The sequence below is a fragment of the Plectropomus leopardus genome, chromosome 2, assembly GCF_008729295.1.
Source record: "Plectropomus leopardus isolate mb chromosome 2, YSFRI_Pleo_2.0, whole genome shotgun sequence".
Taxonomy (NCBI): Eukaryota; Metazoa; Chordata; class Actinopteri; order Perciformes; family Serranidae; genus Plectropomus; species Plectropomus leopardus.
In genome coordinates, this window is record NC_056464.1 from 2,026,697 (window position 1) to 2,098,785 (window position 72,089).

At 40.1% G+C, this 72,089-nt stretch overlaps 2 protein-coding genes and 1 long non-coding RNA gene across 3 annotated transcripts; 2 read left to right on the plus strand and 1 right to left on the minus strand.

Moving 5' to 3' along the window:
* The first annotated feature begins 960 nt into the window (after positions 1-960).
* elk4 (ETS transcription factor ELK4) lies at positions 961-28,717 on the plus strand. The gene is made up of 6 exons (XM_042498290.1): positions 961-1,145; positions 9,817-10,031; positions 11,939-12,691; positions 15,518-15,757; positions 21,489-21,608; positions 24,097-28,717. Exons 2-6 carry the CDS (start codon positions 9,825-9,827, stop codon positions 24,193-24,195), a joined length of 1,419 nt encoding a protein of 472 aa, XP_042354224.1. The 5' UTR covers positions 961-1,145; positions 9,817-9,824; the 3' UTR covers positions 24,196-28,717.
* A 3,443-nt stretch (positions 28,718-32,160) lies between these two features.
* Positions 32,161-43,302, minus strand: LOC121952771 (zinc finger protein 3 homolog). The gene is made up of 2 exons (XM_042499600.1): positions 43,080-43,302; positions 32,161-33,916 (listed from the first exon to the last, which is right to left on the minus strand). Exons 1-2 carry the CDS (start codon positions 43,270-43,272, stop codon positions 33,003-33,005), a joined length of 1,107 nt encoding a protein of 368 aa, XP_042355534.1. The 5' UTR covers positions 43,273-43,302; the 3' UTR covers positions 32,161-33,002.
* Positions 43,303-44,665: 1,363 nt separating this feature from the next.
* On the plus strand, positions 44,666-46,362 carry LOC121949372. The gene is made up of 3 exons (XR_006106234.1): positions 44,666-44,753; positions 45,058-45,142; positions 46,299-46,362. It is a non-coding gene; the product is annotated as an uncharacterized LOC121949372 (long non-coding RNA).
* The last annotated feature ends 25,727 nt before the right edge of the window (positions 46,363-72,089 follow it).

Here is a 72,089-nt window from a genome sequence, read left to right on the forward strand (position 1 = left end):
TTGAATGTTTGGAACATAATTGGGTTCTGACTGGGTTATAAAGGGGTAGGATTCAAATAAATGTAGGCTTTACTTCTTCCTACTCCCTTTCACCAAGTAAATTGATGCAATCTATGGATCAAATTTATCATGTCCTTTTTGTCTTTCTCTTTTGTTGATATGTATTTAACTGCTGTTTTTGTTGTATTTTAGGATACATGTTCGAAATAAAGACGCCAATCAATCAATCAAAGGTTTGCTAAAGTGTACAATGCGCGCTAAATCGTTGTTTTGAATTCTTAAAAAAGAAAAGAAAAAGAAATAAAGTTGTTGGTGACAAAGATTGTAGTAACACGTTGTAAACCACAATCCTGAAATGTGCAGACAAAAAGTGTTTGGTGGTGTGAGTTAGAGACATCGTACGGTGACAGTTTTACTGGTAAATGTGTAACTGCGCTGTAAAGTAACAACAAAATCATAAACATCACAAGCAGAGACACAAGAGGAAGTGATCTCAGCGGGAGTTTAATGACACATTCAGGGCCCTCGAAAGCGTCGGAATTTTTGACAGACGTACGCAAACGAGCAAACAGGTGGTCATTTCCTCCTACAGGGGGATATGAGGGAACATGTGAGCCACACAAACTTGTGAAGCTGTGAGTTTTAGGTATATTGTATAACATTTATTCTACAGTGAGAATACTTATCTAAATGTTCTATTTCCTCTGAGTTGACACTGATTTTTACATATCGTGATATTCTTACAAATAGCGCTAAAATGCACAAGTAAAGCGCACTCTCGCATTGCGACTTAAATAATATTAAATATTAAATAATATTTACAAAATAATTTCGACGCAAAGAAACAACAGCTTCAAACACACAAATTTATTTTCAACCCGTGAGCAAACACTCTTAGAAGGCGGCGCAGACCTCGGTTTTGAGGTGTACCAGGAGTCCTGAACGCCACATTATTTCCTGTTCAAAGGCTCTCGTCAGTACAAGCCAAAGGCACTTTAATGTATTTTATGTTCCGGTATTTCCTCCACACTCTGTTTGAAACTTGTTTCTGGACCTATGGCACATTAGACAGCTTTCCAGCGATGTTTTGGGAATATTTCGACGCGGCTCGACGACTCGGAGATTCATCGGGCTGGACGAGCGAGGTAAAATGTTAGCACACAAGCTAATGCGGAGCTAGCTAACAGCTAACTTTCAGTTAAGTTCCAGCAAAGTAACGTCGGTGCTGTGATTTGTTCGCCTCGTCGACTGTTTACACGCATGTTAAATATGACAGATGGGTTTGAGCTTCACGTTGTGACTTCACACTGCGTGGGATGACTCAGAGTGTGTGTTGACGGTAACGAAACTACTGTAGTTCATCAACAAGTGGTCTTTTATTTTGCGGTGTGTGGGTGCCGGGGCTATCTCCCAATACGAACCAATCCCTCCAGTCCGAACATCCAATAGGCTAACCCGCGTTATGTGACTGATTAGACCTCGTTGCCGTTATCTCCACGCTCCGTGGGTAACGTTTGCTGTCAGTGTCAGGCGTTTACGTTACATAACGTTCATTGGTAATCTTTCTCGCTAGCCGCCGTTTGACGCTGTCCTATTTTTGCTCCGATATCAGCGGCTCTAACATGATAGTTTGGAACAGATTGTGTGGGGGGGTGTGTCTCCAAGCCAGCAGGTCTGGATGAGTCAGGGCAGATTTACTCGTCCTCATAAGAAGCTTACACACACACACACACACACACACACACACACACATTGAGTTGTTGACACATACTGACAGGAAGAGCACAAGTCACATTGAGTCTGCAACATGGACAAAATAGCAACAATACCGCATGAAAAACCAGCAACACATACCAGTTATTATTGGGATTAATGTCACAAAGCCGCATGTGTCAATTTAGTGATAATAACCTCTTGTGTGGCTTTTCAAGGCAATATGAGAAACCGCCAGAAGCTGAGCTGTCTATTGCGAGACGATTGTACACAAAACCTGCAAGGCAAGATTAAAGATTAAAGATGAAGACTTAGCATCAGAAAAATAGAAATCTTTCCAATGAAGAAGTGGGCCCAGAAGTGACATTTGTGCAAGTTAGGGCTGGACGAAATGGACAAAAAAAAAAAAAAAAAAAAATCTCTGTATTTTCTTTGAAATGGGCTACAATGCATGTTCATTTGCAAGTCAAAGCCACATTTGAGATGTCACAGGCACTTTTACAGAAACAAACTGTGATTAAAATAAAATGCAAAGACAGGGGGTTTTTCCTGTTTGGAAATATACAGCTGCACAATATGAAAATGTAAAGTTATATCAAATAAAAAGCAGGGCTGTACATTAACTTTTTGCACATAGCACTGGAGCTACTGGCTTGGCTTTTCAGAAAAATGCTGTTATATAACGCAACTTAACACAACATGGATATGAGCAGTATTGAATCTATATCTTGCTTGATAATACATTGATGTATCCCATAAACTTTGAAAATAAGCATGATCATGTAGGACAGAAGGGCTGATTTTTGCATAGCCAAGTATAGTGGAGTTGCTACACTCTCTAGTGTGTTCAGTAACTGGACCAAAACACAAGACACCTCATCAGAACATTTGCCATGTGGGAGGCAGCCCTTACCATTACTGACGTTGGATCGTGCTGGCCATAACAAGTCACATCAAGCTGCACTATAATAGTGAGCACCACAGTGCAATTCTAGGGTAAAAGCACTAGTGCACCTTTATACTAACATGTTATTTCCATGGCTTAGACAAGTTCAGTCAAAGTTCTCTCAAAGCCAGAAACCAGTGAAGGAAGTCTCAAGCTTGTGATGTCATGAAGTATAAAGTCTCCAGTGAATGGGAGACTGATTTTATAAAGTTTCTTTTTTTCACTGGACTACATTAAGATTAGTTCAGTTGCCTTGATTACTCATCGTAACAACACTTCATTCAAATTTGATAGAAACAAAATAAAACTCGCCAAACCCATCTTCAGTCTTCCGTCTTTCTACTGTTCCAACAATCACCAGCTCTAATTTGGTCAAAATTAACCCTCAGTTCACTGAGTTAGATGTGAAGTAGGGCTGGGCAATATGGCCTAAAAATAAGATCTCAGATTTTTTCTCACCAAACCTAATTTATGATTTTAATTATTATTTTTTCCCTTTTTGAACAAATTGCAAATGACAGGTTATGCCTCTATTTTAGCAATACATGAAAGGCAAACTATATTTCCCCTCTGCAAATAAAGTAAACTGCATTTACCTTTTGGGGTTTAAATGCAAGCTGCAAACTTGTCTTTAAAAGTGCACTATGTAGTTTCAGGGGAATTGGAGGCCTGGATCCGCTTATTGTGACGTTTTGTCGATGTAGTTAAGTGAAATGCAATCAGACATAAACACGGAGTGTTTTTTTCTGAAAATTAACCGGATGTTTTAATGTTGTGTTGCTGTCTCTATCTGCTGGTGCTCCACTCCCTAAGCTGTGACTCACTCATTCTTCAGACAGACTGTTGGATTGGCAAAATAAAAAGACAAAAATTGACTCCCAACAAAACAACTGCAGATGTACTCAGCAAATCGCTGATAGCCAGTATTTTTGTTTAATCGCTCAAAACTAATAGATGACAGTAGGGGTGGGGCATATATTGAATACACTCAAAAGTATTGCGGCTTGTTCCACTTGCAGTTTTTAAAATTGGTAAATCGCAGACATTAAGTATGAATTGTCACATCGTTTTTACAAGCCCCTGGCGTTTTGGTTTCTCCCTCTCTCCTGCAGCCCTCTTCCTCACACACACACGCGTAAAGCAGGACTTTTGCAGAGCTCCAGACCGTCAGTATTTAGTCACATTTTATGACCACGTTGCACCAGAGCGACTTGCAAATATTAATAATATATGAACTGGAGAGCTGTTAGTTTGTTGCCCGCTCTCTGAATCCTCACAGTTAGAGGCGCTGCAGTATCTGTTTAACTGTCTGCAAATGCTAAGATCCAACTGTCAACCAGAAGCTCCAAGTCCACAGCAAAAAAATCGACACTTGCGGCCTAGACGAGCCTGGTCCCTCAAAATAAAAGCACCATGGGTCTGGCTTTGATTTATTTAATTATAACTATACTAAATTATATGACAGTAGCGTTATCTTTATTGTAACGGCAGTTCATATAATACATTTTCATTTTAGTAGTTAACATTAGTTTAAAAGACATTTAAAAATTTCGAGAAATATATCTTGTATCGCGATATAGCCTTTATAAAATGGCAATATTATTTTAAAGCCATATCGCCCAGCCCGAGACAACAGTAATCTTAAATAAAACTTAAGGTTTGTTTTTCAACTTTCAAATGCATTCAGATACATTTAGCATACACCTGAAGCACATAGCTCACAAGCCTGTTACAGAGTCTGTTGCCAATAGTAGGCAGGAAAAAACCTATTAGGAGGCAACAATTTCCAGGTGTATTGAAGACAAAGATTGACACTTTTCTCTAGGAGACACTTAATAGTTGTGTAGTATTTGATGTTTGTAGAATATCCACCCTCGCTGTACACAGTTAAACCCACTGAGAGCTCATGTTCATTGTCACTCTCAGCATGAACCCTCCAATCTTTCATCTGTTGTTTATCAGCAGGAGGCCTTTCCTCTGGTGAAAAGAAACTGTCACTTCTCTCTGGACAGCATGTAATTATGTGAGCCTCCAGAGGTGCACCTAGCTGAGGCGACAGGCTTGAAGCATAATGCTGAGGTTTAGGTTGCCTTGTATGAAACACTCAAGCAGGATGCACCAGTTTCCCATGCTGGTGCTGGCCTGTTCCAGGTGCAGATTGGGTTGGGGTGCAAAAGACTGCAAGTCTGTTGAGGAAACAAAGTGCCAAATACCTGAAAGAATCAAACAGTGTAACACATAAGAGAGAGACCTGTCAGTCAAACCTGTTCTAAACCACACCCACACAGCCAAACTGAAAACACCTGAGTTAAGGTGAGCTGATTGTCATTCTACAACACAGGCTTGCATAACAAATGCAAGTAGTAGTTCCATTATTCAAATTTCTTTATACTACACAAGGAAAAAAACATTTTACCTTATGGCGGGTATGGAGGATGAGCTAAGGATGAGCTAAGGAGTCTATAACCTGAGGAAAGATCCTGCTCTGTGCCGATATTTGTATATGGCTTGCCAGTTGGCAGCATGGTGAGCAAGCTGTTGCTGGAGTAGGTGTTGTCTTTTAGTGTCCTTTGGGCTCTGTGCAGGCACCTGGATGGTTTTGATCACCCATTGCAGAGCCCTGCTCTCCCGGGCCACACATCATGCCAGTTTGTAATGTTTCCAGTCTGGAAACATTTTCTGAGTGCACTGGTGTCTATAACCTTTAACCTTACTCTTGCTGAAAAACGGGTGAAGATAGCAGCAAAGGCACTCAAAAATAACAAAGAAAATGCCAGATGGGCATTGTCTGAGCCTCATACAAGAAGTGATATACAAACATATTTTCACTTAATTATGTTTGTATCCACAATTGTTTTTGCAATGTTTTCTTATTTTTGCTCTTCTCTTAGGTAAGAGACAATTATATCAGTGGTCAACTGACAACATTTTTACAAAAAACTTTTGACAAAATCATTAAAAAAAACTTTAAATAAAATAAAAATATTTCACAGTGCACAACACAGAGCTGATTAGATCCCCTTCAGTATTTGTAATTTATTCAAACAAGTAACCACTGTCATGTTCACTTTCAGTGTTTGTAGTGAAATCTACATCCCGCTAAACACATGGATTTGTTTGCTCGTGGAGCTTGACCTCTCCAATATGGTGCCCGTGCAGACGCATCATGACGGCTGATGAGGTATCTACGTTTCTAATATCTATGAGCCGTACACTACTTGCAACAACTTGCGTATCACAACAAAAGTAAAATTGAGACAGATTTCCACACATGTATTTCAATTCCTGATTTCCGTTTATTAGCACATCAAAAAAAAATCAGACAAGTATTTTTCATTCCAATTTTTATTATTGAAACAAAAAACGAAGAATGGATACTTTTCCATTTTTTGTCTTCCTGTTTCTAAAAAGTAGTATTGTTTGGTTTTCTCATATCAAAATTAAAATCAGTTGGCTGTAGGGCTGGGGCGATGCGTCAACGTAATCAGTTACGTAAATGCGCCGATTTCCGTAACGTGCATCCACGCAAGGAGGAAGTAAGGCCGGTTTCACACAGCGCGCGTCAGGAGAGCAAGAGCAGGGCCGAGTGTGTCGTTTTTTATTTTGGCACTTATGTTATCAAATTTGACCATGCACACTGCTCGCCTGAGCAGTGCCTGTCAGGCGTGTCTCCACTGCGTGTCAGCTGCAGCACATCTAGAGAAACGAGGCTCACCGTTCTTTTATGCATGACATGCACCTTTGTCAGCAGAAATAGACTATTATTATATTGACTCTATACCACTTTTTACAGCCTTTTAAAAGTCTCTCCGTCACGAAGATGAAGAAATACAAAGATTTATTTATTTATTTTTGAATAAACTTTATTGAACAATGACATCAAACAGACAAAAAGACACATCATGAACATGATCATAGATATTCACATAGGCTTAACTCAGCATCAGAAGCAAGCAGACAAATAAAATGTCTACAACCTTAAATTATAGGAAATACAAGGATGTGTTTGACTCCAACTTCCTTGCTCCCCTTTCAAAACAAAAGCCCTGTTACAGTGTTTCTGTGGACAGAATCCCATCAGTTGCTGATCCAATGCATTTTATTTTGAAACATTTACATGACAGGGTAGTCAGCTGTGCAGGAGCTTATACAACTTAATAAATGAGTGGAATTTGTGCTTATAAATATGAAAATACAGCACTCATATCAGCAGGCAGCGACGCAGCAGTGACATTGCAAAAATGCACTTATTTTACTGTAAGATGTTTTGTTGGACTGCTAGATTTGAGGTGTATTACTGCAACAAAGACTAACTCTTTTGTTACTCCTAACAGTGACTTGAATTTTAAATTGTTTTATTTATTTTGCTGTTGTATTGCTAAATGTAGATTGCAATTCATTTCTTTTACTTGATTGGAACAAGCTCTTGCATTAATTTTATTTTGGAGACACTTAATATCAGACTGTAAACAGCTTACCAGTTAAGACTGGGCTATTTTTTTGTTGGGGAATAATGCCCTGCAGTGTATGTTCTGTCATGATTGAAGATGATTGAATAAAATATTGAAATATAAATGACAAGTTTTAAAACGTTATTTATGGTCAAATTTGTTGTTATATTAATCGAGTAATAAAAAACTAATAGTTAGATCAATAAAAACAAAAAAAAAAGATAGATTAATCATAATAATAATTCATAGATACATGAATGTTCTTTACCTTTCAAACAAAGGGCCATTTCATTTTCATGGCCATGGTGTTTTGTTGCTCTTTTAAAGCCAGATGTGAACAAGATGTTTGGCCTTGGCTTGGCCTAGTCAGTAGCTACGTCACTGTGATAAGTGCAAAACAATTATTCATGACAAGGTGTCATTTTCTAATTTCCCAATAACTGGCTTTACATAGATGATGTGACCTCATGCCTTAATGTGACAGCATTTCAGTATCATTGACCAAACGCGAACAGGTCCCCTCTTTACCATCCAAACAGCCTAAGTCATTGGAAAACTGAAAACCCTGAACCGTATATGGTGTTTGACTTTTTCCAGCTGCTCACTCTTGAATTAGTTCAGCAGAACATATGGCGGCATTATCATCCTGAAAAGTGGGAACCACATTAGGGAACAGCATTTGTACCAAACAGTGCACCTGGTCCTATAAAAGCCTCATATTCCTTGGCTGTTGAGTAGTCATTTATAGCAATTGCACCAGATGTTGGTACATACTTTTAAGGAATGCCACAGACTCTGTGGTTTCTTCAGCACTGTAACACGGTTCCCACATTATTCCTTAAAAAGTTATGAAATTTAAAGAAAAACTCTTCAAGCCCTGGAGTCAGTTAATAATCAACAGAATGTTTCAAAAAAAGTTTTAAATATACAATGTTTTGAATATTATTGAAAATGTGCTCATAAAAATCCCTTATTATGTATAACATTATGCAAAATATGCTCTTTGTACTACTTAACTATACTTTTTATATAAAATGTAGTGCTGCGTTGCGTGGCTACTTAATGTCACTGGTATCATGTGATCCACATAGATCAGACCAGCATCATGGCATTGCCAAGGCCATGACCCTTTTTGTGGTAAAGAAACATGCTGTCATTTTAAGAGAGAAACAGGAAGATGTTAAAAAAGTTGCTCTGTATTGGTACAACAAAGACTTTCACTGTAAGACTGGGCCATATGGCGTAAAAATAATATGACAAGGAGGTAATACCTGAAATATTGCAATACACAATATATATCATGATATTTTGAAATTTCCTCTAAATTACTGTGGACTACTAAAATACAAAAAATATTAAATGAATCACAGTTACAATACAGTTGAATAAAGTAGATGCTGTTATATATCAAAGTTAAATCAAGTTCCATTATAATAAAGTTCCATTATAATAAAGTTAAATAAAATAGCTGCTGTCATATATTAAAGTTAAATCAAGTACCCTTCAAATAAAGTTAAATCAAAGCTGTGCTTTTATTTTGAGGGAGCCAGCTCGTCTCATGCCCGGCGTGTCGTTGTTTTTGCTGTGAACTTGAAGCTTCCGGTTGAAAGTTAGACGTTAGGTGTTAGCACAAAGTTAGCCTGTAACCACTGGGCCTTTCAACATGATGATTTATTCACTACGAGCTGGAAACAAAGTAAGGGCTCTTCAGTTCTTATATTAATATTTGCAAGTCACACTGGTGTTCCGTGGTTGCAACTAAAAAGTTGTGGTTTGTAGCCCTGCCGATACAAAAACACACGCCTCACCTGCTCACACATCATCATCCAGGAGAAAGTGGTCTGGATGGGTGGAAGAGGTCAACGTCAAGAAATCTTTATTGTCCCCCAAGGGGCAAATTCTTGCATAGTCAGCAGCAGTACATTAAGTGCATACAATAAATAAAATAAAACAATACATTTAGAATCACATTGAAGAAGAGTATGTGTGATGTATCATTGTGTGTGTGTATGTGTGTATGTATGTGTGTGTGTGTGTGTGTGTGTGTGTGTGAGTGTCTGTCTGTGAGAAGGAGGAGCCATAGGAAAGTGTGAGAGACCAAACGCTGAAGCTAGTCTTCTGCCAGTGACTCAAAAAAAAATGACACGACAATATTTTCTGGCTTTGATATATCGCCTACTGCTATTCCACGCTGAGATCTGAGGCACAAAAGAAAAGGGAATATTCACTGTCAGTTTGGTGAATCACTAAGTGATGCTGGTGACAGTTACCTCTGATGGATACCTCTGAGTATGAGGCTGCTCTCACATTCATACAGTGCAGCAGCGTCAGACTGTTGTCTCAGTTAGTTAAAACTAGGTAGGCACAACATATTGAATTTTTGCCAATATGTTCTGACTCATTTTGGCCGATTGCCGGTGCTGATACTGATATATGCACATATGTTTTTCCGCCTAATTGCAGAGAACATAAAGCCTCTGCTGTTGTGGGACAAACATATTACTCTTACCCCACTGGTGGCAAATGCAAACATAAAATGCAACTTTTTGGAGGAGTTTTTTCTAATTGACGTGTTTCCATTAGGTGTATTTCATATTTCCATTTCAGTTTGCGTAATTTTAGGGTTAATGAAAGCCTGCCTATTGTTACGCTGTGAGCATCACTTCATGAAGCTGATGGTTTTTCTACTCTGTATTTTTTTTTCAGTGAGAGACATGGACAACTCTGTCACCCTGTGGCAGTTCCTTCTCCAGCTCCTGTTGGATTCCAGTAATGAGCAGCTGATCTGCTGGACCAATGAGGAAGGGGAGTTCAAACTGCTGCAGGCAGAGGAGGTGGCCCGTCTGTGGGGAGCCCGCAAGAACAAGCCCAACATGAACTATGACAAACTCAGCAGGGCTCTCAGATACTACTACGACAAGGTAAACAAATCAGAACTTCCTTCCTGCAGAAGACACAGTAGACTGAACATCACCGCTCTGTATTTTATCCCTAAACTCAGTGTTTTGGTGTTTAGTTTACAGAACACAGTAACTATGCTATCACCACAAGACCAGCATTGGGTAAACCAACAGCCAGCCGCTGCCTGCGCCCCACACATTGTGGTTCTCACAGTTCTAAGCCGTGTTATTCCCACAAGAAACCTGATTGGATGCACTCCCTAACTAACTCCCTCAAACATCTGACCAATTATAGACTTTTTAGTTTTTTTTGAACATCTGACAATGGCCTCTGTGTGCAGAACAATGTCAGAATGTCGGCACCCATGTTAACAAGTAAGAGCAGCCAAACAGCCTGCGTGAGCAGCGCTGGTCAGGCACGTCTCGGCTGCTTGTCAGCTGCAGCACATCTAGAAAAAAATTGTGTATGTATATATATATATATATATATGATCAATTTCAAAATACTCCTAAGTAATTGAAATACACATTTCAAATACAAGTAACAGAAATACGGTCAATCCCTGATCAGCCTTTGACTTGGCCCCATACAGGAAGTCAAGGTGGTCACTGTGTACCTGAGACTCCCAGATTGACTTTTAGGAAAAATAATTGCTTAAAAAAAACAAAAATCACCCACACTTATTTTTTATGTTGTTTTTACTTTTAGTTTGATCAAATGGTGTGGTATGAGATCAGATTTTAATTGTCAGTCATCATTATACCAATTCCATGATGTGGAAGTTGTTTTGAAGCAGCAGCCGGAGACTCGGAGGGGACTGTTTCCTCCAGAATACACCAGCAAACAGCAAAACACGAGTTAATTACATCTCTGAATGCTTCAAGTCCGCTGCTCAGTGACATGTCGAACAGAGGGAGAGAGCTGTCTGTCTCCCACTCTGCTTGTGGTTTGGCAGCAGCGCAGTCTGCCCCTGTGGGCGTTCTGGGCAGGGCTGCTCTGGTATGTTTGGCTGCAGCATTAGTGGCTGCTGGGTTGGTACAGACAGGAAGGACAGAGCTGTCCCATGTACAGGGCTTTTTTTTTGGTCTCACTCTTCTATTTTTTACCCCTAGTGCCTCTTTAGTAAATGCATACTGCGTCTTGTTCATACCCTCGCTGTATGTTTTCTGCCTAGATGATAATGATGTACCTTTTAACTTTGTTATTTATATTGACCCTTTGAAACCTAATTGGTGTGATTTCTTCCAAAAAGGTGGAAAAAGGCAATGATCACCTTGGTAAGAAATGTTCCACAAATTGCAAGAAATTGGTGTTTGTTTTTTTTTAAAAGTCAAGGAAAATGTCAAGGGAAAAAAAAGGAAAAAACGTTGAGGAAAAAGTCATGAATATTATAATTAATTATTTAAACTTATGTTACAGATGGATTGTAATTTTTTTTTAGCACTTTTCCTAAATCTTGTCTGCCTTTGATGTTTATTTGTTTGGTTGGTGTTTCACTTTTTGGTGGGCGGGGTTGTTTTACTAATTTTTCTGTAATTTTCTTGTTCTTTTTTTCTTTATTGGCATGTTTTGCATCATTTCTTCATTCATTGAGCATTACCTTCTTCCCATGTTTTTGAAAGAAAACAAGCCAAATTACTTAGGTTTCAAAGGGTTAACTAAAATGTCTTGCTCTGAAATTGCTTCAGTGTGACTTTTTAAAAATCTGTTTATTTATTTATTTATTTATTTATTGTTTTAGAAATTTTCAGGTAATTTTCTTGAATTTTTTAGTTATTTCTTGCTATTTTTTGCATAATTTCTTCTTTCGTTGAGCATTGCTTTTTCCATGTTTTTGAAAGAAAACAAGCCAAATTGCTCAGGTTTCAAAGGGTTAACTATCATGACCTGTTCTGCAATTGTTCCATTGTTCCTATGTGTCTTACAGAACATCATAAAGAAGGTGAACGGTCAGAAGTTTGTCTATCGCTTTGTGTCCTATCCTGACATCCTGAAAGGAGATGTTGCTACCCGAACGCAGGGCGGGGATGTGGCTGCTGGGGGCGTCCCTCAACTGTCAAAGAGGGGAGATGGCACTGGACAGGAGGGTGAGTCAGGTGACCGCAGTGGCACGGCAGCTGTGGGCTCCAGCACCAAGCCGTCGAACCGCAACGACTACATCCACTCTGGCCTGTACACCTCCTTTACCCTCAACTCACTGCAAAATGGACGCCAGCTCTTCAAGTCCATCAAAATAGAGAACCCAGCAGAGAAGATGGCTGACAAGAGAGCTGTCACTGCCACACCGCAGAGCCAGGAGCCGCTACCACAGCCGCTGCAGCAAACTGCTTTGCCGTCCGTCATCAAGTTTGGAAACACCCCTCCAAAGCCAGCTCCGTCGGCGTCTGTTGAAGTTGTCATAGAGCCGGACCTGATGCCCAACCACTTGAATCCTCTGCAAGCTCCAACCCTGAGGGCAGAGGACATTCACTCCTCCCTGCCATCCCAGTCTGTATACCCATTTGAAAACATCCGCCCATCTGAGCCGACGTTCAGCCTACCCGACCTGATCTCGGCCAGCCCGTCCCCAAGCCTAGTGCCTGACTCCTCCCAGGAGCTGGTGATTGACAGCGACATCGAGTCTGGATCCTCTCAGCCCACAGACGCTCAGGCACCAGAACCCACAGACGCACAGGAGAAGGTTAGTATACACACACGGATCTCACACCATGGGAGTTAAATAACTGATGAAATACCACACTTGAAAGCTTCTTCCTGTAATCTCTGGGTCCTTATAAACGTAAAGTTTTGGTTATGTATTTGACATATTCTGTTTTTTGTCCTTGCTCCATGTGTTGGGCAATGTCTCGTATTTCTGTGCATTAAGCAATATTACACGCGAGGGTGTGCTTTACTTCAGTTATGCTTATGGACCTCAGTGCAAGCGCCTCTGTCCTTGCTGCATCACTGTGGTGGGATTGTTCCCAACAAAATAAAAGATAGATTCAGAATGTATTCATACAGAGTAACTTAGTAATGATTCCTAACACTTGGAAAGCATTTCAGCACCTCTAGTTCCCTCATGTCAAAGGGAGTGTGTTTTTTGATTGTGCTTTTGGTTAGAGCCCTGAAAAAAGGTGTGGAGAGACCTTCACGTTTTGTTCTACGACATAAAATACATCAGAAAATACCCCACTGTGAACTTTAAAACTTTTGTGTCTTTAAAGGGCGGTTTCTAACAAGTGGCTAAATGAGACGACAAAACGTCATCACACCGAACTGCTCTGAGCACAGTTTCATAGTCTCGTAGTGTTGGCAATGCTGCTGTAGTGTAGTTTTGTTTACAGCCTAACTTAAGCTTTTTACTGCTGGTGATTGCACTGAGGCTTCAAAAATCCTGAAAGTGGTGTTCATTAGTGAAAATTATCTTGCTGAACAAAACTTGTAGGTATCGTAAACATTTGTTCCCACAGAGCTTATTTTCTGCAATGATTGAAAGTGAAAAGAATTCCATCAGTTTTTTGATGAGGGAACCAGGGCTATGCTAACTTCCAGTTTGGTATTCAGAAAAATGTAATCCCCTTTGGAAATTCATGTTTAAAAAAGCACTTTTTCCTGGTGGGGGGATCTGACTAATAACTGGAAAATAATCAGTCACACTCCTGTGTAGTGAAACCTAGTTTGAGCTAACGTTAATGCTTTGTAGATTATTGTGGGATTTCCCAAAATGAAATGAATATCACACACAGAAAAACAAGACCAAGTCTTGCAGTAACTAAGAAATCTGCCTGAATTTTTTTTTCCATGGACAGATTAAGCTACTACGTTTGCAAACTTCACATATAGGTTATTATTAAGATATCAACATGTCATTGACTCACTGCCACAGCTGGTGTGTACAAATATTTCCAATTAAAGTTCACTCCAGAGTTTTGTGAAGTCCAAAAGTCAAAATTCATTGGAGAAGATAGATGGAACCATTTCTAAAATCCCCAACATGTTTTATTTAATGAAATTTTCGGCTTCAGTTTATGTTTGTTTACATTAAGTTTTTCAAAAGCTATTCTCACTGCGGTCACAAACCTTTTTCTCTCCGGCTTGCTGCACAAAAGGGAGGCACACACATGTTAACAGAGGCAGTCTAGCAGCAATATAACAGAACCATAAATTATATTCATTAAAGACAGTTTCTTTTGTTATAATTACAAAAATAAAACTTTTTAAAACCCTTTTGTATCAGTATTGTAGCCTCTTGTTTTTTGATTTAGCTCTGAAAGTTACAGTATTGCCAAGGAAATAGTGTAGTAATATTTCAGTGATGAGGAAGGTGTCCTGTCATGCTAAATTTGGTCACGTTCTAAATGCCTAGTTGACCAATCAGATTGCCTGGTCGGGTCTTCTTGAATCAGAATCTGATGACAGTGGTGGGCTGGTTTGCTTATGCTGTCAATCACATCTGATCAAAATACACCAACACAGTCCGAACGAAGCAGAATGGCTCCGTTTTTCAGTGTTAAACTCGAAATTTATCAATAAATATCCTCTAAGTTCGTATGCATGAATGTGGATTTGATTTTTTTTCTTTTTTTTCAAAACTTTAAACCTGCAACAACAGAATTTAAGCCACTAAGAAGCAGCACAAACAAGCTTTAAAGAAATATCAGCTGTCAGCTGTTATGGTGAACATGTTAGCAAACGCCTGTAACACATCCATAGACACGGAGCAACATTAGCAGTCATTTAACCTTAACCTTTAGTTAACCTTTTATCTCTGTTTTGGTCTCCTTAGAGGAATATCTGTCTCTGTAGCTGCTAAATGCTCCACTATATTCATCTGCTGGGTTTTAACTGTGTCTGTCTGCTGTTTGGTGTTGGGCAGGTAGTAAACAGTGGGTTTCTAGGTCATGTTCACTATAAACATTTGCCTGCTGTGACCAGAAACAATGCTATGAGAGCTGTGACAGTCATGGACTGGAAAACATAAACAATAACCTGAAAGATGCTGAAGCATTTTAGAGCAGAGGGAACAGAGTCATGTGATGAATCTCTGTGGATGTGTCACTATGACTGGACCCTGTGATTTATTTTATTATAAATATCAGTTGTTTTATAAATGATAGCTCAGTATACAGTGTGTGATTCATTTGTAACCATACAGCACCACATCCTAAACTGCTAACACAGCAGGAAATAATTGAGTTGAATTCAACAGGCTTTTAATTTCACTTTGATTGACAAACAAAACCGGTTAGTGGCTTCACTTCAGTTCTGCTATAACAACAGTGTTGGTGTATTTTCTTCATCACATTAGACCATGACACTGCCAGTGGGCAATTATTGCAGTTTAAATCAGAATGCATTTCTGTTTTTTACTGATTCTGCGAACATATTAAATGCGCAACGTTTACCTAAAGCACACACACACACCTCTTGTACTGGCCCAGACATTTTAAGTGAGAAAACAACTGTTGAAACTGAAAAAAATGATATTAATGAAAGAAATTGTCCTCTGTGTGTTGTCCACCAGATGGACAGTGGCATGGGTTTGTCAGGAGACGAGACCAGTTTGGTGGACGCTGAGACCAGTTCATCGTCACTGAGCAGCTGCACCACGGTCAGCACTCTGAGCTCAGGAAAGACACGCAAGCCACCGAAAATCCTGCAGATCAGCCCGCCAGCTCTGCTGGTCACCACCTCTGACTTCTCCCCCATGAACCTGTGCAGCCCCTCTCTACCCACTGCCTCTCTCACACCAGCCATGCTGCAGGTAAGAGTGTGTGGAGTCATCCCCATTAATACTGAAATACATTTCACTGAGTTCAAATCAACTCAGCAAAACATTTCTATAACATCACAGACAATATGAATCAGAAGGTACAAACAGACTTTAAATACTCAGTGATGGAAATGATAAATCATAGCTTTAGATAGGTATCAGTAGTTTATCAATCAATCAATCAGAATGTATTTGCATAGCACTTTTCATCCAAGCAAAACTGTACCACAAAGTGCTTCGTACAATAAAGCCAGAAGTTACACAAATGCACACTCACATACACACAAAGACACAAGCACACGGATAAAAAGCAAGACCGTTACTTAAAGTGCTTAAGTAACACATTAAAACCAAGAACTGAAGAAACGCTGCCATAAGTGAGGAAACACCAAAGGCAGGCCAAAACCTATAAGTAAAAATATTTTTAAAAAATAAAAAATAAAATTATTATTATTATTATTATTATTATTATTATTATTATTATTGTTATTATTATTATTATAGTAATAATAATAATAGTAATAAAAAAAAAATAATCAATAAATAAGATAAAATAAAATACTGAAGATGTTGGATAAAAGGTCAATGAAAGGATAAGAGCGCAAAGTATAGAAATAGATAACACCATCTATTAAAACATAATAAAATGTATTAATAAATAGTCAATAAATAAATAAATAGATAAAGTTCAATTAAATGCCAGACTTATAACATGACGTGTGCAAAAACTACAGATATACAAAGGGATAGAGAATAGAAACATACAGCTGTGAAACTATAGTGAAACAAGAAAATTAGTAACATAAGTAACAAGACTCTTTCAAGTGTGAGATTAATATTAGCCAAAAAAATTTTAAGCTAGCACTATAATGGATGCATAATATGCAATAACACTGGTGATTGTGTGGGGTGGCAGCACTCTGCCGATGTCAAATCTTTGCAAACACCATGAAGTGATGATGATGAAATGAAACATGATGTTTGACAGATGTTGCCAGTTTTATGTGAAAACTGATCAGCCCACTGCAGTTTTGGGTTTATTATTTTTTACTGGGCACTCATTAACTCTCAGTTATAGTTTTATTTTTAAACTGAGGAGCAGAAATGTCACATGTTCTTATTTGCTATCCATACTGTGAAAATGCTGACTGTATTTAATAACGCCTACAAAGTTGTTTCCATACTTTTTTTTAGCTCTTTTTAAAAAATCTGGTCATTATTTCTACCCCTTCAATTAATCTTTGTTCTGTGTGATTATATTCTCTTTTATCTGAATATAAATATAACTTCTTGCTGCTTTAATAACAAGGGATGTTCTGATTCAATCTCAAAGACTGACATTGGGACTGTTGCAAGGCATTTTTAACTGATCTGGATCGGCTATGTTGAGCTTTGTCCGATCCGTTCTGTAGGTCAGATGTCACACAGGTGTGTTTACTTGCTTCATACACAACAACACAAAGACTGCAGCCGTAATCACTCTCCAACTCTCCAACTCTCTGTCTTTGCTCCTCTCTGCCTGTCAAGAGATGCCATACACCATAATCAACAGCAAAGCATAGACTTTTCAGACTTTTTATTTATGTTATTTACAGAAGTTATAAGCACTCAATTCTTTTTAGCTCAGTGGAAGCCGTGCATCAAGTTGTTTTCAACTAGGTATGTTGTTTTGATATTATTCAAAAAGTCACTAACTAGACATTTACTATATTGGTTGTTTGGAGTTTCCATCATAAACGTAGACACAGTTTAGTTCTGAGTCTGACTGTTGAAGTGAAAATGTAATTTAGATCGGCTTTCTACCATTTATAGACATAAATGTTAAAAACAAAAAACAAGGCTAGAGAAAAAGGCAATGTATTTTTAATAGTTATGATGAGTTTGCCTTGCTATTCTTTGTCAAACTGGACAGAATAGGAATTGACATTTTACAGAGAACCTTCAGATTTAACTGACAGTGAGCAGCAGGTGGCAGCAGTGCAGCAGTAATCTGTGAGGCCTCTTTGAGCTTGTTTTTGTGGTGTTTGATTGTTCCCATAGATGATGTTTGCAGACAACATGTCAGATGTCTTACAGATCTGCTTCAGACAATGTAGTTTTTATTCTGTCCCTCCCCAGTGGGTCAGGTCAGGTCTGATCATGAGATCCAGACTGCCAGTCTGCCCACATCTGCATGAGTTTGTCTCTACTGTCAGTCATCATCAGTAAAGGTATACTCCGAGGGATTGTTTATAACTTTGTTAACACACTCGCCAAAAAAAGTGAAAGTAAAAACCCCAGATTCATGCTTGTTTGATATATTTGTGGGTATTTGTTTCCATTGGGTTGTCTCTTGGATGCCAGCTGCATATGATCTGGCATCTGGTCGATACCTTTTAATAAAGCCCCATCCTCACCTTAGCACTGTGGTGGTACACGCCCCTAAAAACATCCCAACACAGACAATAATAAGAAAAAAAAAGAAATTCAGGCAGAGGGCAGATCTCTGCCAATCACGAATTGCCTGAGGCATATGGATTAAAACAGCTGATAGCTTGTAAACAGCCCTTTAATTTGAAATTTGACCCCACAGTTCATTCTCAAAATTAAAAGACTAACTATCCAGTGTCTCTTCTGTTGTCAGAGGTCCGTTTAATTGTAGACCCAGTTAAAAGTGATAGTAAAAAATAACAAACCCAGGGATGATGAGCAACAGGTCCCATACATTAGAGCCCAAACATTCAGACCAACCCCAGCCTAACGTACAGCAGCAGTTATGGGCCGAGCCCAATTTAAAAACCCAAAAACCTCCTTGCATCCCTTTCAAAAAAAAAGCTATCTGTCTGTGGACAGAATACCATCAGTTGCTGATACAATGCATTATTTTGAAACATTTACAGGATGGGGTTGTCAGTTGTGCAGGAGCTTGCATAACTTCATAAATGAGTGGAATATGGGCATACAAATATGAAAAATACTGCACTTATATCAGCAGGCAGCAGTATGCCTTAAGGCCCAGTTAAGGCTGGACTATTCTGATGCAGAAATAATGTACTAGTTAGAATTCATCTCCATTAGAGAAATGTTAGTGTTATTGAAATTGCACTAATTTTACTGTAAGATGTTTTGTTGGACTGGTAGATTTGAGGTTTGTTACTGTAACAAAGAGTAACTGTTTTGTTACTCCTCCTGAAAGTGACTTGTATTTTACATTGTTTTATTTATTTTGCTGTTGTATTGCTAAATGTAGATTGCACTACATTCCTTTTACTTGAGTGGAACAAGCTCTAGCATCAATTAATTGCATTAATTTTATTCTGGAGACTTTATATCAGACTGTAAAACACAGATTACCAGTTAAGACTGGGCTATTTTTTGTTGGGGAAAAATGCTCTGCAGTGTTTTAAAATGTCATTTTCGGTAAATTTGTTGTTACATTAATCGATTATTAAAAAAATAATAGTTAGATCAATAAAAAAATAATCAATAGATTAATCGATTAATCGAAAAAATAAGCGATAGATTAATCGATAAAAAAATAATCATTAGGTGCAGCCCTAATTTTTTATATTAAAACATGTATTATAAGCTAAGGGCTGGCGTGTTTCCTTGCACCACTTCTTCTCTTCCTTCAGTTAGTCTGTCATCTCTTGCATGATAGTTCAGCAGAACAGGCAGGCCCCAGGCGCGCGGATGTGTGCACATGCACAGTTTAGCTGAAAATAGATGGGAATAGACCAGCACTTATATAGGGCCTTTCCAGTCATCTGACCACTAAAAAGCATTTTAATACTATGAGTCACATGCAGAGAGCCACCTGCAACTCAGGTTTTAGACATTCACACAGTGGCTTGGGGTTGAGTATCTTGCCCAGGGATACTATGACATGCAGAATGGAGGAGGCGGGGAGCTTAGTTATGTTAGGCCAGGCATGTCCATAGTCTGGGGGCCAATTGTGGCCCTCAAACAAACTTTAAATTGCCCATGGCTTGACATTCAAAATATGCTATATATGGCCAGCAACATTATTGTTTAACCAAGCAGTATTATTTAGCTTTTTTTGCTTCTCCTCACAATGGCAGGACTTTCATACAGTTTGTAGACATGCATGAAGAAGGAGGTATGCTGGCAGAACTGATGTGGTTTTATAAATAGACAGTAAACAAACTGAAAGTGGACCTAACAGACATTTCCTGCTAGGTAGCAGACATGGCCACAGCAAAGAAGCATTAAGTCAACCCTGAGGACTTCTGCTTACAGGAGTGGGGGAAAGTTAAATACTTTTTCACGTAACAATGAAGCAGTTGTGTTTGTCTCATTTGCATGCGATTTTTCTTTTCAATAACCCATTTGATGCAAGAGGCAGCTGACAATTAGGTATGTTTCACAATATCCAATCTGGCTCCCATTTGAAAATGTTTGCACACCCCTGTAGAGGACAATACCATAGATGTAGTAAATATCACAGTGTGGCATTAAGCAATATAGGTGAATAAGCACAAGTAGTTAGCATTTTACATATTTTCATACGAAGTGAAGCCCATAAGGAAACATCCATTCAGAAGAAAAGTTACAGTGTCGGCATTTAACTGGATAGACTCTGGAAACGAAGCCAAACAAGCCTTTATCTCCTGCAGGTGGTGAAGATACAACACAAGCTGGCCAACTTTACCAGGCTGGCTTTGTAATGTATCTTTGTAAATGCAACACAGATAAAGAAAAAGAAGAGATGACTGGCTCATACAAAGTCATTTAACTCACTGTGCCGCTCAAAGGTTACAGCAAGCAGCTGCTGACAACGTTGAAGGTGGAATGTTTCCTTACATGTTACTCATTGCATAAGTTGATGTCATGAATCAATCAACACATCTTAAATATCAATATAACAACTTTGAACATTATTATCTCCTTTGCATGAAATATCCTTAAGTCATGATTGAATCTTCAGTTGCTTAAAAAGGACTGGATTAAATATGCCATTTCCTCACTTGGAGAAAGGAAGCGGTGGAGCGTTGTTGCGGTGCGCTCTGGCAGCACTACACCTCTGGCCATTTATCATAGATTTGGGAAGGTGACACCCCCATTCCTTAAACTCTGTTTGTTATTTTGTTCTCCTATGGTTAAACTATGGTTAAACACCAACAGACCTATGTAAATTGCTGAATAAATTGCAGATATGAGCAGCAATTTGAGGTTCTGGAATCAGGCTAGGTTTTTCTTTTTCTTTGTGTTTTTCCTACATCGGCTAAATCGCATCGGCATTGGACATGATAAATTACATTTCTGGTGGGACAAGCTATAGTGCCTCTCACTGACATTGTTTTTGCTGCTACTAGGTGAGTAAATGTAGAATACTTGTATGTAGATTGCGTGCATTAATTACACCAAAAAGTAAAGTAGTTTTTAAGCAGGTAGGAGATCAGATTTTATCAGCCTTTGCCTTCAGCTGGAGGGGTGTTTGTACTCTTCTTTGGGTTGACCTTTAAATTCAGTTTCAAGTGTAGGATCAAAGCTCAAAATGTGCCAGTTTTTTGTGTTATCTTTTTAAAGTCTTAACCCAGAGAAAAATATCTTACATACCACCTAGGAACATTATTTGGTGAAGGTACACTTCCTGTGTTACCAGTTACTGTGTAAATACAGTATATCTGTGAAAATCTAAAATGAGCCATTGTCTACTATGCTGTTGGTCTCCGATACAGTAACACTGTCTTGTGTCTGTCTTGTTTGTCTCCATCCTCAGACTCCCACTCTGTTGCTGACTCCCAGTCCTCTGCTGTCTAACATCCACTTCTGGAGCACGCTCAGTCCAGTCGCCCCCCTCAGTCCAGCCACACGACGCCAGGGAGCCCACCTGTTCCAGGTTAGTACTGTACATTACAGCAGTGGTTGTCAGCTGGTCTCAGCTCAGTACCCACATGTCCCCATCAATAGATTATTTCACATGCAAAATAACCATTTCAGGTTTTTCCACACATTCATTTGGTGGCGGGCCACCACAACTAACTCATCTGCAGTCACAAATACATTTTCTAGCACTATTTCAATAATTATAACGTGCCATTATTCATTGCACAGCAGAGCGCACTGTTGTCACAGATGGAGCAGCAGAACACCAGGCGCACTTAGCGCACTTAACTTAAAATAAGCGGTTGATTTAGCTAGGTCTAAGGGATTGCATTCACTCACTCTGCACTCTGCTTCTCCTCTCATCCATCAGTCTGATTGGCTGTGAACAGACCAAATGAATGATTATCCACATAGCGACTCAAACTGCTGCTGAGGGATAAAAATAATGAGTGTCATATGTGCTGCAGACCTGCAAAAATGTCTGAATATAGGAAGGCAGCACAGAATGATTAAAAAAGAATCATATGCACACAAGATAAAATTTAAAAAAAAATAATTGGGAATCCAAATAAGGTGGACGTTCTTGAAGTAAAGTAAATGGAAACTAAGTTCATAATCTCTCACACAACTTGTGTAGTATAGGCCAAGTCTCATGTATCCAGTTGTATGCTGAGTACTGGACAAGTACATGACTTTTCATCAAAACATTATGCTATAACACCTGCGCGAGCATGCATATGTGTGTGAGCTCAAAGTTAATAACCCAGTTCAAACGCACATGAGTGCTCGGGCAGCTGCTCATCCTTGCAAGAACCTGTTGGTACTTACATGTTTTAAATTGTAAATGTTTAAGGTAAAGTGCTAAAACATTTACAATTGACCATGCACCTGGATAAATGAAACTTGGATTATATTGCAGGAGTTGTGTGAGAGTTTGTAAAAGAATATTATACAGTTTTGCATTTGTCAATTATGGTCCCTGTTTACTTCTATTCATGAAGAATGTTCATCTTTTTTGGATTCTCTGCTCGCTGTGGAGGAATGTGAGAAAACCATTAGAGCTGAGAAATTGTTATACAAATGATAATTTTGCAGATGAAGGATTCCTTGAAGTCACAACCCACTTTTCTAAAATTCAAACCAAGCAAATTTATTTTTCAGAAACACTATGTACAGTCATCACAACCTTCTTTAAACATCAAATATACACATAAGGTATGTTGAGATCAGAGCAACACTCATGAGCACCAACACACACTGACAGATTGGCAGTACATAAACACAAAATGTGTACACACATGAGCAAACACAAGCGCACAGACACCTCCCCCACACCTTGTCCTTTTGCCTATGAACAACAACGTAAACTTAACCTATAACCTCATACAATGTTGGTACTAGCCTGCTCCATATTTTTACTCATGTCAACTGTGTCAGCCACAGCTGTGGCCGGAGGCATTATGTTTCCGGGTTGTCTGAACATACATCTTCCCAGCCAGTTATTGTGAATGCGATATCTCAACATCGGCTTCTGGGAATTTCTCAAAATTTCACACAAACATCCACTTGGACTTGAGGATAAGCTGATTAGAGCTGGTGGTCATAGGTCAAAGGTCAAGGTCACTGTGACCTTGTTTGTGTCATTTTTGTAAACACATTATTATTATCATGAACACAATGAGGGCATTTCTTCATATTTGGCACAAATGCTCACTTTGACTCAAGGATGAGTTAATGGGATTTTGGTGGTCAAAGGTCAAGGTCACAGTAACCTTGCATTCCTCTCTCTCTTTGCAAGTGATGTCAAAAACACCTTGAGGGAATTCCTTCAAATTTAGCACAAATGATTAGGTCAACTCAAGGATGAACTTATTAGATGCTGTCAAGGTCACATTGACCTTGCATTCGTCTTTTTCTGATGTCTAGAGATGGCTTGGAGAGTGTCCTCAAATTTGGCACAAATGTCCACAAAGGACTTAAGAATTAACTGATTTGAAGGTGGTCAAAGGTCAAGGTCATGGTGACTTCATAGAACATATTGTTGGCCATAACTCAAGACTCCATACACTCAACTTTCAAACAAATGACTATTAAAATATGATTTAATGATGATGTTCTGACATTTTGTATCCAAGAGGTCAAAGGTTAACTATAACATCATGTTCTGCAAAAACACTTTTCCGGCCATTACTCAACATCATAGATGAGGAACAGAAGGGGAGACATTTGGTCAGATACTGAAGTGGTGACACTAATCTTGGGTGTAATGGATGTAATCGATAGGTGCATTTTGGATGGCATACAACCATGCAGTGGTATTTAAAAAAAAAATTACCTTACACTCTGCGACCCATTCAGAATGAGTCTGTGACCCACCAGCTGAGAAAGCCTTCATTAGTATACCGTCTTTCTGCTTTCATCTAGTATCAGTTCTTTTCTCTCTGACTGTCTCCATGTCTTTATTTGTCCAAAGCGTCCTAACACATTCTCCTCTGTTTCAGTTCCCGTCGGTCCTTACCCCTCAGTTCCAGATCCCCGTACACAGTATGGATGGGACCAACACACCAGGCCCCATCTCCCCAGACCCTCAGAAGACATAGGATTAACCCCCCCCTTATAAAGCACATTAGGACACCTCCCCCCTCCTGTTGCATCTCCTGCTCCCACACCCAGGACAATGCTGTGGGAGCTTAGTTGTTGCCATTCCTCATCACTCTGGTGCTTTACGGTTCACTGCCACACAATCACAATACAGTCAGCTGTGTGGAGGGAGGGTGCGGACAGATGCTGGCAGTCCAGGTTTGATGGATGACTTGTTTCAGAACATTTACACTCTGAGGATGCTATCCAGCATTCATACACACTGATGCCATCCTTCCTTATGCACTTATGGATTCATTTGGTCTGGCTTCTTGGGATTCTCAGTCACAACAGTTCAAAGGAGGGAGGAATCTCCATGGCAACAGTTGATGCATGTGGACCCTCAGCAGCGACAATCCTCTTCATTCTTGGAGACTCAGACAGGTGGAATTGCAAATATCTGAATCTTTCCTTTTAAAGAACTTCCCTCTGATCATGTGTGCGTGTGTGTTTCTCCAAAACACACACGCACACATGATCTGTTCTGGGTTACTAACCTGTTTCCTCCCGCTGGCAGTGCTTCTGTTTTTGTTGTGCTCTGTCCTTAACTTTAGCTCTTGCTGAAGGGTAGTGCTTTAACCTGATAATGTGCATGTTTACCTGCAGCTCTTTATCTTGTACCCAGCTCTCAGCCTTGCCTCACCTGCCTGAGTATGGACCTGCTGCTCTCTACAGCCATATCCCACAGGATGTTTACCTTCACTTTCTATCATGACATGTGGCCATAATCTGAGCTGAACCTTTTATCATGCCTCTGTGTAAATGCTCTGATATGTGTGTGTGTGTGTGTGTGTGTGTGTGTGTGTGTGTGTGTGTGTACACAGTAGAATAAGCCTGAGAGCCAGTGTGACCTGGTCTGCTGCCAGCAGTAAGCTTTCAGGTGGGAATGAACGAAAGAGAAGCCATAATCTTTTCTGTGCATCGACTCTGCAAGCAGCAGCACAGAAATCCAGCATTTCTTACTGCTCTGGTGTTGCCTTTTTGAATGAACTCTGCACTGTTAAAGGCAGCCATCATGTTAGAAAATACCATTTAATTTTTTTTCAAACAAAAGGTGAAGAATGATACAATTTCAAGGAATACTTTAACGTTTTTGGGAAATACACCTGTTCATTTTCGTGCTGAGAGTAAGATGAGAAGATCGCTGCCACTCTCATGTCTTCTCAGTGGATATGTAGCTGGATGCTAACCAGCAGCTGATTAGCTTAGCTTAGATTAAACGGAAACAGCTAGCCTGGCTCTGTCCTAAGTTTCTTCTTCCACATTCCCACCAAAATAAGCATGTGCAAGATTTTTAAACATGGGTAAACCTACAAAATATGAGTGAGTGGCTGCATTCCCACTGCCACTGAATTCACCTCTGGAGAGCGAGTCGGCCTTTCTGTCAGCTGGCGTGTGTGTGTGTGTGTGTTGTTTTATGTATAGTGCGTCAGTGTAACATCAGGGACAGGCATGAACAGAGGTCTGCAAAAACTTTTTAGTGCTATCTCTAACTTGTTCAGTCTCTCTTTCAAACTCGGTGCAGACTAATTTGGAATAATGTTTCAGAACTGCTTCGGAGGACACAGATAGTAATTAGTCATGGCGCGTTATTGCATCCCGACAGATAAGGAGCTGAAATTAGCGCGTTCACCCAGGCGTTGCGCTCCCATCAAAGCCGATGGGAGCTGGAGGTGATAAAAACCCTGCAGTGTCTGCAGTCGTTTGACCCAGGTGTGAATGCCCATTGTACGCATTCCCATTACTTTAAAAAAACAGATGTTAGCTGGGTTTTTGTGCAGTGGGATTGAGGCTTAAGAAATGCTTGCCAGCCTCTTTAGTTCATCAATTAACCCTCCGATACCTGAACAAATTGGCTGGATTTTTTTCAAAAACATGGGAAGAGGGCGATGAGCAACTAATTAGTAAAAAGTTACAAGAAAATCACTTGAAAATTGCTGCTCTCTCTGTTTCCTCAGTGCTGGCTACGTATTTACCAAACAGACATGAGAGTGATAGCAGTTTCGTCATATAACTTTAGGCAAGTATTTCCCAACCGTGCAACTACTCCTTAAAGTACACTGAGGACTACAGCCAAGCAGAATAGTTCCTGATTAAGCAGAATCACAGCAGATGTTGAAGCCTTGTTGATTGTCTACAGATCAGCTCTGATGTGTTTGTTGTAAATGATTGGCCTCTGATGAATGTTGCTTGCAGCGTCAGCACAGGTATTTGACCTCAGACTGAACCTCTAAATCTTAGAGGCTTGACTCTGAACAGTCAAGCCTGAACACTTTGCCAAGCCTTAGCCATGTCAAACACATCACCCTGCGGGTCCTGAGGACTGTAGAAACCCTCCCCTGACTCCCCCTCCTCTTCTCCTCCAGACCATCAGCCATGAAAGGTTTACACTTGTTTTGTAAATGACTTTGAAGCCATAAGTCTGAGAGACAGACTCCAGAGGTAGAGCGGCATTTCTGTGCCAGTAAATGTGGAAAATCGCACTTGTTTACATGAAACTTGGTTAGAACACACTCTTTCTAACCCAGGGATGGACGACCAGCAAATCATGTAGGTCTCATTTTGACTCAACTAACAGATATTTGCCCCCCTCAGCCTGCAGTCATACGGTGCCTTACCACAGCCAAGCCCAAGTTTAGCTCCCACATGTGGACGGAGTTGTAAAGTTAGCAAAGAACTTACAGAACATGACAGCGTTCCTGTTTGAATGAATGCCATATCTTTGCATAGACCAAACCAGAGCTGCAGAAGTTCAGAGTGGAACTTCACAGAGGTGTGTGTTCGTTTGTGTGTATGTGTGTGTGTGTGTGTGTGTGTGTGTGTGTGTGTGTGTGTGTGTGCGCATGCGCACATGCGTGTGTGCATGGGCACAGCAGCTCATGTGCTGTGCCACAGCTTGTAGGACCTTACATGTGCATAAATGTACATACAGTAAGCACCATGGGTTAACCCTTTGAAACCCAAGCAGACTTGTTTGATTTCCTTCAAAAACATGGGAAGAAGGCAATGAGCAACAAAAGAACGAATTACTCAAAAATGACTCATATTGAAGTCTGTCAATTAGCAAGAAAACAATTATCTAAAAGTTTGTAACAATAATAATAATAAATTAAAAGGGAAATTATTCGGAAAAAGTCCTCAAAATTATAATAATTATTTAACATAATTAATTATAAGCTAAAAATATACCTTTTCTTGCTTTTTTTCTTTTCCCCTAACTTTTTTTCAACAAAAACAAATCTAATTCTTTGCAATTTGTGGAACATTTCTTACCAAGTTGCTCACTGCCTCTTTTATGTTTTTTAAAGAAACTACACAAATTTGCTTGGGATTCAAAAGTGTAAATACTTCTGAAAAATGTCTGAACGCAACACATGAAAAGCGATGTTGCCTCAGGTTTTAATGAATTAATATGCAGAGCATGTAAATCTAATCAGGCCATGTTTTAGAGCTGGCAGCCATGTCTCTTTTCCAACCTGCTTCTAAATGTTTGTGATAACAAATTTACTCAGAAAGTATATAAATATATATATAAAACCTGTTCCTTATTTTTGTGTAATCATTAATTTTCCTGTAACACCAATAGAATTTTAAGATTAATTTCTATTTTTGTAAGGATAGATAGTTAGATGTGAGCTATCTTGGGTTCTCTGATTTTGTGTTCTCTCTGTGCATGTGTTTTTTTTTCTGTTGTTTTTCCTCTCGTGGATTTGGGAGGTGGCTGCCCCATGGTGCCATTGGCTATTTTTGAGAATCAAAGCCTTATGGGGAGAAATCTGAATCTATGTTTTATATGTAAAGTGTTTTTGATAGTGTTGATATTGTACATGCAGATGTTGTGATGAAACGTTTGCACTTCACACTTCGGGGTTCCTGCAGTATTGGATTCTGTCGCTTTTCTATGACTCAGATTTTCCTTTTTTGATGAAATGTTGTTGACGTTTGCTTACAGAGAAATGTATATTTTCCCAAAGGGAGGATAAATTATGCACTTGTTATTTTATACAGTGAATCTGATCTTTTACAATATATATCACAGGATTTACAGTGATTTGTTATTAGGCACTACCATACAACATTAATTTATTTGGATTGAAAGTTAAGTCCAGTACAATTGGTAAATTATACTGCATTTTTGCAGTAAATTTGAGGAAAAACTATTAAATAGATGGATAATATTCCCAAAGCCCATTTAAAACTTTCCTCCATTAAGTCTTAGAGGACTCTTTGTTTGCATGTTTCTTCATTTGTATCTTCTGATGATGTTCTCCCTGAAACGTACCTTTAAATGTAAATTCTCCTTTGAAAAAGAAATAACACACACAGTTCTTGCTTTGTTCTGTCCTGTTTTCTATTGTTTGATGCTTTTTCAAATGTTTACAAGCTGCTTGTCTTAAGTGGCGTATTGATATTTCAGAGGTGTAGAGGAAGTGTTTATAATGGAAGAGAAGGTGAGACCAATAATAAAAGATCTCTAACGAATCATGTCTCTGGATGCTGCCATGACAAAATATGTTATTGTCTGATGTCTGATGGTACAAGTCATATTTTAATAGTATGTGCTGCAGATGTTTTTCCATTCCATTCCAAATTTATGTATAGAGCACATTTAAAAACAACAACCAAAGAGTTTACCAGTTTAAGTGCTGTCTGATCAAAATAACAAAAAAAAAAAAAAATCCCAAAACACAATAAACGCTGAAAGACCAGGTTAAAATACAAAGATTATAAAATATTAAAAGCAATAACCCAGCTCTGTAGGTCTGTACGTGTAACATCTATTGCACATCTGTTTGTCCGTCCTGGAAGAGGGATCATCAAAAACGTTAAGTATTGTATGTCGTCCAAAAATCATAAATAACACCATCGTAAAGTATATCTTTCAAAAATCATTGAAAACGAAATAGTATATTATATTTTCATGAAAATCATCAAAAACGTCATAGTATACTATGACATCCAGAAATCATCAAAATGGACATAGTATAGTATGTTGCCGAATCAACAAAAATCATCAAAACATCATCAAAAACAACATAAAATGTTGTCCAACAACGATAAAAAAACATTTGTATAGTATGTCGTCCAGTCATCAAAAGCAACAAGTTTATGTAATCCACAAATCATGAAAAATGACATAGTACAGTCCAAAAATCATCAAAAATGTCATAGTATAGTATGTTGTCCAAAAGTCAACGAAAACGCATAGTATAGCATGTCATCAAAATAGCATAAAAAAAAATAGTTAAATATTTAGTCCAAAAATCATAAAAAACGTCATAGTGAAGTATGTCGTCCAAAAATCTTCAAAAACGCCATAGTACAGTATGCAGTCCAACATTCATATAAAATGACACAGTATAGGATGTCACCCAAATAATCAGAAATGGCAATGTATTGTATGTTATTAAAAAATCATAAAAAAGTCATAGTATGTTATGTTGTCCAAAAATCATAAAAATGCCTTCGTATTGTATGTAGTTGAAAATAATCATAAAAAAACAACACTGTATAGTATGTTGTTAAAAAACATAGTATGACATACTATGACATATGACAAAATGACATAGTCTAGTATGTTGTCCAAAAAAAAAGCGACAGTGTCGTATGTCCTCCAAAAGGGTTAGAAATGACAGAATATTACGTTGTCCAAAAATCATTGAAAACAACATAGTCCAGTATGTTGCCCAAAATTGACATCATATATTAAGTCTCTGAAAAATCATCACAAACGTCATAGTGTAGTATGTCGTCCAAAAATCATAAAAAACGACAGTGTAGTATGTCGTCCAAAAATCATAAAAAACGACAGTGTAGTATGTCCTCCAAAAGGGCTAAAAATGACAGTATAGTATGTTGTCTAAAAATCATCAAAAACCACATACTATTGGATGTTGACAAAAAACTACATAGTATAGTAATAGTAATAGTATAAATCACATAGTAGAGTATGTTGTTTAAAAATTATTAAACATGATAGTGTATGGTATGTTATCATCAAAAACAACATAGTATATTATGTTGTAAAAAAATCATCCAAAAATCCCAAAAATCATCAAAAACCATATTGCATTTCGTCCAAGAATCATCAAAGATCATATACTATTGCAATTCATCCAAAAATCATCAAAAATCACATACTATTGGATGGTGCCAAAAAAAACTTAAAAAATGACATAGTAGAGTATGTTGTCCAAAAATCATTGAAAACCACATACTATTGTATGTTGTTCAAAAATCATAAATAATACATAGTATAGTATGTCATCAAAACATCATAAAAAAACAACATAGTATAGTATGTCGTCCAAAAATCCTAAAAATAACACTATAATGTGTTTTCCAAAAATCATTAAAAGCCACATACTACATGCCGTCCAGCAATCTTAAAAAACATCATAGTATAGCATCTTGTAGAAAAATCATTTAAAAAACCTCATAGTATCATATGCCATCCAAAAATCTTAAAAATCATAATCTTATTGCATTTCCTCAAAAAATCATGAAAACACAATCTGTATTATGTTGTAAAAACTCATAAAAATGTCAACGACGAGTTTGTTGTCCAAACATGATTATCATAAAAATCATTATAATAAAAAACATCATAGTATAGTTTGACCAACGATCATGAAAATCGTTTGTTTATATGTTATTCAAAAGTCATAAAAAACATCAGTGTTGTGTGTCATCCAAAAATCATAAAATCTGCCATAGTGTAGTATGTCATAAAAAAAAAGACAAATAACGTCATATCATGGAATGTAATGTTCTGTCTTATGTTGTCCAAATATTGTAAATAATGTCATAGTCCTGTGTGTTTTACAAAAAAAAAAAACATAAAAAAAACAATGAACACAAAGAACACATTTAAAAAAAACATCATGGTGTTGTGTGTTGTACAAAAACCATGAAAATTACTTCAGTATTGCATGATATTCTCCATGATAAAGAACTTAAATAAGAGCCTTTATCCATTGTAGAACAATTATAAAATCTGCGATAGTGTAGTGGGCCTATGTTAACCAAAAATTGTGAAAACTGTCATAGGACTGTATGAAAATTTCAAAATATAGTATGTCGTCCAAAAATAATAAATATAACAAAACCATAGTTTGTCACCTAAAAATCATAAAAGCGCCATAGTATATTCACTGACCAAAAATAATGAAAATTGTCATAGTATAGTATGTCATCCAATATGAATAAAAAACCATCATAGTATATGTTTTCAAAAATCATAAAATTTGCCATAGTACTGTATCTTCCAAAAAAAGTGATAAATGCTGTTGATGGTCCTGGACCAACACTTAAAGACGGCCCAGGATAACGATGCCTGGATAACTTATTTTTTCAGTCCACATCCATAAAGTTGTTTATGCTATCAATTGTGATAATTAGAAGGGTTAAAGCACACATTGCTGAGGAGCTGGTGTGGTCGCTAATGTCAGTTATTCAGAAAAATACCACCAGTCCTGTAACATCTGTTTTTCACATATATTTATTTACAATTAAATGCAACCCACAGAGGTCCAATACATTTAATAGTTCCCTAACTCCAAATCTGTTATAGGTTCCTTGGAATTAATATCACTGAGAACCTATCTTGGTCATCACACATCACCACCCAGGTTAAAAGAGCACAGAAAAGGCTCTACTTCCTACGGAAAACATAGTAAGGCTAAATTCCAGAGCAAGATCCTGGTTAACTTCTGCAGAGGAGCACGGCCGTGGACAGGAAGGCTCTACAGCAGGCGATTAAAACTGCCCAGAACATCACTGGTTTCCATCTACAGAGCATCAGTGACCTCAGTGAAGTGAGGTGTCTGCACAGAGCCCAGAGGATACTGAAAGACAGCAGCCACCCCAGATACACAAGTATCTGCTGCAGAACCACCAGACAACGGAGCAGCTTCTTTCCCCAGGCTGTGAGACTCCTCAGCTCCTCCTTAGACAACAAAAGATGTAGCAGGATTTACAACAAATCAACACATCCTCAGTGTGTTGATTATTTCTGAAGGGGTCTTACATTTTATACTTTTTATTTTTTGATTGAGAATTCACTTCATCCATGCCTGCAGCCCTGCACAAGATGAAACAAACACAGTATACCTCGAGCATCCAAAGACCACCTGTACATGACCACTATAACGCCTCTGTCTTCAGCGTTGCACAGTTTACATTTTCTTTGGAGCCTTTTACATGGCAATGGTTCTTGAATGAAACATTAAACTTTTGTTGCAGTTTTGCCTTTCGTTCACACGACAGCTGTGTTTAGGGAGCCTAAAGACGCAAACTTGTGAAGCCAGGTTCCAGAGTACAATTTTTTCGTGTGTTCGTTGCTGTGTGAAGTGTCAGAGCGCAGATCCTGTGAGAATGGTGACGTCAAGACTGCACTTTGCTTATGTGCACAGTGTTCTTCTATGGTGTCTCATTACAGAGTAACACAGTCAACTACTGGCCTGACATCACAATACAGTGTTTTTGTGGATCCATGTTCATGAGGATCGTTTTCACAAAGTTATCATATGAATTTTTTTTAAAAAAGCAAAGATTTTTCTGTATATAACAGGGCCGTTATCGTCTAATTTTGGCCTTATTCTACCATGTCTCCTACCTACCTTGTCAACCTAAAAAACACATAAACTTTTTGTTAAACCTCGGAAATCAACCCAAGTCTAACAGAAAAGGAAAAATAAACCAAAAATCAAAGTTGACCCTGGAGCACATCACTGATATTAACATGGCTGAAACCTAGTGATGGATGTCACATCTTGGCGTGGCCTTGCATGTGCCTCATCATGTCCTTCTTATAAGCAAACGTTCTGGAGCAGATGCCACAGCGGTGTGGTTTCTCTCCTGTGTGAGTCCTTATGTGACAGATCATGTTGCTCCTCTGTTTGAATCCTTTGCCACACACCTCACAGGTGTACGGCTTCTCCACCGTGTGGATCCTCATGTGGATCCTCAGGCACTCCCCTCGTGCAAACCTCCTGCCACACTCCTCGCAGTGGTGTGGTTTCTGACCCGTGTGAACCAGCAGGTGTCTTTTCAAGTGGGACCTTGTGGTGAAGGTTTTGCCACAGATGTAACACAGATTGTCCTCCCTGTGAGTCTCTGAGGGTTCAGTCCCACTTTCTGCAGACGCTGCATGGTTCGGAGGGCAGATAATGGCCGTGCTGTTAGCATGTGACTTGGCATGCCTCAGTAATGAACTCCTGTAGTGGAAGGATTCTCCACACAGCTTACAACACAGAGGTCTCTGGTTTGAGCTTTGCTTATTTTTCAGGTTGGGACTGTTTTGTCTTTTCCTCTTTGACTTCTTTGTCTTTGTGTTTGAGTTGGACTCTCCGCTCTCCGTCCATTCAGCATCACTGCCATCAGCGCCGTCCCCGCTATCTGAGGAGACAGGCTGCCAGCAGTCCGCCCCCCTGCAGCCCTCTGCCTCCTCCTCTGCTCTCATCCACTCCGTCGAGGTGCCAGGAGGAAGATCTCCCTCTCCGCTGGCCACAGTCTGAGTCTGACTGGAGGACGATGTCTCAGTGTTCTGTTCATGCTTCAAACAAACAACAGCATCCTCTAACAGGTCCTGTGTGGGCCAGTGCTCCTGACGCTCCTCAGTGAGTGGGGGCCGCGTGGAGCTGGAGGCCTCTGCTCCCGACCTGCTGCCCTCCCGAGAGTCTGGAGGAACCACGAGGAGAGAATATGTTCAAGACAAACAGTCATTATAATGCATATGACATGTCAAGTGTGCTACTGTAGGGATGAAACAATAATATTATTATAAAGTATATATCATGTCTGTACATGACATATTGTGATATAACCCCGTCCTTCAAAATACGAGTAAAAAAAATGAAAACGCCATAAAACTTTAATTAATAGCATTTAGGGGTGGACAGAGCATCCACCTGGCTGATTATTGGGACCGATATTTGGCATATTTATGATTATTTGTGTCTGCATTTTATTTTGATGATCGCCCGTTGGATGTGCCCGCAACACATCTAACAGGAGCCGCCCAAGAGGCATCCTGATCAGATGCCCGAACCACCTCAACTCGCCCCTTTCAACGCGAAGGAGCGGCGGCTCTACTCCGAGCTCCTCGCCTATCTCAAAATCTAATTTTTATTTATTTTTTTTTATAATTCTTATACTTTTGTATTCATTGATTTTCTCACTGAACTGTATAAAAAAGTTGCTGGGAACTTGCTGTATATGATTTGAAAGGTTTTGGTTTTGATTAAACATTTGCTACAGGCATTTAAACAAACTTTTGTGTTGGAGTTTTTTTATATTGCACAGAAATATTTTTTATAATCGACAGAAATATTTTCACTTTTATTGTAAATGAAAATTGGTTTCCGATTGGTACTGATTGGTTAATCAGTATCGAAACAAATAAACAAATCATAAACAAAACAATATCGGTCGACCCCTAACAGCCCGTGTTATTATTTGCTTCAGTCACTGAACTAAACAGGCTTATATTTGGGACAGGCGTCTATATGGTATGAGCTTGTAATTCCTTTCACACAAAATTGTTGCTGTGCAAAGACAGAAATACAATGATTATTTATTTAAACCTCTTTCTTGCATCACTCTTTTTTAATATGCCAGGATTATTGTGGTCTTTAGAGCTCATCATTTCAGTAAGATGACCTGAATGACTGAATCATAGAAAATCGCTATTATTATTATCATTACACTATCTCTAGCGTAAGATTCCCTAATCTAAGCGTGTATGTGGCATGTCCATTTCAACAAAAGTTCAAACATATATATATTTGTGCGATCTAAGCAGCTAAGTAGCGCCAGTTTAAAAATGACCTGCATGGTAACCACACCAAGCCTCTAATTGAGACAGACCTTTATTTGCCAATATGTGTCGCCACACTCTGCTAATAAAAGTGATGGGATATTTAACTGGCAGGCTAATGTTCGAAGTTTATGGTAGGAGGGATGGCATCCATCCCACTTTGGATGGAGCTGCTCTCCTCTCTAGGAATCTGGCTGAGTTATTAGAGGCCCAAAGCCATGACGATCCAGAGTTGGAACCAGGGGGTAGCGTTGCAGTCTTACACGCTTCCCTGAGCTTCCTCTAGCACAGTCACACACCCATAGTGTAATAAAAACATCCCCCAACCACTTTAATTGTTTAAATCTAAAATAAACAAAAGGGGTGTTGTACAAGAAAATCTAATAAAGATTAACACATCTGCTGTCAAAGAGCATCATAACAGGAGAATTAAATGCAGACTTTTGAACATTAGATCCCTATTATCTAAAGCTCTTTTACTCAATGATTTAATATCGGATAATCATATTGATTTATTTTGCCTCATGGAGACCTGGCTATGTCCTGATGAGTATGTTAGCCTGAATGAATCCACTCCTCCTGGTCATATAAATACTCACATTATATCATGCTATTTTTGATTCAAACTTAGCGATTCATCCTAAGGCTAAGCTAAATTATAGTTCATTTGAAAGCCTTTTTCTTAGTCTTTCTCACCTATCCTGGAAAACTCTACAGCCCATTCTATTTGTTATAGTTTACCGTGCCCCCGGCCCATACCCATTTTTTATCCGAATTCTCAGAGTTTATATCAAGTTTAGTGCTTAAATCAGACAAAGTTATTATTGTAGGGGATTTTGATATTCACATGAATATTAATAATGATAGCCTTAGTGTTGCATTCTCCACACTTTTGGACTCAATTGGCTTCAGAGTATACATAAACTCACCCACTGCTTCAAACACACCCTAGATCTTGTCCTTGCGTACGGCAACAAAACTGATGATTGCTCTCTCAGACCATTCTTTATTAACTTTCAAACTTTTTGCACCTGATTTCATGCCTCTCAGCAAAGAGTTAGTATACTAGATGTATGTCCAATGGTGCAGTAGCTAAATTTAAGGAAGTGATTCCTTCTGCATTGAACTCGTTACCATGTCTCAGTGTGACTGAGAACGCTTTTACTTATTAAACCCCATAATTAGTCTATAATACGATGTGTAATCAAGATTGTTACTTTCAGCTCCCTAGTCCCATTTTGGGACCTATTACTCCCATTTAAACTAACCCAATTTTTGACTCCGGCCATGACAGCATAAATTCATGAATTCTGTTATGTAAGGCTGCCATCCTGTACTCCTGGCTTCAAAATTTTAGTTTTTACCTTTTTTTGTTATTTTTCACCATTTTGTCATTTTTGGAATATAGATCAATTATAGGCATTTTTCTTTTTTTTGTTTCAACATATTGTGGAGCACTGCAAGCCCACCGAAAAAATATATGGAACTAAAATGATGTGGGTGTGTTGATAGGTATGTCAGAGTATGGTGTGTACATGTGTATTAAAAAAATGTGTGTGTGTGTGTGTGTGTGTGTGTGTGTGTGTGTGTGTGTGTGTGTATCTGTGTGGAACCAAAATACAGGCACTGAAATCCCTATGGAGAAAAATGTCTGAACATAAAACCATGAAAACTGTCTTTTTTTGAACCCATGGCCATTTTAGCATAAAATCATGCATTGCATTTTTTAAGACTTTCAAAATGAAGTACTGGCTTCAAAATTTTATCTTTTAGTATTTTCCGGCCAATTGAATCATTTTCTCCATATTTGCCCTGAAGCACAAATACATGCTAATTCCCTGCTCTCAACTATAGGCTATTCTACTACTGGTCATATTTCCCACCGTGCGGTCTCTCTCTGTGTGCACAGACACATGTTTTTCTCATTAAAAACAGTAGCAATATGTTAAGAAAATGGCTGAAAATGAATGGATATTTGGTATATTTGATCAGGTCTTAAGTTGTTGAAAGATACCAAGAGTGAATTATTTGAAAATGCTTAAATGCTGTGCATTGGTGCACAAATGGACAGTGTTTAGCATTTTAGGGAAATTATTTTTTTGTGGGAAATTTTTTTTTGTTTGTTTTTCTCATTGAAAAACCAGTGCCATTATGTAAATAAACTAGCATTTAAAGGGTTAAAATTCTAAAAAGAATTAATATTTGGTATTTTTAATAGTCTGAAGTTGTTCGAAAGATTGAACAAAAATACCCTGGAAAAACATATTACTGTGTAGTATTTTTAAATGAGTTCTCATTTGGGAACCTAGGGGTCTGAGAGAGAGTTTTTCTAATTATCTGATCCTGCAGAAAAAATAAAAATGCATAGAAATCAATGTTGTTGCAAATCCTTAATATATTTCAGTATGCAATAATTCCCTCCAAAATAATCTCCTTAGCATGTATTATATGGGAAATAATTTAGTTTTAGGATAAGCAAGCAAGAAGCAAGAAAAGCAAGAAAAGGAACCATATTTCTCCTGTTTTAGCTTCTCTGCACTGGCTCCCTGTGAAATCCAGGATTTAATTTAAAATCCTCCTCCTTACTTACAAAGCTCTAAATGGTCAGGCTCCATCCTATCTGTCGCAGCTCGTAGCCCCTACCAACCCTCAAGATCCCTGTGCTCTGAAAATGCAGGGTTACTTGTGGTTCCCAAAGTCTCCAAAAGTCGGATGAGAGCCAGAGCCTTCAGTTACTGCACTCCTCTTTTATGGAATCATCTTCTAGTTTTGGTCAGGGAGGCAGGCACCCTCTCCATTTTTAAAGGTAGACTTAAGACCTTCCTCTTTGATGAAGCTTATAATTGGGGCTGGCTCAGGTTGCCTGGACGAACCTGAGCCAGCTGCTCGCCTTTCCATTATGGCTCCATAACATGCCTACGTGGCCTTGGATTGGAAAATAATGAAGGTTAGTGTGGTGGCTGCAATAGAAATAAAGCTACTAATGTTTTAAAAATCCATCGCCATGGTTACTGGGATGTTATGGCTAAAGAAGTTGTGGAACATCACTCAGTTGAAACACAGTCATCACGCAATTGTGTTTTATCAACATTTCAAGAATACTGCTTAAGTTTTGCGCAAATCTGTAATGGAAACCCCACTAGTGAAACACAGAGCAGCATCATGCTGTGGGGATGCTAAGGGCAATCTTATTGCTAGTCTTTCTTCTGTATTTATTCTTACTGTAGATTTGCACACATTTTTATAGATAATATTTTTGACTTATATATTTTTGACCATACTAATTAATACATTGCACTGTAGCAGCATATGCATAGTTTTATAGTTTTTATTTACAGACTTTAAACACTCTTTACATATTATCCTTATTATATTTAAAACTGGTCACAGATTAGAGCTGACTGTATTTTACATTTATGTTTTCGCACTTACATACTGAGCATATTTGTATACATACTTTTTTAAAGATCTAAATATTTACATACCGTGCCCATGTTTGCTCTTACAGTATTTCTATTTCATATTTTTATATAGTGGTGTCGGTGCTGATTTTTACTTGCTATAATCCTCTCTGCTGGCAACAGAGCGACTGTAACGATCCGCCAGTTGAAGCCTTGCAGCTGTAGCTGCAGGAACAGGTGGGCCTAGCAAGTATTGACTCAGGTGGGGTGAATATTTATGGGTCACTACATGCCAACTCACCTAGGGCCTCCCAGTTCATGTCACAGATTTTATCATGTTGAAACTTTGATTAAATTTATGAGGCTCTGTACAGTCTTATAGTTGTACTCCAAATACTTTTTTTAAATAGTCACGTTGCGCGGGACACTGGCCAAGGAGGGGGAGTTGCTGCTATTTTTGATTCAAGCTTAGCAATTCACACTAAGGCCAAGCTAAACTATAATTCATTTGAAAGCCTTTTTCTTAGTCTTTCTCACCCATCCTGGAAAACTCTACAGCCGATTCTGTTTGTTATAGTGTACCGCGCCCTTCTCTGAGCTTATATCAAGTTTAGTGCTCAAATCAGACAAAATTATTATCATAGGGGATTTTAACATTCACATGGATGTTAATAGTGACAGCCTTAGCTCTGCTTTCTCCACACTTTTGGATTCAATAGGCTTCAGTCAGTGTGTACATAAACCCACCCACCGCTACAATCACACCCTCGATTTAGTCCTTGCATACGGCATTGATATTGCAGATTTATTAGTCTTTCCTGAGATTCCTGCTCTGTCAGACCATTATTTGATAACTTTTAATTTTTTATTACTTGACTACAAGCCTCTCAGTAAGAACTACTCTTTTGATGTCTATCTGATTCAGCAGTGGCTAAATTTAAGAAACTAATTCCCTCTGCTTTGACGTCATTACCATGTCTTACAACTCCTGAGCACACTACTACTAACTTAAGTCATTCCCAAATTGACTGTCTCATCGATAATGCTACTGGCTCACTGCGATCAGCTCTCGACACTGTTGCACCCTTCAAGAAGAAAATAATGAAACAAAGAAAATTAGCCCATGGTTTAACCTCCAGATTCGCAAATTGAAACAAACATCGTGAAAATTTGAAAGACATTGGCGTTCGACCAAACTGGAAGAGTCCCGTTTAGTCTGGCTGGACAGTCTTAAAGTCTATAAGAAGGCCCTCCGCCATGCCAGGGCAAACTATTATTCATCACTAATTGAGGAAAACAAAAACAATTCCAGGTTTCTTTTCAACACTGTAGCCAGGTTGACTCAGAGTCACAGCTCTATAGAGCCCTGTATTCCTTCGGCCCTAAGCAGTGACGACTTTATGAATTTCTTTAATAATAAAATCATAACTATTCGAGATAAAATCCATCACCTCTTGCCCTCAACTGACCTGACCCCGAACTCAGATAGCCTGATTATGGCAGCAAGGCCCGAAATTTATCTAGACCATTTCTCCCCCATTGACCTTCATCAACTCTATACTTTGGTTTCTGCATCTAAGCCATCAACATGCCTGCTAGACCCCATCCCAACTAAGCTCCTTAAGGAAGTTTTACCTTTATTAGACAACTTTTTATTAGATATAATCAACGCGTCTTTGTTAACAGGTTATGTACCCCAGTCTTTTAAAGTAGCTGTCATTAAACCTCTTCTAAGAAGCCCACTCTCGATCCTGAGATTTTAGCTAACTATAGACCGATATCTAATCTCCCCTTTATTTCTAAAATCCTTGAGAGAGTGGTTGCTCATCAGCTCTGTGACTTTCTCCAAAACAACAGTTTATTCGAGGACTTTCAGTCAGGCTTCAGAGTTCATCATAGCACAGAGACGGCACTAGTAAAAATTAATAACGACTTATTTATCGCTTCTGACACAGGTCTGGTCTCTGTTTTAATCCTATTAGATCTCAGTGCTGCATTTGACACCATTGACCATCAAATCTTACTGCACAGACTTGACACCTCAATTGGCCTTAAAGGAACGTCACTAGCCTGGTTTAAGTCATACTTATCAGATCGTTCCCAATTTGTTCACATCAATGATCAACCCTCCGCACATACAAAGGTCTGCTTTGGAGTGCCACAAGGTTCGGTGCTTGGACCAATCCTTTTCACTTTATATATGCTTCCTCTAGGCAACATAATTAGAAAACATTCCTTAAATTTCCATTGTTATGCTCATGATACGCAATTATATCTATCTATGAAACCAGATGAACCTGATCAGCTATCTAGACTTCAAACATGTCTTAAGGATGTAAAAGCCTGGATGAGCCGTAATTTCCTGATGTTGAATTCAGACAAAACTGAAGTTATTGTTCTTGGCCCAAAACACCTCAGAAGCTCCTTTTCCAACAATTTAATTTCTCTAGATGGCATTACCTTGGCCTCTAGCACAACTGTAAGGAACCTCAGAGTTTTATTTGACCAGGATTTATCCTTTGCCTCCCATATAAAACAAACTTCAAGGAGCTTTCTTTCACTTGCGTAACATCGCAAAAATTAGACATATCCTGTCCCAAACAGATGCTGAAAAATTAGTACATGCATTTGTCACTTCTAGGCTGGATTACTGTAATTCCCTATTATTTGGTTGCCCCAACAAATCTCTTAGGTCTCTCCAACTGGTGCAGAACGCTGCTGCTCGTGTTTTAACGGGAAGCAAGAAAAGGGATCATATTTCTCCTGTTTTAGCTTCTCTGCACTGGCTCCCTGTGAAATCCAGGATTGAATTTAAAATCCTCCTCCTTACTTACAAAGCTCTAAATGGTCAGGCTCTATCCTATCTGTCACAGCTCATAGTTCCTTACCAACCCTCAAATCACTGCGCTCTGAAAATGCAGGGTTACTTGTGGTTCCCAAAATTTCCAAAAGTAGGTTAGGAACCAGAGCCTTCAGCTACCATGCTCCTCTCCTATGGAACCATCTTCCATTTTCGGTCAGGGAGGCAGACACCGTTTCAACTTTTAAGGGTAGACTTAAGACCTTCCTCTTTGATAAAGCTTATAATTAGGGCTGGCTCAGGCTGCCTGGACCAGCCCATAGTTAGGCTGACATAGGTTTAACCTGCCGGGGGACTTCCCTGATACGCTGAGCTCCTTTCCTTCTCTCAATGCCGCCATCAGAAATCATGCATGTCTGTAAACTGCATTGCCATTTGCAAGCTTAGCTTAGCTCTGTGATAGCCATGTGGTACTCTCACTACCTGGGGCTCACGATTACAGAGCCTGGGTCTGTTGAACTGCACTACGCTAATCCTGTTGCCTCTCGGGAGCGTTCCTGCTCCCTTGTTTCCTAGTTTCCCTGGATCCTGGCCGTAACCTTGACTGTGCCTGACCGTGGTGATAGCTGTGCTGATGCTGCAACCCTGCCTTTGGTTGTGGCTGTACTGATACTGTGCCCCCCGCTCGCCCTGATCGTGGTCTGGTCCTGGTTGCGCCGATGCTGTGATCTTGCCTTTGGACAACCCCCTTTCACATATGCATGAGACTGTTATCATCTCTATCAACATCATCATAGAGAGCAATTACTAATTTCACACCTACCATTATTGTAATATGACATGCATCTGTTTCTATTATTGCTGTGCCCCCCCCCCCCCCCCCCCCCCCCCCCCACCCTCTCTCCCCCTCTCTCTTTCTCTTTCCTTTTTTGCCATGATTGTATTTCATTTACTATTTACGACATCTATTGCTCGTCTGTCCGTCCTGGAAGAGGGATCCCTCATTATCCTCTACCGCTCTTCCTGAGGTTTCTTCCTCTTTTTTTTCCCCGTTACAGGGGTTCTTTTTGGGGAGTTTTTCCTTGGGTGATGTGAGGGTTTAAGGGCAGGGGGATGTCGTACACTGTAAAGCCCTCTGAGGCAAACCATGTTTTGTGATAATGGGCTCTATAAATAAAACTGAAAACTGACTTTTTAAGTTATATATTTTTAAAGTTTTTTGCACTTCAGAGGTAAATTTCAGCATTTTTGTGAATTGAGTTGAAATTTATTCTGTGTTGTCCAAGGGATCCTAACGAAACTTTTAATTTTAATTTTAATAGCTGAATTTTAATGCTGAATGGTTACAGTAATCACTTTTTTTTTTTTTAACCAAAGAGGGAATCTGTCATTTTCAAAAAAAAAAATAATCATATCTCTGCTAGTTTTCACTTTCTTGCAACAAAATGTATATGATGTGTGGTATAAATGCAGTTCTGTCACATTTTAGAAGTTATTTCATCCTGCATAAAAATGGAGTGCCACAGATCTAGCTAATCATAGCCCATTTTTTATGATACTTTAACAGATTTTCACAGGAAGGATTATTCCAATTTCCTTGAAAAATGTTCATGGGAAAGTAGGACTAATCATTGAATATATACATAAAAATCAAAGATGTAATATTACTCCTTCATCTTTAATGATTTTTTTTTTTTTTTTTTTTTTTTTTTTTTTTTTTTGCATATTCTGCATAGCATTCACTGGTGTAGAATATCACATTGAGTAGTTTTATTTGATGTGTAGAGCTGCGTTTAGCACACAGTCATAGATGTGCGCTCCTACCTGCGCTGAACTCCGCCTCCCTCCGCTGCTCTCTCTCAGCTCGCGTTAGCAGCTCGCTCTCTTTGTCCCGCTGCGACACGGAAACGTCCCTCTGGAGCTCTGACAGTGTTCTCTCCACCGCGCCGAAGATCTCCTCTGCTGCCGCCTTCAGACGCTCGTTCACAAACACCCTGAGCTGCTGTAACTGCGACATTTTACAGAGCGACACCTCTAACTTCTACGTCTTCTTCTTCTTCTGCTGCTCCTTCTGCTTCTGTTTCTCTTCTTCTTCTTCTTTGGTGATTTAATATCGGCTGACAAACCAGTTTTTTCATTACCGCCTCCTCCTGGACTGGAGTGCAATTCCATACAGTGTATATGTATAATAATATAATGTATATATATATTTTTTTCATCTGTTAGAAACAGTGACCACTTTGAAATCACTTCTTAAAACCCATTTTTACTTGTTTTTGTGTGACGTCATCTGTTTTAATTAATCTAGCTTTGTTTGTCTTTTTTATTCTGTCTTGATCATGTGTAATTGTATTATTATTACTATTATTTCTGTGTTTTATTGTTTTTATTATTTGAATTGCATTTACTCTTATTGGTAGGCTATGTGTTCTTGTTATTTCTGTTAATTAATTCTAATAATATTATTTGGCCTTAGTGCAGCATTATTGTTTGGCTCTTATGGTTATGTTCCCTCTGCAAGAAACCCTTCTCGTTTCTACTTTGCAAGCATTGTAAACTCTAGGACAAAAGTGACCACCTCTTCCCATGGACTCCTGCTCCATATTCTACAAACACCTACATGTGTTTGAATATTGTAAAGGTGTCTTCCTGTTTCACTTTTGTGGTCATTTCAATATTTTTTTGTAAACAAAAAACATTTTGATTGATTGTGACAGTGCACCTAGTGGAAATAGCATGTTGTTTCTTCATCTATCAAATATGCTAAAAATAAAGTGAAATCATCAAGTAAAAATAAACAAAACAGTAAAAATGACAAATTGTAGGTAACAACCCAGAATGACATGAATGAATGTTTTTATGCTTTTGATGGCTGTGGGATCAAAAATGCAGCTTGAATGGGTTTCAGTGCGTCTTTGCACTTAACACTATGAATGTAACAACTATGATAACACGGTGTATTTTAGACATGTTGTAGGAGCTGAGCAGAAAATTCCAAGATTAGGATAATAAATATGTTTGCATATTTTTTTGTTCTAGAAATGTTTTGCTGTGTTTTGTTTTTTGCTTTTTTTTGTTTTTAGGTTATTTATCTCTTTGCATTTGGTCTCAGTGTGCAGTATGTATACAAGCATGGACGAACAAGCGTAAAGCTGCCTAAATGCTCCTCCTCAGTCTCCTAGGCTCGCGGCTCCGTCCCTGCAGGAGCCGCAGCAGAGCTGCAGCGCGCCCTGCTGGGCGGCAGCTGCATCATTCATCACGCAGACATATTTAGATGAAAATAAGGGGTGCTTTTGGAGCATTTCGACCCCCACTCGTTATGATCACAGCGCCGTGAACAGCCCACTCGCTTTTTCATTGGTGCCTTGTGTAAGCGGGGATGGGCACAATCCTGCAGGAGCGCGTGCCACAACAATGCGTGGAGAGGGCTTCCATCATCAGGGACAGGGAGTGGAAGAAGAAGGCGGCGTGGAGCAACAACAGGCCGAATGTGGCAAGGTATAGCTTCAGACACGGCGGTGTTATGCAGTCAGAAACGGTGACGACAGAGATGCTCCCGTATCTGTGTCACGCGCTCTCTGCTGTATTCTACCGTCGTCGGTGCGACGCGGAGATGATGGTTGAAAACTCCATACACTGTGCAAATGTCCTCAATATGTTTAATTAGGCTCGAAACTCCACATTACACCGTCATGTCGGCACTGCAATGCACTGAATATGATTCTTGCTTATTTCATCAGCGTGTTGTGTTATTTGGTTCATTGGCTGTATTTAATATGTCATCTGTTTCCTTTTATTCCAGTAGTAAAATGGGCAGACGGCAGTCACAAAGGAAGTCAGTGCAGCCGCAGTACGCGCTCCCAAGTCAGGAAAATAATAATGACAAGGTGAGTGTGAAGTACAGCTGAAAAAATACGAGTCAGTTTATCAGTTAGATCATCACAGAATATGAACTGGAAATTGTTTTGATAATTTATTATTTTTTTTCGAGCGGAAATTCCCAAACATTTGCTGATTAAAGCTGCTCTAATGTGAGCTTTACTGTGTTTGTCAGGGCCCTGCACAGAGCTGCAGAGGGCCAGGTGCACCAAGTTTAAGGGGGGCACATGAGACAATATTTTAATAACACCAACATCATTTACAACATAACCTGATGGATTAGAGTAACCCATATCCAAGCAGAATGTAACATGGAGCATAACAACAAACTGTGCCATGCTATTGTCATTGTCCCAATAGCAGAACATTATAAATGCTATATCATTTGATTTTTTTTTTTTTTAAATCAAATTCTTTTTGTAATTAAACTCATTGTTACAGTAATGTTTAGGGGAAAACCTTGTTTGTAATATAACATAACAGCAATTTTTTTCTTCTGTGTAAGTCAACTATCGGCATAACTTATCTCTAATATGTGTCGACCTGGGGCTACAAACTATATGGTTTCAACAATGATGTTGTGATACGCAGTAGTGTATATTTGCATTTGTGTGTGTAGAAAAGTTCCGGAAGTGAGCTGACAAGTCGCAGACACAGTGCAGGACATGCTTTTCTGAAAAGATCATTTTATTATGTATCCTTGAAAAGTCATGGAAATGATTTGAAATTTTTGTCCATGAAAATGTGGGGTAACCCTGAATGTACAATATAATGTTTTACCTGGAATATCAAATGCGAGAAATTATTGCTAAAATACAGATCTGTCTTTGTGCTTTTTGGCATCATTGTTATATTTTCACCTGAAAAGGGACACAAACAGGCCTTCATAAAAATTAAAATGTACCCTGACAAAAGAGCTCTTTGGACATAAAGGGACAAAGCAGCAGGTGTTTGAGCATCCCCAGGCTCCCCTTCTGCATATGTCTGCTGTTTAAATTATTCTAAATTAAATATTTCTGAGTTTTGAACATTTGCTCTGACAAAGCATGTCATTTGAAGATGTCAGTGGAAGTCAGTGGAAAAAGTTGCACTATTACTGTAATGATGTGTTTAAAAAGAACAAACATGGATTTTAGGGTTAAACGTGTCTCTGTGTAATTCCAGAGGTTGCAGCAAAGAAGAAAGCAGAAACCCAACATCTCCTCGACCAAACGTGTTACTTCTCTACACAGTGAGACTGCTGCTGTTAGTTCAAATATCATGCCATTCTGTGCTGCCTGGATCGTAAGATAATGTAATGTAATTTTCCCTCTAGAGCTCAGGGAACCTCAGAGACAAAGTCCCAGCCAGCATCCCCTGCAGAGGACAGGATGGAGCCAAGGGTGCAGCGGGCCGCTCACCATCACAGCCACAGGGAACAAAAGCACACAGATGGCAGAGGGAGCCGACACACACCAGCCTTTCCTTGCCACCGCCTGTCTGATTCAAGTCCTGATCTGCAGCACAGACCGTCACCAAAACCTAAGGTAGGACGTCTGAGTGGCCATGGAGAGGACAACAGTGACACTGACTTGTCTGAATCTGAGAGACCTCCTGTGTCGCCCCTTGCTAGGGCTCCTCCACAGCTTGAGCTGAGGCCAGAGATCATCGAGGCTGATCACTGCTCCTCTCGCAGCCACCGGCCCAGAGGACACAGCCGTGGTGGCTTTGACTTCCCAGACTTCCTCCCTCCTCCTTTTAACTCTGGAGCCTCAGTCAGCTGGCTGTCTTCTACAACATGGAAGGCCGGGGGGCCCCTCGACCCAGGCCTGTGGGCCCTTTGGAAAGGTACCTGGACAGGCTGCTGCAGCTGGAGTGGCGCCAGATTCAGACAGTCCAGGAGGAGGGTGGGAAGTCGCTGCTGTCAGACGTTATATCCAGCTGCCACATGTCTCCCGCTGCCACCTCGTCACGCCTCAGCTCTCCGAAGTGCATCCTCCAGTGTCAGCGTGCCTTCCCCCTTACCTTCCTCTCCTCTCTGGCCAGCCACTCTGCCCTGCTCTCCGGCTGTGCCTGCACTCTCTGCCGCATCCGCTATTCCACCTGTAACACATCGTGCTGCCGCTCCAGCCTCAACCTCACCCGTCAGTCCAGACTGAGTCCCATGCTGGAGCGCAAGGGCCCCACATCTCTCCCCAAAAGGAGCTACAGTGAGAGCCGGGTGCACTCCTCGGACAGAGCTCTGCAGCCCGAGCTCAGAGGTTCAGCAGCCCTGTGAGGACCAACAGCCACCTGAGGAGGATGCAAGCCTCAGGAAACATCCGCAACCCCGTTCAAGGTGCTAACGGCAAACCTCATCCCACTGCCAGAGACTGTAGTGTGCGGGGGCTAGGAGGGACCATTTGGGATTATGGGGGGGATGTGTTGGACTACAGGACAGGAGGCTTTAAGAGGAGGAGTGGCTCAGAGCAGAGGAGAGGCAGAGTAGAAAGACAAGGTACATCAGAGAAAAGACGCAGTGGTTCAGAATGTAGAAGAGGAGGAGCTGAGCAGAGGAGGAGAGCTGAACGGGAAATCAAACCTGATGCTGTCACTGCAATAATGGACAATTTACCTGCATCCAAACATTCTCCAATGGACCGACCTAAACAGGTGGACTTTGTTACGTAATGGCAGCTTCAGTAGCATAAATGCAACCTGAACGCCACAGCTATGTCATCATGATATCTCATGATATCCTTCTGTGTCTGTGCTTTACATTTCAGGATAGTCCTTCCATGATGTCAACAAATGCACATGAAGGGAAAACCCATTCTCACTCTGAACTTGTCAAATATGTCTGCTCTGTTAGTGCTTTCAGCGTACAAGAGTGACACCAAAAGCCATCTTCTGCGTCCAACGGTCTCGGACAGAACGGTAGCATTGTTATTTTATTCAATAACAATGTCCACATGGAAAGTGCACAGAAACGCTGAAGGAAAGCATCAGGTAATAACACTGCCAGTAACTTATATGAGGAGGGCAGGTGGGCGGTGAGGTGGATGAGTCCCACAAACAACTGACTTTCTTGCAGGAGTCCAGAGTTAGCTTTCCTTGTGGATGTGAGTTTTTTTCTACACATTACCATGTGCATCTTTTGCCTGAACCTAACTATCCATGACTTTGTTGCCGAATCTTAACTGTCATAATGGTCTGCATTGGTTGCCATATGCTGTTGTGTAGATAAGGACCGTGCTGCATCATCCCACCATGTGCATGTGTTGACATCATGGTAACAGCATCCTGCAGCGTAACCAGATGATGCATAAGTAAGGATACCTTAAATGTCATACACAAATGCAGAAGGTCACTGACTGAGTGGCACCATGTGACACTGGGTAGGATTACGCTGCATGTGGTTATGTTGTCAACAAACCCTGCTGGCACAGATGGTTAGGATTAGGGGAAGGACGCACATCATAAGGTAATGGAAAAAAAACAAAAAACACATCAGACGGGAAGCAAACACCGACCTCCAGCATGAATGTCCAGTAACTGTGGGACTCATCCAGCCATCCCTCATGCGCCTTATATTACGTTGTTACTGGCAGCGTTTCAACCTGCCGCTGTCCTGCCGTGTTCTAAAGTGACGCTGCCTGTCCATGTTCCATGCACACGTGAAAGGTCCCTTTAGGTGTTTGGTTTGTACGCAGAAAGCACTGTTGAAGTGGTGGTATTTAACAAGTCTGGAATGAGAACGGGTTAATCACATTTAATATTTGATTATGAATGTTTATTTAGTTTTTCCTTGTTTGGCTGGCAGAAAGTGTAGCAAGATTGTAAATGTATTGTTTTCACTAGTGGATGTTAGGCTTCAGCAGATTGTTTCAGTTCATCATTACATTATGTTCAATCCATCGCTATGATATCAGTATAAACTGGTGCATCAGTGGATGTTTACATGCACTATTGATCACACATAAAGCCTCAGAGTATGAGGATATTTATGTAAACGGGTTCTTTGTTTCTGATTTAAATCAACCCAGTAAGCCTCAGCACAATAAACATGATGTACATATATATGTATTTGTATGCTGGAGTTTTCAGCACAGCACCAGTTTTACATGTAAATCTCTTTTGGTGTATCAACAGAATAATTGCATCATGAAAGTGGTTTAAGTTTACAAAACAATAATAATAAAGTGTAATTTTTCAAAATCAATGGAAAAAGTTGTGGAGTCCAATGTAACACAAATTTTTGGTGTTAAAGATTGAGCTCATTTTAACTGCTTTTTTATACTGTTGGCTAGTTTAATATACAGCAAAGCATTAAATTCTTTAAGATCATAAATGTTTTCGTAATGTGCTGTGAGAAACAGGTGTCTGATCTCTACAAAATAAACTTACCATGGTGTCAGAAAAACAGCCTGTCTTGAGTAAATGAACTCAGTTACGTTCCACCATTTGCACAACAAACAAAATACAATGAGGGATTAAGTCAATCGAAAAGGTAGGCTGAAGCTCAGGCTTATTATGCCAACCCTTTTTACATAACAAATTCAGCTCAGCAACTCTCAAACTACATGGTTTGGGTCACACTGTAACACTTCAAATGAACAAACTTTGTAAATTTTACAGAAACAAAATCAAAAGTTACAAGTTAGTAATAACAATAATCAAGTCAAGTCAAGTTAATTTTATTTATAGAGCCCATTATCACAAAACATGGTTTGCCTCAGAGGGCTTTACAGTGTACGACATCCCTCTGCCCTAATCCATGCAAATACAACCAGGAGTTTCAATATTTTCATTACTGTTTTTCATAACTCATTTTATATTTTTTTTATTATCTTATTTTTAAACATCTTTTTAAAGGAGCAAAGTGAACAACACATTTAATTATTTAATGTCACATTTGTTTCACACAATCTAATTTGTCCTTGTCCCCTGACAGAAACTCTCTAATGTTAAACAGCCTCTGAATACTGTGGCAAAGTATGTTATTGACACCATCCCAACTAAGCTACTTAAGGAAGTTTTGCTCTTATTATACAATTCTTTATTAGATAAAATCAATGTGTCTTTATTAACAGGCTATGTACCACAGTCCTTTAAAGTAGCTGTCATTAAACCTCAACTCGAGCCCACTCTCGATCCTGAGAGATTTTAGCTAACTATAGACCGATATCTAATCTCCCCTTTATTTCTAAAATCCTTGAGAGAGTGGTTGCTCATCAACTCTGTGACTTCTCCAAGATAATGGTTTATTCAAAGACTTTCAGTTAGGCTTCAGAGTTCCTCATAGTACAGAGACAGCACTTGCCAAAATTAATAACAACTTATTTATCGCTTCTGACACAGGTCTGATCTCTGTTTTAATCCTATTAGATCTCAGGGCTGCATTTGACACCATTGACCATCAAATCTTACTGCACAGACTGGTACACTTAATTGGCCTTAAAGGAATGGCACTAGCCTGGTTTAAGTCCTACTTATCAGATCGTTCCCAATTTGTTCACATCAACAATCAACCCTCCACACATACTAAGGTCTGCTTTGGAGTGCCACAGGGTTCTGTGCTTGGACCAATCCTTTTTACTTTATATATGCTCCCTCTAGGCAACATAATTAGAAAACACTATAAATTTCCATTGTTATGCTGATGATACGCAATTATATCTATCTATGAAACCAGATGAAACTGATCAGCTATCTAGACTTCAAACATGTCTTAAGGATGTAAAAGCCTGGATGAGCCGTAATTTCCTGATGATGAATTCAGACAAAACTGAAGTTACTGTTCTTGGCCCCAAACACCTCAGAAGCTCCTTTTCCAACAATGTAATTTCTCTAGATGGCGTTACCTTGGCCTCTAGCACAACTGTAAGGAACCTCAGAGTTTTATTTGATCGAGATTTATCTTTTGCCTCCCATATAAAACAAACTTCAAGGAGAGCTTTCTTTAACTTGCGTATCATCGCAAAAATTAGACATATCCTGTCCCAAACAGATGAAAAATTAGTACATGCATTTGTCACCTCCAGGCTGGATTACTGTAACTCCCTATTATTTGGTTGCCCCAACAAATCTCTTAGGTCTCTCCAACTGGTGCAGAACGCTGCTGCTCGTGTTCTAACAGGAACCAAGAAAAGGGACCATATTTCTCCTTTTTTAGCTTCTTTGCACTGGCTCCCTGTGAAATCCAGGATTGAATTTAAAATCCTCCTTCTTACTTACAAAGCTCTAAATGGTCAGGCTCCATCCTATCTGTCGCAGTTCATAGTTGCTTACCAACCCTCAAGATCACTGTGCTCTGAAAATGCAGGGTTACTTGTGGTTCCCAAAGTTTCCAAACGTAGGATAGGAACCAGAGCCTTCAGCTACCATGCTCCTCTCCTATGGAAACCATCTTCCATTTTCGGTCAGGGAGGCAGACACCGTTTTAACTTTTAAGGGTAGACTTAAGACCTTCCTCTTTGATAAAGCTTATAATTAAGGCTGGCTCAGGTTGCCTGGACCAGCCCATAGTTAGGCTGACATAGGTTTAACCTGCCGGGGGACTTCCTATGATACACTGAGCTCCTTTTACTTCTCTCAATGCCGCCATCGGAAAATCATGCATGTCTGTTAACTGCATTTCCATTTGCAAGCTTAGCTTAGCCTCAGTAGTTCAGCTTAGCCTTATATCTGTGATAGCCATGTGGTACTGTCACTACATGGGGCTCGAAATTATGGAGCCTGGGTCTGTTGAACTGCAATACGCTAATCCTGTTGCCTCTCAGGAGCATTCCTGCTCCCTTGTTTCCTAGTTTTCCCGGATCCTGGCCGTAACCTTGGCTGTGCCTGACCGTGGTGATAGCTGTGCTGATGCTGTGACCCTGCCTTTGGTTGTGCTCGTGCTGTGGCTGTACTGATACTGTACCTCCCGCTCGCCCTGATCGTGGTCTGGTCCTGGTTGCGCCGATCCTGTGATCTTGCCTTTGGACACCTCCCTATCAACATGTGCACGAGACTCTTATCATCACCCTCAACATCATCATAGAGTGCAATTAATAATTTCACACCTATCGTTATTGTAATATGACATGCATCTGTTTCTATTATTGCTGTGCCTCTCTCCCCCTCTCCTGCCCTCTCCTCCCCTCTCTTTTCTCTTTCTTCATTTGTTATTTACGACATCTATTGCACGTCTGTCCGTCCTGGAAGAGGGATCCCTCATCATCCTCTACCGCTATTTCTGAGGTTTCTTCCTTATTTTTTTTTTTTTTTTTCCGTTACAGGGGTTCTTTTTGGGAGTTTTTCCTTGGGTGATGTGAGGGTCTAAGGGCAGAGGGATGTCGTACACTGTAAAGCCCTCTGAGGCAAACCATGTTTTGTGATAATGGGCTCTATAAATAAAACTGACTTGACTTGACTTGACTTGACTCATTAGTGTTACAAGGTCTCAGGTGTGAATGGGGAGCAGGTGTGTTAAATTTGGTGTTATCGCTCTCACACGCTCTCATACTGGTCACTGGAAGTTCAACATGGCACCTCATGGCAAAGAACTCTCTGAAGATCTGAAAAAAAGAATTGTTGCTCTACATAAAGATGGCCTAGGCTATAAGAAGATTGCCAACACAATGAAACTGAGCTGCAGCACGGTGGCCAAGACCATACAGTGGTGTAACAGGACAGGTTCCACTCAGAACAGGCCTCGACGTATGAGTGCTGCCAGCATTGCTGCAGAGGTTGAAGGGGTGGGGGATCAGCCTGTCAGTGCTCAGACCATACGCCGCCCACTGCATCAAATTGGTCTGCATGGCTGTCGTCCCAGAAGGAAGCCTCTTCTAAAGATGATGCACAAGAAAGCCCACAAACAGTTTGCTGAAAACAAGCAGACTAAGGACATGGATTACTGGAACCATGTCCTGTGGTCTGATGAGACCAAGATAAACTTATTTGGTTTAGATGGTGTCGGCAACCAGGTGCAAGGCCGGATTATCCATATGGGCAACTGGGCGATTGCCCAGGGGCCTGCGACCTCTAAAGGGCCCAGGGCAGTGAGGGCATAAGGAAAATATCCGGTTATCTCTTGCTTATAAGTTAAACTGTCCGCTGCCCGGAGCCGTTGCACTGCACAGAAATCCTGCACCTGGCCTGTGACTGTCTGTACCGTGAGCTGAGAACCTCTCCTCATTGGTCATCCCATGACTGTGACCGTGGACTGAGGCCCTGGCCTCATTGGTCAGCTCGTATAAGGCGGATCAAAGGTGACGCAAATCAACGTGCACTGAGTGGGATGTGTGACGTCAAGCGCCTCTATGCGACATACGCGACTCAAAAAAATGCAAACATGGAGAAGCAGCTAAGTGGGAGCGCTAAACGTAAATTAAAAAAGGAGAAGGCAATCAGAAACGCAGAAAATTTGAAGTACATACCGAAAATAGGTAATTTCACTCCAGTTACCGATACCAACTATTCTGCTAAGGCAGTGTCTGTTAACGAGCCGGACAGCTCAGCTAGCCAGGACATTTCTTCACTGCCGCCGCCGGCGCCAGCTCATGTTCACAGCACAGACAGAGAAGAGCTCCTGGCAGCATCTTCAGCCGACGTCCCGAATTCTGCTGTGAGTGCGACCGTTGAGGGAAGCGGTGATGGGTCTCCGGTCACACCTCCATCTGAGCCGCTCGCCGAGTCAACGAGCTGCACCTCAACGTCTCAACTCCCTGGCGATCTGCACTGTGGGGGCCTGTTACAGAGCAGCTCCGGGAAGAGGCGATCTTCCGAGGGCCTGCAGCTTTCCAGAACTGGGCTGCCAAGTATCCTGCGTCGGTAAGGGAGTCCGGTCTTGGGAGTAGGACACGCTCCCTTACTAACGATTTGCTTCATTGCCGTCTCCCAAACAACGAAATTGTGCCGAGGGAATGGCTTCTTTATTCACCATCAACTGGATCAGTTTATTGCTATGCGTGCAAACTCCTGTCATCCCAAAAGCATGCATTTATCAGCAGATTCTGTGATTGGAAACACCCAGAGAGGATTAGTGATCACGAAAAAAGCGCAGAACACAGACAAAGTATGCTTTCTTTATGGCACAGGTCTAAATACGCATGCAGAGTGGACGCTTCTCTTGCCCGACAGTGTGAGGCAGAACAGCAGTACTGGAAAGAAGTCCTTCGACATGTGGTTGCTGTTATTAAATTTTTGGGAGCGAGAGGACTACCATTTCGAGGCGACAACGACGAACTGCTCGGCTCCGCGCACAATGGGAACTATTTGGGACTGCTTGAACTGATAGCGGAGTTTGACCCCTTTTTAAAGGAGCACATTGAGAAGCATGGCAATAAGGGTAGAGGTAAGCCATCTTACTTGTCCTCAACTGTGTGTGAAGAATTTATTTCATTAATGGGTGACAAAACTAAGAAAGTGATAGCAGAGGAAATCAGACAGGATAAATATTTCTCTGTGATCGTTGATTCAACACCAGATTTAGCACACGTAGATCAGCTCACGTTTGTTTTTCGTTTTGTCGGTGCAGATGGCAGAGTAGTGGAAAGATTCATTGGGTTTGAGCCCATCCACAGCCACACAGGTGTAAGCCTTGCTGAAGCTGGGATTGAAATGGTGCGAGGCTTGGGGTTAGATTTGTCAAACTGTCGTGGCCAAAGTTACGATAATGCTAGCAATATGTCTGGCAAATACAGCGGGCTCCAGACGCACTTGAAAAAACAAAACCCATTAATTCATTATACACCATGTGCTGCCCATTCGCTGAACCTCGTAGGTGTTAACTGCATTGATAATTGCTGTGATGAGGTTAACTCTTTCTTTGACCTGTTGCAGTCTATGTATACATTCGGCAGCTCATCAACACTTCGCTGGCATACAGTTTTCCATAACAGCGAACATCACATTAAATACACTCTAAAATCCCTCTGCACCACTAGATGGAGTTGCAGAGCAGACTCTACAAAAGCTCTCAATGAAAATTATGCGGCAATTAGAGATACATTAGCCAAAATAGCTGCAGACTGTGATGAGAAGACACAAACAAAACTCGAAGCTGCTGCATCGGTTGCAAAGCTTGATAAACTTGAGACAGTAATAATGACTATGTTGTGAGACCGTATACTGCATAGATTTAAGGCAACAAGTGACCAACTCCAAAAAAGCGATATGGATTTAGCTACTGCTCTTGGCCTTTTGCGGTCACTGCACTCATATGTTGGCACTCTACGAGAACAGTTTGCAGAGCTCGAAGAATCCGCACGCGCTGTTAGTGCCACACAAAACTACCAGTTTGACACTCAACGTGTGAGAAAAAGAAAGACATTTGCAGATGAGTCTGGTGATGACAGAGAAGTAGCTTTAACTGATAGTAGTCAGAGATTTAAGGTTGAAACATATTATGTCATCATTGACAGACTTTGTTCGTGCCTATCCAAGCGCATTGAAGCCTACACACATGTGTGTGACCTCTTTGGAGTTTTATTTGAGAAGGACTGCAGTGATTGTGATGTGCGTGAAAGAGCTGCTAAGCTGAGCTCCACTTATGCGACAGATCTGGATGGTGCCTTGTCAGACGAACTTATTCAGTTCAAGCACTTTGTGCAGAATGAGACTTCACCTGTACAGCTGCTGCAAGCTCTTGAGAAACATGGACTTAAGACAATGTTTCCAAATGTTTATGTTGCACTAAGACTGTTTTTAACCTTGCCTGTGTCTAACTGCGAGGGTGAGAGAACGTTTTCTGTGTTGAAACGAGTTAAAAATGAGCTGAGGACCACAATGTCACAGACACGGCTCTCTGCACTTTCTCTCCTGGCCATTGAACATGAACTTGTTATTGCCCTTGATTTTGAAGACATTGTACAACAGTTTGCACATTCAAAGTCCAGAAAAATGCCAGTGTAAGATGTGCCAAATGAAATCAGGAATTTCAAATTTAAACATGCACTTCCCCATTATTTAGGATAGAAATTGTGTATTTTGCCAGATTAGCATTTCTTTGAGAGAAATTGACAGGTTTCCATATGTTTATGTTGCACTAAAACGTTTAACCCCCTGCCCGTCTTGTTGAATGAGATGTGACAGGTTTTTTTCTGTTTTAAAACAAGTTAAAATGAGCTTCAGACCAAAATTTTTATTTTAGCAGATGGTGCTGCATTTTATTTATTTTTTTCCTTGTGGTGGCTCCATGAAAATGCTGTAAATTGTTTATTGTTGTTGAGAGAAAGCTGGCAGATTTCAAAATTTAAACATTGCAGTACTTGATTGTCCTGTTGAATTCTGAGATGCCAGGGTGATTTCTGTTTAAAATGAGCTGAGGAGCAAAATGCTACTTAATTCTATCAGATTATGGATTTTTGTTTGTGTCTTGTCTGTGGACTTCCTCTGTGATGGCTCTATCAATTTAATACATTTGTGTTGGCAATAAGTGTTGTTAAATAAATATCCATGCTTTGAAAGTGGTTGCTTATTTATTTTTTTGTGAAAATGGAGGACACTTCCCTCCCTAATGTAGTGGGTCAATTTTGCCACATTATACTGATGCAGATGTGTTTTGTTTTCATAGCATCATATGTGAGTGAGTGGCCTTGACAAGAGGACATAGTGGTGCATTCGTAGTTCTATGATCATTTGCACATCTGTACATCAAAATGCACTTGATGACAATTAGATATTGAAGTATTGAGTATATATACATATATTACTGGAATTTATTCTGTATTTTGCCAGATTATAGTGATCCTGGGGTTGTCATGATGGGGCCCTTGAATATTGTTGCCCAGGGTACAGCGAAGTGTTAATCTGGCCCTGACCAGGTGAGGAGTACAAAGACAAGTGTGTCGTGCCTACAGTCAAGCATGGTGGTGGGAGTGTCATGGTCTGGGGCTGCATTAGTGCTGCCGGCACTGGGGAGCTATAGTTCATTGAGGGAACCATGAATGCCAACATGTACTGTGACATACTGAAGCAGAGCATGATCCCCTCCCTTTGGAAACTGGGCCGCAGGGCTGTATTTCAACATGATAACGACCCCAAAAACACCTCCAAGACGACTACTGCCTTGCTGAAGAAGCTGAGAGTAAAGGTGATGGACTTGCCAAGCATGTCTCCAGACCTAAACCCTATTGAGCATCTGTGGGTCTTCCTCAAATGGAAGTTGGAGGAGCGCAAAGTCTCTAACATCCACCAACTCTGTGATGTCGTCATGGGGGAGTGGAAGAGGATTCCAGTGGCAACCTGTGAAGCTCTGATGAGCTCCATGCCCAAGAGGGTTAAGGCAGTGCTGGAAAATAATGGTGGCCACACAAAATATTGACACTTGGGGCACAATTTGGACATTTTCACTTAGGGGTGTACTCACTTTTGTTGCTAGCAGTTTAGACATTAATGGCTGTGTGTTGAGTTATTTTGAGGGGACAGTAAATTTACACTCTTATACAAGCTGTACACTGACTACTTTACATTGTAGCAAAGTGTCATTTCTTCAGTGTTGTCCCATGAAAAGATATAATAAAATATTTACAAAAATGTGAGGGGTGTACTCACCTTTGTGAAATATTGTATAATTTGATAAACAATGTGTTGGTTAGTTCATGGCTTTACAATTCTTATTGCTTTTTTCTGTAGCATAAAAATAAAACCAGTATTGGTTTCATGAAATGCTACATTTGCTTTTGAGTATTTACTAACACCACCATCATGAAGGCAAGAGGGAGATAGCTGGAAATATTAAGTGATCAAAAGTCAATCAATTACAAAATGAAATCATATTCGACCAGAGAAGAACTGCATAATAGGTTTTAGTTAGAGGTACATCTAAGCTCAAACTGTTATGCTTCTTATTCTGTGTTCGTAAAATAACGCGATAAAGAGACTAGGACCATCTGTGAAGATTTCCCATCAACTCTCATGGAATGATATTTGGAACCGCCTAAGAGAAAGGAATGATTTGTCATTGTGCTCACAAAGTTTGCAAAAAAACAGTACTATGTAATATATATTAAGAACATTTTGTAACATTACTCAGAGGCAGTCCCAACTGCATCTTCTAGTTGTTGCTTATCAAGATCTGTATTTGTATCTGCATTTGAACAGTGACAGTAGCTCTTTTCAGCACCTTATACTGGAACTTAAGGAACTGTCACTTTAATTTGTGGGAAAATGCATAAAAGAGTGTTGTCATAGATGTTTAACTTATCCTTTACTTCAGTCCTGTACAGGAACAAATGAACACAACCACACCTAAAGACAAAAACAAAACAATGGAGGATATGAATGAGGAATTTAACAGTTTATTGAACAATATTCTGCCATTCGAACACACTGACGTATCCTTTCTGGGTAAGAAATGTATAAAACAAACAAAATGGAACATGCCTCAAAAAGGGATGTTTACACTTGGAACATATTGTTCTTAATCATCAGAAATATTGAACTAGTTTTGAGCAAAATTTTAAAAATCAGGATAGCACAGCATGTTTCCCATTTGAGGTTAAACAAAATAACTATGGTTAGCCATTCAAAATAGTATTTTCATCAAACATTACTTTGTCAAATATGGGGTATGATGTTGTGGTCCAAGTATCCTCTTATGCAAACTCTTCCAACAGCTTGCCATTCCTTCTCAGAATAGTTTAGTCGCAGTCTCTGTACTCTTTCATCTTCTACTTCACACTATTCCAAAAAATCTTCCCAGAAAGCGGAGTACACTTCTCTTGACACACCTTCACTGTCCAAGTCAAGTCAAGTCAAGTAAATTTTATATATAAAGCCTATTATCGCAAAACACAGTTTGCCTCAGAGGGCTTTACAGCATTCGACATCCTTCTGCCCTTAGACCCTGACATCGTCTAAGGAAAAACTCCCCCCCAAAAAAACTAACGGTTAAAAAAACGGTAGAAACCTCAGGAAAAGTGACTGAGGAAGGATTCCCCTTCCAGGACAGACAAACGTGCAAAGGATGTCGTAAATAACAGTTTTACAATAAAAATTACAATAATGACAAAAAGGAAAGAGAAAGAGAGAGGGGAAGAGAGAGGGAGAGAGGGAAGAGATGCAACAGCGATAATGGTGACAATAGCATGTCATAGAACAACATAGGTGATGGGTGTTAAATTACTAAATGCACTCTATGATAGCATGTGATGTTACATGTAAATATTGTAGGTGTTGATAAGAGTCTCTGCGTATATTGATGTACAGTGGAGGCATGACTCCTAATAATGGTAGTAGAAGGTATATGTCGAGCAGGATCACGGCATCTGCGCAACCAGGGCCCACGACACAGGTGGAGTTTCAGACAGGACCACAGCAACAGCAAAACCAAGACCACGATCAAGGTGAGCCAGAGGTACAGTATCAGTGCAGCCACAGCATGAGCATGGCCAGAGGCAGGGTCACAGCACCAACAAAGCTATCCCCATGATCAGGCACAGCCAAGATTGCAGCCAGGATCCGGGAAAACTACGAAACAAGGGAGCACCAATGCTCCAGAGAGGCAACCGAGCTAGTGTAATGCAGTAAATAGGCATAAGCATTTGCAGACTGAGGGAGCAAGAGAAGGAAAAAGAAGCTCAGTGTAAGAGGAGGAACTATAAGCTGTCACAGATAGGATGGAGCCTGACCATTCCGAGCTTTGTAGGTAAGGAGGATAATTTTAAATTCAATACTGGATTTTACAGGGAGCCAGTGCAAAGAAGCTAAAACAGGAGAAATATTATCCCTTGTCTTGGTTCCCGTAAGTACACGTGCAGCAGCATTCTGCACCAGTTGGAGAGACTTCAGAGATGTGCTGGGGCAGCTGGATAATAGGGAGTTACATTAATCCAGCCTAGAAGTAACGAATGTGTGCAGTAATTTTTCGGCGTCTGTTTGAGACAGGATATGTCTGATTTTTTGCCATGTTACGCAAATGAAAGAAAGCAGCCAGAAGTTTGTTTTATATGGGAGGCAAAAGATAGATCTTGATCGAATATAAATCTGAGGTTCCTTACAGTTGTGATAGAGGCCAATGTAATGCCATCTAAAGAAGTTATATCCTTAGAAAATGAGTTTCTGAGGTGTTATTAAATAATGTTAAATTTTTGCAATATTTGTTTTAATTTGTGGGTCTGGGGGTTAAACCATGGAGCTAATTTTCTTTGTTTCATTACTTTCTTCTTTAAAGGTGCAATGGAGTCGAGAACTGATCACAGTGAGCCATCAGCACTATCAACAAGACAATCAACTTGAGAATGACTTAAATTAGTAAAAGTGTTCTCAGTCACATTGAGACATGGTAACGAGTTCAATGAAGAAGAAATAATCATCACCATCCTGACCATTAACAGGCCCAAAACCTACTTTGACGTCTTCAATAGATGAATGGATGGCATGGGCAAGAAGGGAATCCAACTCTTCACTGAACAACTGGTCAGCATCTTGATTTGATGCAGGAATTGAACAGTCATCTTCAGATCCATGCCTGTGTAACCCACATGAGGTTACTAAGCTTGCTTTTGTGGAGAAGTGCAAGTCCCTTCCCTGCCGGGGGGTGGCGCGTACGCTATAGGGAGATTCCCAGCCTGTATTCACTCTTTTCGGGTGAAGATGTTGCCCTGAGAGCACACGATCAGCCTCTGAGAACTCCCGGTACGGAAATACACTCTTACAGCCAGAAATTCATAAAGAACATCCTCTTGTGCCAACTGCTAATATGTTGTTTGTTATCAGGGTGAAACACTGTGTAAAGCCTGAAGTGAAACGAAATGCTGCTGTTAGCGGGCTTTAGCTCCGGTAAGAAATGCTAATGCTAACGCGAGCACCATATTAATTCTTCTGACTGCTTTAAGTGATCATACTGTTCTTTCTAAAAAAAAAACAATCGGAGCTGTGATACTGTTAAGTCTTTAATATTACGATAGAAAGATAGAAATACAGATCATTTTAAGTTGCTATGAATGACTGGAACTAGCGTCAAGCTAATCACTATGGTAGTTATCCTTCATAGTTGATCACATTTGAAAAGGAAATTTGAATGATAGTAATGAGTTAAGGAGATTGATTAAGAGAAAAAAGATTGACTTATGCATTATACACCTGTAGATTGTTTTTTTACTGAGACCGGGTTAGTCGAGACCTGAACTTGTTGTTCAGTGGCGAGCCAGCATAGAGGAGATTTGACTATAGAGGAACCAGCAACGTGGTGTGGCCAGCCGCAGGATCCCTCTGCAGAAGACAGCATCATCGACTCCTCTTTCCATGCACAAACAGATAAGATTGACACTCAAAAATCTACCCGGGTAGTCCGAACATAGACATCACAAGAACACACACACACACACTACAGGAACACACACACATATACACAAAAGACCTCAGCTCCTTTCCATAAAGGAGCAATGCACACTGGACATTGAACTTTGCTCTTAATTTTCTGTGAGGAAACCTCCAAAGGAGACACTATTATTTAAATTTTATTTATTTTATTTTCTTGGGCCCATTTATTGTGCGGTTGTGCACATTAGGAAGCCGGCTTAGTTAGGCAGGGTCTGTGATTTTATGTTTATATTTTTCTGTACAATACATTCAAATTCAAACTGCTCAATTGTGTATGTGTCTTAGTTCTCCGCTAATACACACTTTCAGGCTCTGCAGCTGTTCCTGGATTCTACTGATACTGGCCCATTATCCCATAAACTATCATTAATATACTCACCTGTGGTGGCTGTTACACCTGCTTGTGGACTGACAAAGATTGCCAACATCATCCGAAGATAGTGAATGCAAGTCCTCTATGTCAGTCATCTCAGGAGGGGCTGGTCTTGATTGGCTGCATTGTTCTCCCAGCTGCTGATAATTAAATAATAAAAAAAACCCAACAGAATTATTACCTTATATTATGGAAAAACTCTGAGTTGGCTAACCGTAACACGAGAGGAACACAGGGTTTTCCATTTTAGAAAGAGAGGTAACAAACTCTGGCTAAACTACCATTGTAACCTAATCTGAAGCAAAGAGAGTTTCTCTCTGTATCTGTTTTGCCTACAGGTATTTTTTTTTCTTTCTTTCTTTTTTCTTCATGTCCGTTTGGGGGCTTCGTAATCATCCCCCTTATCCAAATGAAATGTCTGTCTGATCATTTAAGTGCTGGTCTGCAGATTTTTTCCCCTTAAATCCCACATATGTGGGTATCCAACAAGGTCCTACAACTACTCCTAAATAAACACTGAAAAATTTTGACCATTAAATCTTCCCTAATTAACTTCATATTCTGTGAACTTAGAAGAACTGCTGCAGAGTCAATACATAACACCACCCCATCTGCTCTCATTTCTTTTACCCACTACAGGCCAAAAACCGCTGCCATAAATTATCTGTTATTCAATGCCTTAACTGAACTTGAATTGTTGGATGTAGACTCCTCTTCCTACATGATTATTTTGGTCTTTTTAATGTTTAAAGTACTCATCTGCTGTTGTTCTGGGATGTCGCTACCATGATGTCAGCAAAAGTACATGGTGGGATTACGCTGCACATGGTTAAGATTAGGCAACATAAACATAAGGTAACCAGGGCTGAGATGTCAACAAAAACACACTCTGGCACAGATGGTTAGATTAAGGTAACAGAGACACATGGTAAAGCGTAAACAAAAACATCACATTTGGACGGAAACGAACATGGAACTCCTGTATAAAAGTCTGGGGTCTGTTGGATCCATTCACCACCCTCCCACCAGTCATATAGGGATGTTTGTGTTCCTTATATTTTGTTGTAAATTTCAGCAATTCAACCTGACACCATTCAGCAGCGTATCACAATACCACAAACAGTTCTGTACAGTGGCATATACAGCTGTGAAAGGTGGCTTTTGGTGTTGGGATCTTATCCCAAAATCACTGCAAAAGCAGCAGTATTTGATTACTCTGGAGTGAGATCTGACTGGATATAAAAGTCAAAAGTCTTAGGGAATAGCCATGAAGGAACATTGCCTATTTGAGAAGGAAAATTAATATAATATCATATTTTTCTGATTTATCATTTATTTTGCATCCAAAAATTATGTCCATTGAATTTATTTTCCGCCCAGCATTCTTAAATGGCACTTTTAATGGTGTTTTCATCCCCACATCCTCTAAACCAAATCCAGCAAGCTTTGTTTACCCTGACAGTGTGTTAATATGCACAAAAAAAAAGAATATTCATATTTTTATATCCCGGTTAACATTTAGCTGTGCATACTCTGACTATTGTGCCTAATCTTGTCATTTATAACTTCAAACATGTAAAAGCTGCTTGTCATGTGGTGGTGGACTCGCTGGACCATGCGAGCAGCATCAAGTCAAGTCAAGTCAGTTTTATTTATAGAGCCCATTATCACAAAACATGGTTTGCCTCAGAGGGCTTTACAGTGTACGACATCCCTCTGCCCTTAGACCCTCACATCACCCAAGGAAAAACTCCCCAAAAAGAACCCCTGTAACGGGGAAAAAAAAAGGAAGAAACCTCAGGAAGAGCGGTAGAGGATAATGAGGGATCCCTCTTCCAGGACGGACAGACGAGCAATAGATGTCGTAAATAGTAAATGAAATACAATCATGGCAAAAAAGGAAAGAGAAAGAGAGAGGGGGAGAGAGGGGGGGGGGGGGGGGGGGGGGGGGGCACAGCAATAATAGAAACAGATGCATGTCATATTACAATAATGGTAGGTGTGAAATTAGTAATTGCACTCTATGATGATGTTGAGAGAGATGATAACAGTCTCATGCATGTGTTGAAAGGGAGTTGTCCAAAGGCAAGATCACAGCATCGGCGCAACCAGGACCAGACCACGATCAGGGCGAGCGAGGGACACAGTATCAGTACAGCCACAGCACGAGCACAACCAAAGGCAGGGTCGCAGCATCAGCACAGCTATCACCACGGTCAGGCACAGTCAAGGTTACGGCCAGGATCCAGGGAAACTAGGAAACAAGGGAGCAGGAACGCTCCCGAGAGGCAACAGGATTAGCGTAGTGCAGTTCAACAGACCCAGGCTCTGTAATCGCGAGCCCCAGGTAGTGAGAGTACCACATGGCTATCACAGAGCTAAGCTAAGCTTGCAAATGGCAATGCAGTTAACAGACATGCATGATTTCTGATGGCGGCATTGAGAGAAGGAAAGGAGCTCAGCGTATCAGGGGAAGTCCCCGGCAGGTTAAACCTATGTCAGCCTAACTATGGGCTGGTCCAGGCAGCCTGAGCCAGCCTTAATTATAAGCTTTATCAAAGAGGAAGGTCTTAAGTCTACCCTTAAAAGTTGAAACGGTGTCTGCCTCCCTGACCGAAAATGGAAGATGGTTCCATAGGAGAGGAGCATGGTAGCTGAAGGCTCTGGTTCCTAACCTACTTTTGGAAATTTTGGGAACCACAAGTAACCCTGCATTTTCAGAGCGCAGTGATCTTGAGGGTTGGTAAGGAACTATGAGCTGTGACAGATAGGATGGAGCCTGACCATTTAGAGCTTTGTAAGTAAGGAGGAGGATTTTAAATTCAATCCTGGATTTCACAGGGAGCCAGTGCAGAGAAGCTAAAACAGGAGAAATATGATCCCTTTTCTTGCTTCCCGTTAAAACACGAGCAGCAGCGTTCTGCACCAGTTGGAGAGACCTAAGAGATTTGTTGGGGAAACCAAATAATAGGGAATTACAGTAATCCAGCCTAGAAGTGACAAATGCATGTACTAATTTTTCAGCATCTGTTTGGGATAGGATATGTCTAATTTTTGCGATGTTACGCAAGTGAAAGAAAGCCGTCCTTGAAGTTTGTTTTATATGGGAGGCAAAGGATAAATCCTGGTCAAATAAAACTCCGAGGTTCCTTACAGTTGTGCTAGAGGCCAAGGTAATGCCATCTAGAGAAATTAAATTGTTGGAAAAGGAGCTTCTGAGGTGTTTTGGGCCAAGAACAATAACTTCAGTTTTGTCTGAATTCAACATCAGGAAATTACGGCTCATCCAGGCTTTTACATCCTTAAGACATGTTTGAAGTCTAGATAGCTGATCAGTTTCATCTGGTTTCATAGATAGATATAATTGCGTATCATCAGCATAACAATGGAAATTTAAGGAATGTTTTCTAATTATGTTGCCTAGAGGGAGCATATATAAAGTGAAAAGGATTGGTCCAAGCACCGAACCTTGTGGCACTCCAAAGCAGACTTTTGTATGTGCGGAGGGTTGATCATTGATGTGAACAAATTGGGAACGATCTGATAAGTATGACTTAAACCAGGCTAGTGACGTTCCTTTAAGGCCAATTGAGGTGTCAAGTTTGTGCAGTAAGATTTGATGGTCAATGGTGTCAAATGCAGCACTGAGATCTAATAGGATTAAAACAGAGACCAGACCTGTGTCAGAAGCGATAAATAAGTCGTTATTAATTTTTACTAGTGCCGTCTCTGTGCTATGATGAACTCTAAAGCCTGACTGAAAGTCCTCGAATAAACTGTTGTCTCGGAGAAAGTCACAGAGCTGATGAGCAACCACTCTCTCAAGGATTTTAGAAATAAAGGGGAGATTAGATATCGGTCTATAGTTAGCTAAAATCTCAGGATCAAGAGTGGGCTTCTTTAGAAGAGGTTTAATGACAGCTACTTTAAAAGACTGGGGTACATAACCTGTCAAGAAAGACGCGTTGATTATATCTAATAAAAAGTTGTCTAATAAAGGTAAAACTTCCTTAAGGAGCTTAGTTGGGATGGGGTCTAGCAGGCATGTTGATGGCTTAGATGCAGAAACCAAAGTATAGAGTTGATGAAGGTCAATGGGGGAGAAATGGTCCAGATAAATTTCGGGCCTTGCTGCCATAATCAGGCTATCTGAGTTCGGGGTCAGGTCAGTTGAGGGTAAGAGGTGATGGATTTTATCTCGAATAGTTATGATTTTATTATTAAAGAAATTCATAAAGTCGTCACTGCTTAGGGCCGAAGGAATACAGGGCTCTATAGAGCTGTGACTCTGAGTCAACCTGGCTACAGTGTTGAAAAGAAACCTGGGATTGTTTTTGTTTTCCTCAATTAATGATGAATAATAGTTTGCCCTGGCATGGCGGAGGGCCTTCTTATAGACTTTAAGACTGTCCAGCCAGACTAAACGGGACTCTTCCAGTTTGGTCGAACGCCAATGTCTTTCAAATTTTCACGATGTTTGTTTCAATTTGCGAATCTGGAGGTTAAACCATGGGGCTAATTTTTTTTGTTTCATTATTTTCTTCTTGAAGGGTGCAACAGTGTCGAGAGCTGATCGCAGTGAGCTAGTAGCATTATCGATGAGACAGTCAATTTGGGAATGACTTAAGTTAGTAGTAGTGTGCTCAGGAGTTGTAAGACATGGTAATGATGTCAAAGCAGAGGGAATTAGTTTCTTAAATTTAGCCACTGCTGAATCAGATAGACATCTAGAAGAGTAGTTCTTACTGAGAGGCTTGTAGTCAAGTAATAAAAAATTAAAAGTTATCAAATAATGGTCTGACAGATCACTCTTTCATTTCGTAATCCACCTTCTTAAAAGGTCAGCGCTGCGATATTATGTTTATCCAAAATCTGTCATTATCCAAGTCATTCACATTTTTTAAAAGCAGTTGTGTTTCACCTTCCAACCTGACGTGGGCTTTTCTGCACGCATGTCTACTTCAACCTTGCAAAGTGATGGTGAGTTGGTTTGTGCACAACGGATCAAAACAGCCTACTTCCGCATACTTAAATGGAATATGTTGTTTATATGACCCTCATCAAATTCTGAATATTTTCATATTGAGTATAATAGGGAAATATTGGTGTGCATGTAACCATAGCCACTGTTTGGCTACATGTCCTTTTCTTTGACATTTATAGCACCTTGTTGGATTCTACCCGATAATTGATGCACCCCATTTTAATCTCTTGAGAAAGTGTGTTCATAAATTATCAGCATAGACAGAGGCTGTGTTCGAAACTGTTCCCTATCACTAAATAGTGCACTATATAGTGCATTCAACATTTTATAGTGCTCTCAGCGGTTAATTTCATCCGCTAGTGCACTATAAAATACCGACAATGCACAGCAAATTTGTGTGTGCATACAATTTACCCTACATTTTAGTCCCGTATACCACAATGCAATGCGGTCGTGTATTTTTGGAGGAAAAAAAGAAGAAGAGAAAAACAACAATGGAAGGAGCTGGCATGAAAGGGCTGCTGGCCAGTAGCTTGCAAGCTAACTACAGCTACTGAGCTCGCTCGAGTGAACTAAATGGAGGGCTATTAGTCCTACAGCTCAGCTTGACACAGCTTGACAAAACCAAACTTCCACATCATCGGAATTTCAACAATTTATTTAATAGAAAACTTAACATGTAACATCGATATATAACCTTCATTCATCTTTCCTCCTGAGTGCTTGGTTTTTTTACGTGGTACTAGGTGTGCCCACTACATCACACTTATGTCCCTCCAGCTCCTCCGTTTCTCCCACCCAGTGAGCTCTCTGCCTGTTCTTCTGCCTCATCACCTTATGCCCTTACCTGAGCTTCTTTGCCTCATCAGTCCTGTTGGTATATAAGTCCTGCTTTTCAGTTCAGTCTTTGTTAAAGCCTTGATGTGACTGTGTGATGTTCTATTGCCGTTTCCCTGGAAAAGAGAGTGATCTTTGAGTAACTGTTGCCTCCATTTGGCTTTTGGGTCCTGCACATGACAACCGGGGTGTAATAGTTGTTTTGAATTTTTTTGTTCCTGAGCTCCTTTTCCTCATTGCCCAGCTACACAGCTGTCCTGCATGAGCCTCGTTAGTCCTTCCTGCTCCTCAGTTTTATCAGGAGGTCAGCTCTCTGCCTGTTCTTCTGTCTCATCATCTTGTTACCTGCACCTGAGCTTCTTTGCTCTTTTTCCTAACCTCTATTCCATCTTGTCATCACACTAGTTTGTATTTTAGACCTGCTTTTCAGTTCAGTCTTTGCTGGAACCTTAACTTCTTTGTGTGGTGTTCATTTGCTGTTTCCCTGAAATAAAGAATGAATGGAGGTCTATGGTTGACTCAACTGATCTCAAAGTGAAAAAGTTCTTACTTAGGTTTATGTTAAACTTGGCAGATTGTAATCAATCTGTTCTTTGTGGAGAGCACTGCTCCAGCAGATATGGCCTGCCATTAGGAAATAGGCATGCTCTACCATCTCTCACCCAAGACAGCAGGACATGACATAATGCAGCGTGTTTGTGTGCAAGTTAATGGCTTGATTATCTCTGTACCCATCTGTCATTATAGAAGCTCACCAGAATTGCACTTATCAGACTTTTTGGCTTGCAAAGCAGATTCTGTTGGGTCAAACAGTTGACTACCATGTGGATCAGAAGAGTGTAGCCAACTTGCAGCTGCACATGACAAGATCTCTGCTGGCAGATTAACTCATTGAGTGCCAGCCCTATTATGTAATGGAAAGTGGCTTGTGCCAGCTTTTCTGGCCATTTTGAGTCATCTTTCAAGACCCACAGAATATTTTGTACAAAGACTCTGAAAAAAACGGATAGCTCAAATGAAAGAAGAAACTCTCCTTTTCGTCATGGCAAAAAAACGTTTGTTTGCACCTTGTTCCATTCTTGATTTATCTGAAGTTGAATAGAGGCTAGTTTCATCAAAAAGACCACTTCTTTTCTGGAAAGCTGAGAAAAAAGCATTTTTTTGAAAGGACATCTGTCAAGCAAAACAGGAATTTGAATGTTATAATTTTGCCTTCAAAATTGTATTACAAATGTTATTACTGTAAAGTAAATATGCAAAGTCACCGAAAGAACAAGATTGCGGGTACAAGCGGCCGAAATGAGCTTCATCCGTAGGGTGGCTGGTCTCTCCCTTAGAGATAGGGTGAGAAGCTCGGTCATCCAGGAGGAGCACCTCTTACAGTCTCCGCCTACTGTATTCTACACCGGTTCGCTTAGCCCAAGCCCCAAGCCTCCCTGGCCAAACTGAACATTACCTACTATCTCTGCATGCCTAAGAGCAGTCTCTGCGTCCTGAACTGCCACTCTTGGGTTCCATTTTCTCCACACTTGGATTTGGAACCACACTCCAAACTATTACATCTTCTCTTCTCTTCTCTTCTCTTCTCTTCTCTTCTCTTCTCTTCTCTTCTCTTCTCTTCTCTTCTCTTCTCTTCTGTCCTTCAATAGCCTCTTTGTACATGGCACCGTTCTAGTAACTATCGTCATCTCACCCATGTAAGCCCTAATTGGTGGAAGACACATCCCATTTTGACGTCTCTCTCCACCTACAACCCACTTGGATGCCCTGATAATTACTTCCATTGCCATTGTAAATGCCAATGGCGAAATTGTACATCCTGCCATAATACCTATCTCTAGCCTTTGCCAGTCTGTTGTGAAATCTGCTGTACTTATACATAATCTAATATCCTGAAAATATGCTTTCACTAAGTTGACAACTATTCCTGGCACCCTAAAATACTCAAAAGCACTCCAAATAAGGCTATGTGGCATTGAACCAAACACGTTAGCCAGATCCAAAAATTCTACATGCAGGTCTCTTTTTCCCTCTTGGCTGCCTGAATCTTGTGCCAGATCATGCAAGTATGCTCTAAGCACCCTGAAAAACCTGGTATCCCCGCCTTCTGCACCGTCAAGTCTATTAACCCATTTCTTTCTATGTACCCAGCTAATCTCTGCGCTACTACACTAAAGAAAATCTTCCCCTCTACATTCAGGAGAGAGATCATCTGGAACTGGCTAAGATCTGAGGACCCCTTCTCCTTAGGGATGAAGACACCCCCTGCCCTGCACCATGCTCTTGGGATAATTTGTTTCTCCCAGACTATTTTTAAATGTTTCCACAAAAACTTAAGGATGTCAGGTGCACTTGTATAAACCCGGTAGGAGACTCCATTAGGCCCTGGGGCCGAAGAATCCTTTGCATGCCTAACCACTTCCTGAACTTCTTTCCACCTAGGCGGCCTAACATCCAACTTGTTGGAGCCAGATTTAAAGTCTTTTGAATTAAGAAAAGAAAATGTTTATTTAGCATCACTAAAATTGTTACTTCAGACACTTAATTATGATTAATAAATTAGATAAATATTTTCATTTCTTAATTTTAAATCTTGAATTACCTGAGTAACCTGATGTCTGTGTGACGTGTGCGCTTCACCTGGTTTCTTTGGTCATGAAAGCGCTGATAGGTAGTGTTTTTTCTTTGTTTGAGGGTTAGATGGCAGAGTGCAACAGTTTTCCGACTCCATCTCTGTTTAATTGTTATGTTTGAATTTGTTTTATTTCACTGGAAAAGTCAACTGGAGCTCGGTAATAAATTCAGCTTGAGTTAATGCAGCCGATGTCTTCGTGCGTGCCTTACAAAGCTGTGTGCCAGTAACTCCTCACCTAACCTCAGATGGCTAAAGAATGGACTTTGATTAGCCACTTCACAACTCCTGACTTATCTCTCCTAATGGAGGCATATCAGGTGGAAGACATCCACACCTATTCTCCTCTAAGTCTGAATAAGTCTTTCTCAAATATTCTTCAGCCTCTAGCCTTGTTGCCTTAAGTTGCCCCCCTTTTTCCTGATTAAACAAACCTTTCGCAAATTCAAAGGGGTCCCTAAAAAAAGCTGTCCTTGCATATTCTTTCTTTTTCCTCTTTTTCCTAAGATGCTCTGCCCTTCTAAGTGCTGCTATCCTGTCTCTCAACTCCTCTTGCAAAACACTGATTCGCCCCCTCTCTTTGTCTGTAGCCCTTTTCCACTGTTTTCTTAACTGTCTCCTTTCCTTAACTAACTTCTCTATGTCTCTTTGCCTTCTAGACTTGCCTACCTGTACTTTCTTTCCCCTCTTTCTGTCATGCAACCCGAATCTCTCAGCACCATATGAGTAAATCACCTCTCCCATCTTTTCTAACCTCTCAACCACATTTCCTCTAAGCCCACTTAAGATTACCAACAAGTCACTGTTAACTGTCTCCCACCCTTTACCATCATTTGCCCTTGGCCGTCTAACTCTAGCCTTCTGCTCCATGGTTCTCTCTTTAAGGCCTCCGACTGATGTTACTTTCTGTCAGCCACAAGGACAAACCTGAAGCATCTTGCCCACTATTGTACTACCTTTTACCTCCACAGATGAGCTCACCTTACCCCGAATGCTGCTAGTTTTAACCCTAGTGGTCCGTGCCCCTATCCCTCACTGAGTCACGTATCCGATGCATAGTCATGTCCGTTCCGATGTCTTTTGCTGTGTAATCCACCTGTGAGTCATCTTCCACCCCTGCTCTTGCTGACTCTTGGGGTATTTTTCCTATGTTGGCTGTAGCTTATTGTGGTTGTAGAAAGGCTACTACACCTCACCACTGCCGGCGTGGGTTGCTAGCCTATGTCAGCACCTTTGGTGTCTTTCATCATTGCAAAAAAATCATTGCATGCATGTCCAGTTGTGCTGCTTTGATTAGTATGTAATGTCTAGTTAGTTTGAAGCAATTTCGGCAGCTTTTTGACACATTTGTCAAATTTGAATTTGGACTCTAGAAACATACCTAGAAACCTAAATACATTTACCATCTCAATTTCTTTTCCCTGTGCTGTTATGCTATATTTTATGCTATATTTTTTCTAATTCTAGTGTTTTGTTTTTTGTGACAGTCTTTTCCCATGTTCAAGGTGAACTGATTTGGATAAAGCCACTTACATACCCCTTTCATAGATAATGATGATGTATTTGCTGAGGCATATATGACCGTATCATCAGCATAAAGCTGACAACCAGCCCATGGACAGGCACATCATTAATAAAAAGGCTAAAAATCATTGGGCCTAACATTTAGCCTTGGGGGATACTCATTTTATTTTGTTGAGGAGCAGATTTTTTTTGAGTCAATCTTCACGTATTGCTCTCTTGATTGCAGATAACAAGCAAACCAGCTGAAGTTTGCTCAGTGAAATTACATTTTGACAACTTAAAAAAAAATGATGCTGTTGTCGACAATGTCTTATATACTCTGTCATGTCTGCACATCCT

Excerpts from the sequence above, each read along its gene's own strand:
- LOC121952771 (XM_042499600.1), bottom strand. The coding sequence starts at position 43,272 with ATGTCGCAGTTACAGCAGCTCAGGGTGTTTGTGAACGAGCGTCTGAAG. Across the intron at positions 33,917-43,079 it reads GGAGGCGGAGTTCAGCGCAG|ACTCTCGGGAGGGCAGCAGG; the intron begins GTAGGAGCGCAC and ends TGGTTCCTCCAG.
- elk4 (XM_042498290.1), top strand. The coding sequence starts at position 9,825 with ATGGACAACTCTGTCACCCTGTGGCAGTTCCTTCTCCAGCTCCTGTTG. Across the intron at positions 12,692-15,517 it reads CCACAGACGCACAGGAGAAG|ATGGACAGTGGCATGGGTTT; the intron begins GTTAGTATACAC and ends GTTGTCCACCAG. Across the intron at positions 15,758-21,488 it reads TCACACCAGCCATGCTGCAG|ACTCCCACTCTGTTGCTGAC; the intron begins GTAAGAGTGTGT and ends CTCCATCCTCAG.